The 68,562-nt window shown below is 36.6% G+C and overlaps 9 protein-coding genes across 15 annotated transcripts; all 9 read left to right on the forward strand.

Moving 5' to 3' along the window:
* The first annotated feature begins 5,481 nt into the window (after window positions 1–5,481).
* LOC148837041 (extracellular calcium-sensing receptor-like) lies at window positions 5,482–9,308 on the forward strand. Of its 2 annotated transcripts, XM_088914416.1 has the most exons (6): window positions 5,482–5,627; window positions 5,772–6,063; window positions 6,321–7,130; window positions 7,224–7,451; window positions 8,049–8,172; window positions 8,395–9,308. In XM_088914416.1, the coding sequence occupies exons 1-6, from the start codon at window positions 5,503–5,505 to the stop codon at window positions 9,306–9,308; spliced, it is 2,493 nt and encodes an 830-aa protein (XP_088770542.1). In that variant the 5' UTR covers window positions 5,482–5,502. The 2 variants fall into 2 exon arrangements, with proteins under 2 accessions (XP_088770542.1, XP_088770543.1); XM_088914417.1 differs by lacking the exon at window positions 6,321–7,130 and having other exon boundaries at window positions 5,539–5,627.
* A 2,895-nt stretch (window positions 9,309–12,203) lies between these two features.
* Window positions 12,204–15,879, forward strand: LOC148837042 (extracellular calcium-sensing receptor-like). Of its 2 annotated transcripts, XM_088914489.1 has the most exons (6): window positions 12,204–12,412; window positions 12,547–12,838; window positions 13,143–13,946; window positions 14,031–14,258; window positions 14,568–14,691; window positions 14,966–15,879. In XM_088914489.1, exons 1-6 carry the CDS (start codon window positions 12,204–12,206, stop codon window positions 15,877–15,879), a joined length of 2,571 nt encoding a protein of 856 aa, XP_088770615.1. The 2 variants fall into 2 exon arrangements, with proteins under 2 accessions (XP_088770615.1, XP_088770616.1); XM_088914490.1 differs by lacking the exons at window positions 12,204–12,412; window positions 13,143–13,946 and having other exon boundaries at window positions 12,563–12,838.
* A 3,980-nt stretch (window positions 15,880–19,859) lies between these two features.
* LOC148837043 (extracellular calcium-sensing receptor-like) lies at window positions 19,860–23,322 on the forward strand. Its single transcript, XM_088913900.1, has 5 exons — window positions 19,860–20,110; window positions 20,373–21,186; window positions 21,293–21,520; window positions 22,068–22,191; window positions 22,409–23,322. The coding sequence occupies exons 1-5, from the start codon at window positions 19,860–19,862 to the stop codon at window positions 23,320–23,322; spliced, it is 2,331 nt and encodes a 776-aa protein (XP_088770026.1).
* Window positions 23,323–28,214: 4,892 nt separating this feature from the next.
* Window positions 28,215–32,154, forward strand: LOC148837044 (extracellular calcium-sensing receptor-like). The gene is made up of 6 exons (XM_088913833.1): window positions 28,215–28,423; window positions 28,683–28,971; window positions 29,209–30,018; window positions 30,125–30,352; window positions 30,900–31,023; window positions 31,241–32,154. Exons 1-6 carry the CDS (start codon window positions 28,215–28,217, stop codon window positions 32,152–32,154), a joined length of 2,574 nt encoding a protein of 857 aa, XP_088769959.1.
* Window positions 32,155–35,747: 3,593 nt separating this feature from the next.
* On the forward strand, window positions 35,748–39,603 carry LOC148837045 (extracellular calcium-sensing receptor-like). 3 transcript variants are annotated; one of them, XM_088913794.1, is made up of 6 exons: window positions 35,748–35,899; window positions 36,170–36,458; window positions 36,730–37,539; window positions 37,743–37,970; window positions 38,367–38,490; window positions 38,690–39,603. In XM_088913794.1, exons 1-6 carry the CDS (start codon window positions 35,811–35,813, stop codon window positions 39,601–39,603), a joined length of 2,454 nt encoding a protein of 817 aa, XP_088769920.1. In that variant the 5' UTR covers window positions 35,748–35,810. The 3 variants fall into 3 exon arrangements, with proteins under 3 accessions (XP_088769920.1, XP_088769921.1, XP_088769923.1); XM_088913795.1 differs by lacking the exon at window positions 36,730–37,539 and having other exon boundaries at window positions 35,811–35,899; XM_088913797.1 differs by lacking the exons at window positions 35,748–35,899; window positions 36,730–37,539; window positions 37,743–37,970 and having other exon boundaries at window positions 36,204–36,458.
* Window positions 39,604–43,272: 3,669 nt separating this feature from the next.
* Window positions 43,273–47,594, forward strand: LOC148837046 (extracellular calcium-sensing receptor-like). 2 transcript variants are annotated; one of them, XM_088914100.1, is made up of 6 exons: window positions 43,273–43,481; window positions 43,705–43,993; window positions 44,376–45,182; window positions 45,300–45,527; window positions 46,072–46,195; window positions 46,681–47,594. In XM_088914100.1, exons 1-6 carry the CDS (start codon window positions 43,273–43,275, stop codon window positions 47,592–47,594), a joined length of 2,571 nt encoding a protein of 856 aa, XP_088770226.1. The 2 variants fall into 2 exon arrangements, with proteins under 2 accessions (XP_088770226.1, XP_088770227.1); XM_088914101.1 differs by lacking the exon at window positions 44,376–45,182 and having other exon boundaries at window positions 43,393–43,481.
* Window positions 47,595–50,540: 2,946 nt separating this feature from the next.
* Window positions 50,541–54,160, forward strand: LOC148837047 (extracellular calcium-sensing receptor-like). Its single transcript, XM_088914634.1, has 6 exons — window positions 50,541–50,746; window positions 50,913–51,201; window positions 51,368–52,183; window positions 52,277–52,504; window positions 52,874–52,997; window positions 53,247–54,160. Exons 1-6 carry the CDS (start codon window positions 50,541–50,543, stop codon window positions 54,158–54,160), a joined length of 2,577 nt encoding a protein of 858 aa, XP_088770760.1.
* Window positions 54,161–57,234: 3,074 nt separating this feature from the next.
* Window positions 57,235–61,042, forward strand: LOC148837048 (extracellular calcium-sensing receptor-like). 2 transcript variants are annotated; one of them, XM_088913716.1, is made up of 6 exons: window positions 57,235–57,443; window positions 57,702–57,990; window positions 58,137–58,952; window positions 59,064–59,291; window positions 59,814–59,937; window positions 60,129–61,042. In XM_088913716.1, the coding sequence occupies exons 1-6, from the start codon at window positions 57,235–57,237 to the stop codon at window positions 61,040–61,042; spliced, it is 2,580 nt and encodes an 859-aa protein (XP_088769842.1). The 2 variants fall into 2 exon arrangements, with proteins under 2 accessions (XP_088769842.1, XP_088769843.1); XM_088913717.1 differs by lacking the exon at window positions 58,137–58,952 and having other exon boundaries at window positions 57,355–57,443.
* Window positions 61,043–64,068: 3,026 nt separating this feature from the next.
* Window positions 64,069–67,856, forward strand: LOC148837049 (extracellular calcium-sensing receptor-like). Its single transcript, XM_088914255.1, has 6 exons — window positions 64,069–64,277; window positions 64,535–64,826; window positions 64,979–65,788; window positions 65,881–66,108; window positions 66,544–66,667; window positions 66,955–67,856. Exons 1-6 carry the CDS (start codon window positions 64,069–64,071, stop codon window positions 67,854–67,856), a joined length of 2,565 nt encoding a protein of 854 aa, XP_088770381.1.
* The last annotated feature ends 706 nt before the right edge of the window (window positions 67,857–68,562 follow it).

A 68,562-nucleotide genomic window follows, 5' to 3' on the forward strand; every position in this document is an offset into this window, starting at 1 on the left:
AGAATTGATTGAATATTAACAACTTTGTCCAAAATGTCTGGTGCTCCACATAACTAGTTGAACCCACTTAAAAATCTATCTACCTCAGAGAAGAATACATTTTTGAAGCTTCAATCCAAAATTAATATTGAACTACTGAATAATGGTATGGTAGAAATAATAATAATAATGCAAACGTACTGTACAACAGATTGTGATACATATTGGCCAACTCCTGTCTCACGGGTGTCGGAAAGGACGAACCGTGGAATGACAGGAGAGAGAAAAGACCCTATGCGTAGCGACAAGACGGGGGTTAGCCCGGGCTCAGCAGTTCAAGGAATGCCGTTTAGAAACCTATGCCCTCAGGTAGCGGACGTGGGGCGATCTGGTGCTAGGCGGGTTTCAGAACATCCGAACGTCAATGCTGAGCAAAAGCAGAATGAAAGACCCGGAAATATATAGCCCCAGAGAGAGAGAAACACTAGAAGGACAGCAAAGAACCGGAATGAGAGACAGGACTGAGAAGAAGCGCCCTCTGGCTGCAGAGGGTGTGACACCTGTCAGTGTCCAATGCATTAAAAAGTTTGGAAAAATTAGTCACCAAAAGAGTCACCAAAGCAGTGATGTACAGTACGTACTCAGCAGTAGGTTCTGTCTTAAAATGGGTTTTGTTACTGCTATACTGCCTATGGTGATGTAGATACTTAGGCATCCATTATCAGAAAGTCACTCAAACCTGGAAAAGTTCAAGGTTGCCAGTAGTCTATCCAGGAAGCCTGTACACAAGTACACCTGTACACCAGTCCATTGCAGGAGTATACAGTATTGTATATGTAATTTCAACATATTGGAAAGCAGACTCCAGCTGAAACCTGTCATTGACCAGAAGCAATCATTTTTAGTGCTGCAAATTCACTTCAATGCTTCTTACAGAAGATGTTATTTGATGCATATCAAATTTCACAGAAAACAATTAAATGGAAAGTCTGAAAAATACAAAATGAACACTGAAATGTGATGACTGAATTTAAAAAAAAAAAATTGTCATGGCTGTATGCATTTTTGCAAGGTCTAATGAATTCCAATAAAAATAATTACAACAACATATGTAAACAGACTCATGCTAAAATTTGTTTGGCTGTCAGCAGACACATCAATCAATCAAGGTTTATTTATCAATGCATGAACGGAACAGCAAACAGCATTGTTGTTGGCAATGAAATGCTTTATCCGCGAGCTGGTAAACAGGGATAGAAGAGTAGAAGGACAAATGTTTATAGGGATTAGGTTAAGATTAGGATACAATAAATTATACAATTGCTATTTACAATACAATTAAGGATTGTGCGAAAGTAACACAAGGATAGGAGGTATTTAGCGCTGTTTCAATGTGTCCTGAGAGTGCAAAGTGACAGGAGGGCATCGGTGCACCCTATCAGTTCAAATAGGTCTGGGGGAAGAAGTTGTTATGAAACCTGTTGGTGTTGGTCTGTATACTTTGGTATTGTTTTCTGGATGGTAGTAGAGAGAACAAGTTGTGGTTAGGGTGACTGGGGTCCCAGAGGATAGACCTGGCCTTCTTGATGCATCTAACAGAGTAGATATCCTCGATGTTCGGTAGCACACAGCTGGTAGTGTTTTGAGCCACTTTCACCACCCTCTGGAGTACCTTGCTCTCTCAGGTGGAGCAGCTCCCATACCAGGCAGTGATGCAGCCAGTTAGGATGCTTTCAGTGGTGCACCTATAAAAGTTGAAAAAGATGTGTGACAGCATGCTGAACTTCTTTAGTCTGCGGAGAAAGAATAGGCGCTGCCGTGCTGTCTTGGCTGAGAGGTTGGTGTTTTGGGTCCAGGTTAGATCTGTGATGTTGACACCTAGGAATTTGAAACTGTTGACTCTCTCCACTGCAGACCCGCTGATGTGAATGGGTGTGTGGTCTGTTCCTCGATGCTTCCTGTAGTCCACGATCAACTCCTTAGTTTTGCAGGTGTTCTGAAAAAGGTTGTTGTCCTGGCACCATGCTGTCAGCATTTCTACCTCCTCCCTGTACGCGGATTCATCACCGTTCGTGATCAAGCTGATGATCGTTGTGTCATCCACAAACTTAATGACGGAGTTCGTTTGTTCCTGGCAATGCAGTTGTGGGTGAATAAGGAGCAGAGGAGAGGGCTGAGCACACAGCCTTGGGGGGCGGATGTACTTGTGCCTACTCTCACCACCTGCGATCGGGGAGTCAGAAAGTCCAGGATACAATTGCAGAGAGAGGAGCTCAGTCCTAGATCCCCCAGCTTGGTGTTAAGCCTTGAGGGTATGATGGTGTTGAATGCTGAGCTGTAATCAAGAAACAGCATTCTCACATACAGTATGTATCCTTTATTATCTAGGTGTGAAAGGGTAGTGTGTAGAGCAGTGGCGATGGCATCCTCAGTTGATCTGCCTTGCTATATACAAATTCCAGTGGGTCCAAGGTGTGGGGCAGTAAAGAGGTGATATGTGCTTTGATCAGCCGCTCGAAGGATTTCATGATGATAGATGTTAGTGCAACGGGGCGGTAATCAATCATTCAGACAGCTAACTCTGTTTTTCTTGGGGATCGGAACAATGGTGGTTTTCTTGAAGCAAGAGGGGACGGTGCATTGAGTGAGGGACAGAGAAATATGTCCATCACAAGGTTCTGAGTGGTTAAATGACTTTTTGGAAGAAGAGATGTAAATATTAATTAAACAATATAAAATACTGCCATATCACATGAATCACTGATCACCTGCAAATGTGGGAAATTTGTCATTGACTGGAAGCAATTGTTTTTTATTTAGCAAATGTATTAAGTACCATTCACAGACTTACTTCAGAACTTACTTTGATTAACTTGTTAGTTAGTTTCAAAGACGAAAGCTGCACAGCAGTGAGATCATTCAATGTGGCCGCCCACTGTCCTGTTTTAAATAAAAAGGAATATCAGACCCATTGTTGATGAGTTTGCCACCTGGTGTGTACAAAACGTCCTCAAGCTAAATGAGTCCAAGACCAAAGACCAGGAAAAAAACCCACGCTAGCCTACATTTGGGAGATTAAGTGGAGCCTGTAGAACAATACAAGTACTCATATTGGAGTCCAAGTTAAATTTAGAAGGAAATGTTGACATGATCCTCAAAAAAGTAGAACCGTGTCCTTTTTTTCTTAAGGAAGCTTAAGCATTTTAAGATTCATGATTCGTTGTTGATCTTGTTTTACCGGTCCTTCCTTGAATCTGTTTTATCTTTTACCCTGGTCTGCTGGTCAACAACCTGAATCTGAGAGGCAAGAACAAACTGGGCAGTCTTGTGAAAATATGTCAGAAGGTCACTGGTGTGGATCTTCCAGTCCTCTCCATTATCATTCACGTGTTTTGCGTAAAGTAAAATCTATCTGTGATGTTCCTTCACACCCCTTGTTTAATGAATTCTAATTACTCCCATCAGAACACAGATACTGATTCCCCAGCTCCAAAACCAAAAGATTTAAGTTCTCATTCATACCTGCAGACATATCCTTACTTGATTTTCTATGTAAATACAGTATGTACATGTACGTGTATGTTTTTTTCCCATCTGTACACTGAAAAAATAAATTGCCCCTTGGGATTAATAAAGACTCTCTCTCTCTGAGAATTCAGGTGAATATTGTTGCAAATTCTGTTGCATGTATCAATACTGCAGTTTCAGAGAAAAAAATTGCTAAAAAAGTGCACTTCTGTGCAAAAGTATTGATTTTTTGGCATAGTAAAAACATTTCAGTACTTCCATTAAAATCTAATAACGAAACAAAATGTCAAATATGAAAGGTATGTAGCATAATTAATACTTTGGCATTAAAGGGGAACTGCAGTCCTATTTTCTCAGATCGGTTATTAAATCTCAGTTACAGATGTTATAGAAAAAAAATACAAATTTCAAATTAGGCACAAAATCATTAACTTTGTGACTGTACATACATATGAGTTCCCATGAATTGTGACGTGATGAAGCCCTTCCTGCTCACTAGTCTCCTCCCTGGCTAATGCAATGTGATGTACAAGCGAATGAATACAGGTTACACAGCAGACATTTCACCATAGAAATCTTCCAATGTGAACTGCATGCTGAGTTCACAAGTAAGTAGTAATTGGCGCCAAAACCATCTTGAAATCAAAAGTAATACGTATTTCTATTGGATTTCTACTGGATTAAAAGAGTATTCACAAGCCTGCTTGTTTACAATATCTTAGGACCGAACACATTACTGGACATTTTGTTGCCTTGTTCTCTATCACAGAACATGGTGCTGCACATACCTGAAGATTTAATCTATTTTGTGGTGTAAACTGGAGGTTTTACAAGTTACCGTGTACATTTTACTTTTATTGCATTTGAAATGCACTCATTAATGCTGATTCTTTCTAACCCCGAAATATGAAAGTTCCCCTTTAACACCTCTGATTGAGGAAATGACAGCACTAGCCAGAGATCAGCTCTGTCAACCAACCTCACTTATGAGGACTGAACCAGGGAGGCAGCTGAAATGGTGAAGTTGTGGTGGAGGAAGGAGAGCTAGAAAAGATGAGTGCAGACTTGTCTGCTGCCAGGGAGTGTTTATATACTGTAGGGGAGCAGAAACGTGGTATTAGAATTTGACTTGACAAAGGTGAACAACCTTTTCATGGAGTCTAAAATACATTTGGTTGACTGCTTTTGACTGGACTACTCGCCATCTGTAAACTGTCTTCATTATTCTGTTCTCCTACCCACTGACAGCTGGTGTGTGATGAATGTACTGGAGCACATTGGTTGCTGTCACATCATCCAGGTGGGAGCAACACACTGATGGTGGTGGAGGGGAGTCCCCATTACCTGTAAAGCGCTTTGTGTGGAGTGTCCAGAAATGTGCTGTATACAGTAAGTGTAAAAATTAGTATTAAGTGTAGCAGGAAATATTATAATTACAATTATAATTATAATATTTCTGTGGAACTCAAATCCTTACAATTTTCTTGAAAACACAAAATTGATTAGATATTTTCAGATTAATTTACAAATAATTTTCAATGTACAGTACATGTTCATCAGGACACAATAAACGCTTTAAAACACAACACGTCATATTGCACATATCTTTTTTATAATAGTGCAATTTTAGTCATAAACTAAACACCATAATTACTTAAAATATCTTGTTTAAAATATGAAACCTTTGGGAATTCCCACTTAACACAGTCTGAAATTCACTTAATGCACTTCATGGGCATGTATGTGTTGTGTGCTGAAGGAAAAAAAAACAAAGTGACTTCCCATCCTTAACTATCGCTCCACTTGATTTCAAGTTCATTTAACTACCCTGGAGACACCCCTGCACAATATAAACAAAAAATTATGACATGTTGTCTTTGTTAAGAGAGACACCTCATCATGTGCTTAAGGATGTCACTGACTGTAGTAATATTGATAATAGTTGTTACAGATTCAACATTAACAGAACAGCCTGTTTGTAGGCTTCAAGGAGCAATGGCTTTTCCACAATTATCTAGAGATGGAGACATCATGGTCGGCGGAGTGTTTCAAATCCACAGCAACACTGAAGAAAAGAAGCATCTTTTCAAAACCAGACCTGATCCTCCTAAATGCAAAAGGTTAGTTAATGTTTTCTAGGAAGCAAAAAATCAGATTCATGAAACATATGCCTTCTGCTCAATATCACTTTTTCTTTAATTTTATTTTTTTAATTGATTATTTATTCAATTAGAAAAAATGAAAACTTTTGGTTTTTTTCCTAGCTTACTCATTGGAGAATTCCAGTCCATGCAAACAATGATCTTTGCTATTGAAGAAATTAACAACAGGACAGATCTTCTTCCTGGTCTACATCTGGGTTATAAAATATATGGTACATGTGGTTCAATATCCTTGACTTTAAGAGCAGTCATGGCTTTGATGAATGGAAATGAAGAAACTCTATCTGACACCTCCTGCTCCAGACCAGCTGCAGTTCAAGTGGTAATAGGAGCATCTGCATCATCACCCACAATTGCAATGTCAGCAACACTTGGACCTTTTCGAATCCCTGTGGTAAGAAAATTTAAAGTTTCACATTTACTTAAAATAAAGCTCTTAGTGTAATTTTAATGAGCAGTCACAGTTCTGTAAACAAGGAAATAATAACTGAATATTGCTGAAATTTAAATTTACAGTTTTACTGCATCTTAGATATGCCCTAAATGTCATCAATTTCATTCGGAAATTGCTGAAACCAAATGTAACAACAAAGAAACCTAGACAAGTAATACAGTCCATATTAAAACAACATTGCTTTATGTCATGTACAGATCAGTCACTTCGCTACCTGCGCATGTCTCAGCAATAGAAGAAGATATCCAACATTCTTCAGAACCATCCCCAGTGACTATTATCAGAGCAGAGCCCTGGCTCAGCTTGTGAAACATTTTGGATGGACCTGGGTTGGGACTATTAGAAGTGACAATGATTATGGCCACAATGGAATGGCTACTTTTGTGGAAGCTGCAGAAAAAGAGGGGATCTGTATTGAATATTCAGAGGTGGTTCATCAGTCTCATTCCAGACAAAAAATTCTCAAGAACATAGAAGTTATCAAAAAGAGCACTTCAAAGGTTATCGTAGCATTTCTTGAGGAAGGAGACATAAATGCTTTAATTAAAGAATTATCATTTCAGAATGTAACTGGTCTCCAATGGGTTGGCAGTGAAGGCTGGATTACAGCCAGTGATGTTGCCACAGCGGATGGCTATAAGGTTCTAAGTGGATCCATTGGATTTACTGTTGTGAAAACTGAAATAGATGGATTGAGAGAGTTTTTAATGAATGTCCACCCATCTCAGGGCCCAGGCAACTCCCTCTTAAATGAGTTTTGGGAAACTTCATTTAACTGTTCGTTCTCAAATAAAGACAAAGTGAAAAAAGCTTGCACAGGGTTGGAAGACCTACAAGAACTAAAGAATGGATATGCAGATGAATCTGAACTAAGAATATCTAATAATGTGTATAAAGCAGTGTATGCTGTTGCACATGCTGTACATAACTTGCTTCAGTGCAAGAAAGATCAAGGTCCTTCTGCCAATTATACATGCAAAAAAACAAGCAATGCTGAACCATGGCAGGTAATGTAATATTCACGCCATTCAAAGTATCAAGGTATACTTATTACCGAGGTAAAAAAGAATGTCATGATATCAATATTTCCATTTGCACAGGTGCTTGAGCATCTCAACAATGTCAGTTTCACAACCAAACAAGGAGAGACAGTCTTCTTTGACAAAAATGGGGATTCAACTGCAAGATATGAATTAGTAAACTGGCAACTTGATAATAAAAGTGTTATACGGTTTATGACAGTTGGTCATTATGATGCTTCGAAGCCAGCAGGTCATCAGTTTGTCATGAGTCAAGTCAACATTGTTTGGACAGGTGGTCAGTCTGAGGTCAGCAGTGAAGAAAACATATTTTAGTCAAAAATTAGAGATTGCATGTCAACTCTCTGTGCACTGTCCACCAAAGCATTTTGTCTTAGACAGATATGGTCTATTCTACAAAAATATCTGTAAAATACTATAAAATACCTGTAAACTACTTTAGTCTTTGGAATAAAACCTACATAAAGATAAAAGAGTGATTTTTCAAATTAAAAAACATTTTCTTCAGACAGCTTGTCAGCATTCTCACTTTTGAAAATATGATGTTTTCGCTAAAGCATACTAAACAATAAAAAGTGTTAAGAGTTAATCTTGCTGTATAATAAGGTTTTGATATTTTCTTAATAAATGCTGTCTTACTGTAAATTTGTTTATTATTAACCTCCTTGTATTATTATTTTTTACCTCTTAAAAATCACAATAATATACAGTAAATAGAATGTAATTCACTCCTTAGTCTTTCATGTGAAATATTATAAATGGTTTATTGGCAGAAGCAAATTTCCTGGAAAGTATTTCATGGAAAATATTCTATGTTATGTAAGCATAACAATGCAAAACTTTAATTGTTCCTCCACTAATAAATGTTTTGTCCTTGTTCTGCAGAAGCCTGAGTCAGTGTGCAGTGAGAGCTGTCACCCAGGCACTCGAAAGGCAGTTCAGAGAGGAAGGCCTGTGTGTTGCTATGACTGCATACGATGTGCTGAAGGAGAGATCAGCAACACTACAGGTAAATGCGTAAAGGTTACAACCCCACATTACCTGCTTTACATTATCTTTTCTTCAGTGACTCATAAAGTATCATACAAACACACAAAAAATATTTAATCATGTGGACTTCATATTTAAATTTATTTAATTTTACATTATAAAAAGAAAGTATTGTATAAAATGAAATACAATTCTGTATAACAGTGATCTGTATTCCTCTAAAATGTTTTTTTTTCTGCAGATTCTAATGATTGCGTTCAGTGTCCTCTGGAATATTGGTCAAATGAGAAAAGAGATGAATGTGTGTTAAAAATAATTGAATTCTTGTCTTTTGGAGAAATCATGGTGATTCTGCTCATTATATTTTCAGTGATTGGAGCTTGTTTAACTATAGGTATAGCTTTGATCTTTTTCAAAAACAAGGACACTCCTATTGTCAAAGCCAATAACTCTAAACTGAGTTTCCTTCTGCTCTTTTCATTGACTCTGTGTTTCCTCTGTTCACTTACTTTCATCGGCCAGCCCTCTGACTGGTCCTGTATGTTGCGCCACACAGCATTTGGGATCACATTTGTCCTGTGCATCTCTTGTGTTCTGGGGAAAACAATAGTGGTGTTAATGGCCTTTAGGGCTACACTGCCAGGCAATAACATTATGAAATGGTTTGGTCCCATACAGCAGCGATTAAGTGTTCTTGCTTTCACACTTGTACAGGTCTTGATTTGTGTTCTTTGGTTGACAACATCACCTCCTTTTCCAAACAAGAACATGAAATACTATGCAGACAGAATCATTCTGGAGTGTGACCTGGGATCTGCAGGTGCTTTCTGGGCTGTGTTAGGGTATATAGCATTCCTTTCTGCTATGTGCTTTGTACTCGCTTTCCTGGCTCGGAAGCTGCCTGATAACTTCAATGAAGCCAAATTCATTACATTCAGCATGCTCATATTCTGTGCAGTCTGGATCACCTTTATTCCAGCTTATATTAGTTCACCTGGGAAGTATACAGTAGCTGTAGAAATATTTGCAATTTTGGCTTCTAGTTTTGGCTTACTTTTCTGTATATTTGCCCCCAAATGCTATATAATTATTTTAAAACCTGAAATGAATACAAAGAAACACTTAATGGGAAAAATGATTGCAAAATCACTTTAAGAATGTAAATGAACTTTAAAAACATGTAGAAAGTGTCCCATCCATATACGTTTTCTGAATAATGATTAATAATCTTGAAATGTTGAGTCTTTTGTAACTCTCATTGATGTAAATACTATGAGAGTAGTAAGTACGTTTACTGCAATACAGTGGTTAAAAAAGAGGTCATCATCCACCAGGAATTATATCATCAGCATGTTTTTGCGTTTTCAAAGGAAAATGCTAAACAATTTAATTATTTAGGCATACAGAATCATTTATTTTCTTGAAATTCTCAAAGGTGCATTTGTGTTGCTGTATCCATATGAATTCTGTAAAAATTTGAAAAGTTTAATCAAATAGCATGCATTACAATCCAGGTGAATGGCCTGTATTTTTCATATGACTGTATTGCCTTGTTAGTTCTGGTTTCTGAAAGCTTCTTGTACAGTATAATATAATGTTCTCCTTTCTTGCAAGGGACACAGTTTTAATGTAATTGATTGAGTTTAAATGGCATTGTAATGCATTGCACAGTTTTGATTTCTTCCTAAAGCACTAATAAAGTTATTTCATATACACTTTTCTATCTCAGTAAGATTTGGGAGTTACCCAGTGATTCTATCAAATACCAATACATTTCAATTGAATATTTATATATATATTAATATTTACTTTGTGCAGACAGAATATTGGTACATTATATTCAATATTTCAATTTTTGATTTTCAAACTTCAATTCAATACAGTTCAATTCAGTTTTCAAATTTGTATTTAGATTATTTTCTCTCATTTTAACAATTCAAAACGATCAATAAGTACACAAATTATGTTTGGTAAACTGCAGTGTGTCATTATAAATAATTTGTTATATTGCTCAGTTACTTGCGTGTGTCTAAAAAACAAATATATTTCTTCACTTTGTTATTTTCTCACATTCTCCCACATCATAAAGGAATTCACATTTCTATGTTGTTTATATAGAGGATTTTGATGAGTTTTTTAACAAACATGAAAATGTAGTTTATTTCTACAATTTTATGTAACACATTTGAATATGTTACATCAAAGAACATTTATGAACAGATATACTCAAAATTGATATATGCATTATGGTAGTTCCTTAAAAATCTGTAAATGATTTGTTAATGCATTAAATTGTACCATTGAAAATACAACTATAAAAACTACTTGTTTTCCATGATCCACTGAAAATATTTTTTATTTCATGCATATTAATTTTCACTCATCATATCTCAGAACTTGCTGTCACTCTACTGTTATATTCAGAGCTATATGAAGCAGTTGTGTGTGTGTCTTGACTTACTCAGCCCTGTGCTTCAGTCTGTCTGTCAGTGGAGATTAACTGTGTGCTGCCTGTGCTCTTTGCAGACACTCTGCAGGCCTGCTGTTCCCCCCAGCTCCCCATGAGACTCTACAGTCTATTGCTCATGTTCAGATATGGGTTCTGGATCTTCATTTTATACATCCTGTTATTAATAAACCTGGATTTCATTCTACCACAGATGTTCATGGCAGATCATCCTCGATTAGTTTGACTGTGATTACATACAATGATTTTTCATTTTTACACTCAGGAATAGGCTATAACACTGATGAAATCCAACAACGGCATATTTAATACTAAGTATAATATAAAGTATATATTTAATATACAGTATATGCAAAAATATTCATGTTTACACTATAAGTATAGAATTACTTTTTTAAGAACAGGTAAAGGTTTATTCCATGATGAAAAGAGACACAATTTTTCATCTCTGGAGCCTTCTTCAGATGAGAAATATTGAAAGCTTTCCTTCCTCACACCTGAAGGAGGCTGTGCAGTCGAAAAGTTGACTCTTTTCTTTTAAAAAAAATGGTAGCACTATTAATAAAAATCCAGACATGCCATTTTTCTATGAATGTTTCATAACTCTCTGATAGATTTTATTACTGAAATGTAAAAATTCCTAGCTACTCTATCTGCCACACCCTTCGATCTATTAACTTCAGTATTTTATAGGTACAATTTCAGCAGAATAAAAAGTTTACAAAATAATGTTTACAAATGTTTACAAAAAACTCTGGGATTTTCAAGGAGTGATTCCCAAATATTGTTAAATTTCATGAATAGAAAAGAGCTGTGTGCATTTCTTCAATTATTAATGTTAGGAACAGGAAACAGGAGAGAGAGAGAAGACAAAATAAAAAGCATGAAAATGTGTGTGAGAGATGAAGAAGAATGTTAGTGGGGATAAAGTGTGTACAAAGAAAAGGAAATGCTTGAAAGTTGAACTCCAGGGCAAGACTGAAAGAAAGCTACATTATATTAAAATTTCTAACCATATTCAATCCACATTGTCACAAGCTTCCTTTAAAAGAACATTCTGTCACAGCGCTTAAATGTTATGTTTGGTAGATAACTTAGTTTCAAAAGATTTTACGACAGTTTCAAATGGTATTTTAATTCAATTTATTTTAACTTAATTATTGACGAAGCACAGATTAATGGAGAAATTTCAGGACAGCATTATACCGAATTATAGAGTTAAATACTATAAAGAGAATGTAATTCACACTATAGGGTTTTCTTTATTTTTGCAGGTACCTGTATGTTTTCTCCTATCTTCACAGACACAGTTAAAATTAATTCTGTTTATTGTGTGAATTCATTTTTAGAGTCTTTCTAATGAATATAATAAAGAAAAATCAAGTACAATGCAATAATTAATGCAATGCAATAATTAATTAAAACAGTTTAAAATATCAAACCTTTGAGAATTCCTGCTTAACACAGTCTGAAGTTCACTTCAAGTTCATTTAACTACCCTGGAGACATCCCTGCTTAATATAAAGACCAAAATTATGACATGTTTTCTTTGTTAAGAGAGAAGCCTCCTCATGTGCACAAGGATGCCACTGACAGTAGTAATATTGATGATGGTTGTTTCAGTCCTGACATTAGCACAACAGCCTGTTTGCAGACTTCAAGGAACGGCAGATTTTCCTCATTTATCTAAAGATGGCGACATCATGATCGGGGGAGTGATTCAAATCCACAGCAACACTGAAGAAAAAATGCATCTCTTTAAAACCAAACCTGATCTTCCAGAATGCAAAAGGTAATTTTATGTTTCGTAATAAAATATTTTTAGATCAAGCAGCTCTATAACTGTTTCTTTTACATAATGACATAGTTCTAAAGTGATTCTTCAGCTGTAAAATTTAAACTTTTTTTTAAATGTGTTTACCATAGATTACTCGTTGGAGAATTTCAGTCTGCACAAACAATGATCTTTGCCATTGAGGAAATAAACAACAGGACTGATCTTCTTCCTGGGGTGTCTTTGGGATATAAGATCTATGACACATGTGGCTCCATACCTTTGGCTATAAGGGCAGCTATGGCTTTAATGAATGGAAATGAGGAAACTCTCTCTGACTCCTCCTGCTCCAGATCAGCTACAGTTCAAGCTATAATAGGAGAGTCTGCATCATCACCCACAATTGCAATGTCAGCAGCAGTTGGGTCTTTTAGAATCCCTGTGGTGAGAAAATTCTAAATTCTACTTATCAAAGTGTTATAAAACCCAAATAATCATTATTGGCAAAATAGTGTCACTTCACAAAAAGACCTCTTTGCTTCATCTTCTTTTGTCATCTTCTCATTCCTCTAAACTACAGTAGACCTAGAAGTGTATATTACAAAAAAAACAACAAAATCAATGCCCTCTTAAATCATAAAGAAGACAAACATTGATTCTCTTCTTGATCAAAATGTGTTTCAACAAAGAAAACAACATAAATACATGTGGCGTTTAAAATTAATATTTTTCTCTCTTTTCCTCTTAGATCAGTCACTTTGCTACCTGCGCATGTCTGAGCAATAGAAGACGATTTCCATCATTCTTCAGAACCATCCCTAGTGACTATTATCAGAGCAGAGCCCTGGCTCAGCTTGTGAAGCACTTTGGATGGAACTGGGTTGGGACGATAAGAGCTGACAATGATTATGGCCACAATGGAATGGCTACTTTTGTGGAAGCTGCAGAGAAGGAAGGAATCTGTATTGAATATTCAGAGGTGGTTCATCAGTCTCATTCCAGGCAAAAAATTCTCAAGAACATAGAAGTTATCACAAAGAGCACTTCAAAAGTCATTATAGCCTTTCTGGACCAAGGAGATGTAATTGCTTTAATTAAAGAATTAGCACTCCAGAATGTAACTGGTCTCCAGTGGATTGGCAGTGAAGCCTGGATTACTGCCAGTAATGTTGCTGCAGCAGAAGGTTATAAAGTTCTGAGTGGATCTATTGGTTTTGCCGTAATTAAAACCCAAATAGAAGGACTAAGAGAGTTTTTAATGAGTGTCCACCTGTCTCCACACAATGCCCTCTTAAACGAGTTTTGGGAAACTTCATTTAACTGTTCCATGTCAAATGAAGACAAAACGAAAAAAGCTTGTACTGGGTCTGAAGACTTACAAGAACTAAGAAACGGATATGCAGACGTATCTGATGTCAGAATATTCAATAATATATATAAAGCAGTGTATGCTGTTGCATACTCTCTACACAACGTGCTTGAATGCCAGATAGGGCAAGATTCTTCTGCCAATCATAGCTGTGCTAAATCAATTCATACTAAACCATGGCAGGTAAGGCAGATCTAGGTCTCCTAATGCATAATGTATCTGCTTGTCATATAAATATTTTAAGACATCTTATTTTCTTTGGCACAGGTACTTGAGTATCTGAATCATGTCAATTTCAAAACCAAAACTGGAGAGCAGGTCTCATTTGATGACAATGGAGACCCCCCTGCGAGATATGAATTAGTGAACTGGCAGGTTGTTAATGGGAGCACCGTACAGTTCATGACTGTTGGTTACTATGATGCTTCACTGCCAGCAGGTAGTCAGTTTGTCATGAACCAGGTCAACATTGTTTGGGCAGATGGTGAACTTGAGGTAAGAAATAAAAAAAAAACACTTTGTATCACAATGACAATTTTGAGATGGTTTAGAGATTTTTTTTAAGTCATTTATAAAATTGAAGTGTTACCTTATTAAAATTCACTTTAACATGCACAAACATTAACTCATTAAGAAAGGCTAAGAACTAAATAAAATGTTTTTTTTTAATGATTTATATTGCTTTGCTCATTATCCTATTTTTAGGTAAAAAGGCAATCTCACCAACAGCATTAATGTATAAGTAATGTCAAATTACATGTATATTATCCTATATTTTCTAATTATTTCCTGTATCCTGTGTAGAAGCCTGAGTCAGTGTGCAGTGAGAGCTGTCTCCCAGGCACTCGAAAGGCAGTTCAGAGAGGAAGGCCTGTGTGTTGCTATGACTGCATACGATGTGCTGAAGGAGAGATCAGCAACACCACAGGTAAAGTGAGATCTGATTATGAAATACTTGCACACTTTTAACCTCATAACCTTCTGTGCTGTAAGTTTCAATGACTCACACCTGTTAAAATTTGATAAAAACCACATAAACATAAAAACATAGAAAACATCAACCTCTAAGTAAAAAAAAATACAAAGAAATGTTTAAATGCATTTTAAAAATGTTAAAAAAGAAATTGCAGACACAAACCTCTACAGCAGCATTTTGCATTATAAGAATATTCTTAATTAAAACACAATTAATTTTCTTGCAGATTCTAACAATTGCATCCAGTGTCCTTTGGAATTTTGGTCAAATGACAAAAGAGATGAATGTGTATTAAAATCAGTTGAATTCCTGTCCTTTGGAGAAATCATGGGAATACTTCTCATAGCTTTTTCTTTGTCTGGAGCTTGCCTAACTATAGGTGTAGCTTTCATCTTCTACAGAAACAAGGACACTCCTATTGTCAAAGCCAATAACTCTGAACTGAGTTTCCTTCTGCTCTTTTCATTGACTCTGTGTTTCCTCTGTTCACTTACTTTCATCGGCCAGCCCTCTGACTGGTCCTGTATGTTGCGCCACACAGCATTTGGAATCACATTTGTCCTGTGCATCTCTTGTGTTCTGGGGAAAACAATAGTGGTGTTAATGGCCTTTAGGGCTAAACTACCAGGCAATAACATTATGAAATGGTTTGGCCCCACACAGCAGCGGTTTAGTGTTCTTGTTTTCACACTTATACAGGTCTTGATTTGTGTTCTTTGGTTGACAATTTCACCACCTTTTCCTAACAAGAATATGAAATATTATGCAGACAGAATTATTCTGGAGTGTGACCTGGGATCTGCAGGTGCATTCTGGGCTGTGTTAGGGTATATAGGATTCCTCTCTGCCTTGTGCTTTGTGCTCGCTTTCCTGGCTCGGAAGCTGCCTGATAACTTCAATGAAGCCAAATTCATTACATTCAGCATGCTCATATTCTGTGCAGTCTGGATCACCTTTATCCCAGCTTATATTAGCTCCCCTGGGAAGTTTACAGTAGCTGTGGAAATATTTGCAATTTTAGCTTCTAGTTTCGGTTTACTTGTCTGTATATTTGTACCTAAATGTCATATTATTTTACTGAAGCCTGAACTAAATACAAAGAAACACTTAATGGGCAAAATGCCCTCCAAGTCTCTTTAAAAGTACACTTCCCTGCTGAAAAGTAAAAAAAGGAGTTTAAAATGCCCAAATGTTCAAGTGTGGAAATGAGAGAGGGAGAGCAGTGGGGTGGGTAAAGTGGCAGAATGAAAAGGTGATCAAGAATGGTAGATGAGAGGAGGAAAGCAAAGAGATGAAATTCTGAAGAACATATTTCAGGAGTGAAAGACAATAATCTGTTAATTGAAAGGATAGAAAGAGCTCAGTCTAGAGCATTCTGTGTTGAAAAATTATAATGATCCATTTCACCTGAAGGATGTACAACCCCAGCTGAGGCATGGCAGCAATTACTGTACTGTATGTGCCAAAAGTGCCATGTGACAGAAAAAACTGGCTTGAATTATGAACCTATTTTACAAACAAAACATTTTCAAAGAGAAATGGAAGTGATTTAACTTTTATGAAAAGTCAAAAACATAATGATTATTTCATGTAGACTTTCATGGCCCATGAGCTTGAGTGTTACATTTTTACCACAATTATTTAATATTTTGACCTGCAGAACTGAAGGCAGGTGTCCTTCAGTGCCAGGTTCTGTCCCTTGTTACCGTTCACATCCTATGTTTGATGTAGCCCTGTGCTTCAGTCTGTCTGTCAGTGGAGATTAACTGTGTGCTGCCTGTGCTCTTTACAGACACTCTGCAGGCCTGCTGTTCATCTGATCGCAACACAAGCCTCTACAGCGTATTATCTTTGCTAAGTTATGGATTCTGGATCTTTATATTATCCAATTTATTTCTAATAAACCTGGATTTGATCTTATCACAGGCTTCCTTGCCAGACTTTGTCGATTATTTGATAATTTATCGATGATTTATAGTTTTGACGAAACAACATGGAATCCAGGATTTTCATTATGGGATATGGAATGTTCCCTAAAGAATGTGGTTTGAAAAAAAATCCAGCTGTTCCAGCTGAAATCCTCACCAGGAAAAGGGATGTGTTTCAAAATTGTCTGCTGAATAAAAAGTGGAAAGATCAAGCATTTATTAAATAAAATTGTGGTGAAAGTGACTCGTCTACATAGTGTGAACTAAGAGACCTTTGAATGATTAACATCTAGTTCTTTCACACAAAATATTTGCTGTATGGTTCTTTCTTTCATGTTGTATATATAAACTTTACAATGTATCACAATACAGTATATAGGATGCTTCATAATCAAGTAATAGTACTAACTGTGCTTAGCAAATAGAATCTTAATCATATAAATAACTACGAATATTTTACAGTATTTGTGACTGGAAACTCCGTTACCAGCATAGACCACACTAGGATCTACACACAAAAACTTGTTAATAAGATGCTTCTTAAACAAATGCTCAGCACTTATTAAACGTTAAAAGCCCTACACTATATAAACTTTGTGAACACTCAGCAGGCTTTGCGGGTGCACACGCAAAGTGATTAAAGTCGTTCACAAATTGTAAAAACCAGACATTTACACAAACATCTCTTATCGTTGTTCAAAAAAGTGAAGCACCAAATGGAAAGTTCACATATTTCACTTTTATTAAACTTGCTTTAGGAACAGGATCTAACGATGACGACGAACAGGACCTGTCTCGTAGGGGCGCATACCTGTTAAATTAGGAATAGGCCATTACACACGTAATGCTTTGTGAGAAGTTAAATAACACGCATTGAAGGAATATTTTGTCAGTTTATTTTCTGTATATTTAAACAGGGAAATATTTCTGAATCATGTGGAGATTATAGAATTGTAAATATAACATTATGGTAATGAAAATATTTTTAGTTAACTATTCCTGTGGGAGAGAGAAAGTAGTTGAGAGCTCCTCCACCAGGCGATTCAAGAGATGAGTTCTGATCCTAAACAGGCCGGACTTTATATGATCTGGGTTTTTAGAAGAGTGAATGGGAAAGATTGCGTGTACAGTAGTTGTTTTTTTGTGTGTGTGTGTGTGTGTAAGTAAATATGTTTTTTTTATATTGTATCCACATTGCTGTGGTGAAGGTTTTACATGACTTAAGAAGAACTCGTTCTGGAATTGTCCTTAATTAAATTTTCTTTGTACTTACAGTGTGTGCTTCAGCGGCTGTGCCATAGTTTGTGCTTCCGTGTGACTTATCCACTTTTACATGCCAATAGCAACGTGGATGTGACAGGAATATGTTTAGGAAAAAAAAGTGCTTTGTACACAGAATTATTTTAATTGCAATTGTATAAACTTTTCCAGGTTGGGCTTGCAAGTATCGCATGATTTACAAGAGCAATACAGTCGACTCGGAACTTACGCGGGGGTTGGGGATTTTGAGTGGAGAGAAATGCCAAATTCTTGTCTTAGCAAAGTTTATGCTGTGGCTTATAAAAAAAATCCTTCTAACCTCTTACGGTAATTCAAGATTTAATGCGTTTAAAATAAGTATTAAAAATAACTATTTCTGCATACTAAAATTAGCAAGGCAGCTGATGCACTGACAGTATAGAGCTGCTGTGCATTACCTGTAAGATCAGCTTTGCACAGAAATTATATTGGAAGTGTTTTTTAAAAAGTAGACCGCCTTCAGTATAAACAACAAAAGAATTTGAACAGTCAAATGAGAAAAAACATGTAAAAGGCTTTAATTTTTCAGTTTATACTGTACAAATTGCAACGAATACACCCCTTCGCCTAAGAGGGATCTTGGCCGCCTGGGCTGAAAAAGGTCTTCTTTAGCTCAGCCGGCAAAGACCACTGTTGAATACTGGAGACCCGGGTTCAAGCCTGTGTGGTGAGGGACGAACTGGGGCTGATGCCGCAAGGGCACAAACTCAAGAACATGAAGACACTACAATATAATTAACATGTTGTGTTGACTAGAGCAGCATGCTGGTGCAGCAGTTAGCATGACGGACCTTCAGTGCTGGGGTCTTGGGTTCAATTCCAGACTTAGGGTGCTAACTGTGTGGAGTAGGAATGTTTTCCCTATTCTTGTGTGGGTTTCCTCTGGGTGCTCCGCTTTCCTTCCACAATCCAAAGAAATGCAGGTACTGTTGGCTTAATTGGTTAATTGGCTTCAGGTTAATTGGCTTCTGTGAATTTGTCCCTTGTGTGAGTGGGACTGTATGTTTGTGTCTGTGTGTTCCCTGCCATGGCCTGGCGTCTCATCCAGGGTGTATTCTGCCTTACTCCCATTGAATCCAAGGAGAGACTCCGGGCCATCGTGACCTTGAATTGGATAAGCAGTTATTGAAAGGGATGTTATGATGATTATTTTGTGTGCTGTCTCTTCCTAGTTGTTACTTAAACCTGTCTGAAACCATCACATTAAGTGTTCTGTAATAATTTATTTAGCATCGGTGCAGAAAATAAATAAACCCTTAGAGGATACCTACATAACATTGTGAATTTCATGCTCTGCTTAGCTAATCACTCCTGAGACTTTGTGCACAATATAAGGACAACTAATTGTAACATTTTTGCTATAACGAGAAAGTGTCTCCATGTGTTATAGAATGTTATTGCAAGTAACAGCACTGACGATGATTACTGCTGTTTTTACTTCAGTAGAAGACCCTCTTTGCAGGCTTCAAGGCAGAGCAGTATTTCCAAATTTATCTGCGGATGGAGACATTATGATTGGGGGAGTGTTGTCAATGCACACCAAGACTGTTGAAAAAATAGAGCTCTTTACAGGCAATCCAGAACCTTCTGAATGCCAAAGGTTTGTCGGTATTTTCCTGTCCTGTTGCATTTTTAGACTGTTCAGAACAACTCTGTTAGTATTGTTTTACTATTCATGCTAACATTATTAATAATTGTACTATATTGCAATAGTTATTTTTTGTTTTTGAAAAGTTCCTTTTTGTTCATATTTGCAGCAAGCCCTTAGTGAAGCAAGCAATTTCCTTTTCAGCTTTAAAATTCTTCTTTAGGTTCTAGCGAAAACTTTTGAATCAAAATTATTTATGCTTTTTTCATAGATTGAACTTTTTAGAGTTTCAGTCAGCACACACAATGATTTTTGCCATTGAGGAAATCAACAACAGAACGGATCTTCTTCCCGGCGTGTCTCTGGGATACAAGATTTTCGATGCTTGTGACTCCTCACCTTCTTCTGTAAGAGCAGCCATGGCTCTGATGAACGGATATGAGGAATCTTCTGACACCTCCTGCTCCAGACCAGCTGCAGTTCAAGCTATAATCGGACAGTCTGCATCATCAACAACGATAGCAATGGCAGCAACAGTTGGACCTTTTCATATTCCATATGGTGGAATATTTTCATATTCATATGGTGAGAAATCCTTGATTTAACTGTTTGACCTCTTTGCAAGTACTTTAAACTTTTAATGAAATACAGTACTTAAAACACGCCTCATTTCATTTAGGATACATAAACCTGTCTTATTTTTAATGTTTGTTGTACTGATGAAGTGATACAGTTCCCTTAATGTCAAGTGATTATCTTAATGTGTTTAAAATCTTAGTAATTCATATTTTTTCCATTTAAAATAGCACCTCTTCTTTACAGATCAGTCATGTTGCTACCTGTGCGTGTTTGAGCAATCGAAGGAGATTCCCTTCATTCTTCAGAACCATCCCCAGTGACTATTATCAGAGCAGAGCCCTGGCTCAGCTTGTGAAGCACTTTGGATGGACCTGGGTTGGGACTATTAGAAGTGACAATGATTATGGCAATAATGGAATGGCAACCTTTACACAAACTGCCCAGAAAGAGGGCATCTGTATTGAATATTCAGAAGCAATTCATGAAAACTATCCGAGGGAGGAAATTCTTAAGACCATAAATGTAATAAAACAGAGCACATCAAAGGTCATTATAGCTTTCCTTGCCCGAGGAGAGATGACTGTTTTATTGAAAGAATTATCACTTCAGAATGTAACTGGTCACCAATGGATTGGCAGTGAAGCCTGGATTACTGCCAGTAATGTTGCGACAGCAGAGGGTTATAGAATTCTGAGAGGAGCTATAGGGTTTGCTATTCTTAAAACCAAAGTAGATGGACTGAGAGAGTTTTTAACAAGTGTTCATCCATCTCAACGTCCAGGCAATGCACTCATTAACAAGTTTTGGGAAACTGCATTTAATTGTTCTCTGATAACTGAAGAAAATTCAGCTGGTAGGACACCTTGTACAGGAACTGAAAATTTAAGAGAAAAAAGTGGATATGCAGATACGTCAGAAATGAGATTTTACAACAATGTGTATAAATCAGTGTATGCTGTTGCAAATGCACTACATAGCCTGCTTGAGTGCAAAGCACACGGTCCTTTATCAAATTACACTTGTGCAAAATTGAGTAATACTGAACCAAGGCAGGTAAATCAGACTTTCATACTCTCCCGATTATAAAATTAACCAATTCAACTTCTAAATTGATTCTAAATTTAATGTCAGTGATGATAGGAACATGTTTTTCGCACAGGTTCTTCAGCATCTCAAAAAAGTCAGTTTCACAACTAAAACCGGAGAGCAAGTCTCTTTCGATGACAATGGAGATCCAGTTGCAAGATACGAATTAGTGAACTGGCAGCTTGTAAACGAGAGCACCATCCAGTTCATGACCATCGGTTACTATGATGCTTCACTGCCAGCAGGTCGTCAGTTTGTCATGAATCAAGTAAACATTTCTTGGGCAGGTGGTCAATATGAGGTAGGCAATACAAAAGCAAGTTTGGAAGATTAAATGTGGCTTGGCACAGACAGGTTAGCTTTATTACATCTTAGTGTGAACTCTGTGCTTAACAATTATGCTTAAAAACCCACCCATCTTAAAGCAAGCTAGGCTTAAATGTCTTGTTGCAGTGCTTAGAGGTAGGACAGAATGTTTAGCATTTGGAAGCTATTCATTGCGTGTTTAGGCTGACGGTTAAAAAATAAATAATCACTGAAGAAGCTCTAAGATTAAATTTTTCTAATGCTTTTATCATTGTTATTTTTCCTTTAATGTAGTTCTATTTAAACAATACAACAACAGGTAACCTCGCCTACTGCACAAGTGTCTAAAAAGGTCCTTCAATATAGCTAATATTTCAAGTAATACCTGTTTCATGTTTCTTATCTAGAAACCTCAGTCAGTTTGCAGTGAGAGTTGCTTTTTTAGGAAAAAACACCCTCTCACCTACTGATTTAATGTATAAGTAATGTTCATTTATATAAACTTATATATTCAAATTATTTGTTACCTGTATCCTGTCTAGAAGCCCAAGTCAGTGTGCAGTGAGAGCTGTCCCCCAGGCACTCGAAAGGCAGTTCAGAGAGGAATGCCTGTGTGCTGCTATGACTGCATACGGTGTGCTGAAGGAGAGATCAGCAACACCACAGGTAAAGTAAGATCTGATTACAAAATAATTACACACTATTACCTTCTGTGTTAAACTTCTCTAAATGAATACACATTAGCCTGTTCAGTAAAAAACAAGACATACAGTAATCTCATATTTAATAGTTTTAAATGTGTTAAAATATAAAAAATGCATTTGCCAACCTATAGCAGCATTTTGCACTGTTCTTGCTTACTCTTTTTTTTATTTTCTTGCAGATTCTAACAATTGTATTCAGTGTCCTTTGGAATTCTGGTCAAACGACAAAAGAGATGAATGTGTATTGAAATCAGTTGAATTCCTGTCCTTTGGAGAAATCATGGGAATACTGCTAACAGCTTTCTCTTTGTCTGGAGCTTGCTTAACTGCAGGTGTAGCTTTCATCTTCTTTAGAAACAGCGATACTCCCATTGTTAAAGCCAATAACTCTGAACTGAGTTTCCTTCTGCTCTTTTCACTGACACTGTGTTTCCTCTGTTCACTTACTTTCATCGGCCAGCCCTCTGACTGGTCCTGTATGTTGCGCCACACAGCATTTGGGATCACGTTTGTCCTGTGCATCTCCTGTGTTCTGGGGAAAACAGTAGTGGTGTTAATGGCCTTTAGGGCTACACTGCCAGGCAATAACATTATGAAATGGTTTGGGCCCACACAGCAGCGGTTAAGTGTTCTCGCTTTCACACTTATACAGGTGTTAATTTGTGTTCTTTGGTTGACAATTTCACCTCCTTTTCCTAACAGAAACATGAAATACTATGCAGACAGAATCATTCTGGAGTGTGACTTGGGATCTGCAGGTGCATTCTGGGCTGTGTTAGGGTATATAGGATTCCTCTCTGCCTTGTGCTTTGTGCTCGCTTTCCTGGCTCGGAAGCTGCCTGATAACTTCAATGAAGCCAAATTCATTACATTCAGCATGCTCATATTCTGTGCTGTCTGGATCACATTTATCCCATCTTATATTAGCTCCCCTGGGAAGTTCACAGTGGCTGTGGAAATATTTGCAATCTTGGCTTCTAGTTTCGGTTTACTTGTCTGTATATTTGTACCTAAATGTCATATTATTTTACTGAAGCCTGATCTAAACACAAGGAAACACTTAATGGGCAAAATGTCCTCCAAGTCTCTTTAAAACTCATGTAAAACATCGAAAAAAGGTACCCCTTTTTTCTTTTTATGATTGCATATTGTACTTAATTATCTGTACATTTCTAGATACAGAACAAGTAAGAGTTAACTGTGCTGAAAAATAAAATGCCCTATTTTCAGGTGTGGAAATGAGAGAGGGAGAGCAGAGGGGTAGGGAAATTGACAAAATGAAAAATTTGAAGGGATAAGAGAAGAGAGGATATCAAAATCCGTGGAACAAATTTCAAGTGTAAAACACAAGGAAACACTTAATGGGCAAAATGCCCTCCAAGTTTCTTTAAAACAGCCATTTTGTAGAAAGTACACTTCCCTGCTGAAAAGTAAAAAAGGAGTTTAAAATGCCCAAATTTTCAAGTGTGGAAATGAGAGAAGGAATGAAGTGGGGTGGGTAAAGTGGCAGAATGAAAAGGTGATCAAGAATGGTAGATGACAGGAGGAAAGCAAAGAGATGAAATTCTGAAGAACATATTTCAGGAGTGAAAGACAATAGTTGACAATCTGTCAACTGAAAGGATAGAAAGAGCTCAGTTTGGGGCATTCTGTGTTGAAAGCATATACTAATTCCTTTCACCTGAAGGATGCCAGGTGCTTTATAGAACCCCAGGTGAAGCATGGCAGCAATTACATGCCAACAGTCCAATCGCACAGCAGACAGAGTAGAATATTGATGACCTGCAGGAGCAAATGAGTTATGAAGGATGTTGGGGTAGACCATGTTGTGTACTAGTACTGCATATAGCCAGCTTAGCACAATCAGCAGCAACCAGTTTTTCTTACAGGTTTTCCAACCCAGTATTGGCAAAGCATTGTCTAGCTTATGACATCTCAAGAGATGATGCTACAACGTGGTTATTCTCTGGTGGCAGGATGAATTGGCCTGAATTATGAACCTATATTACCAAAATAACATTTTCAGAGAGAAATGCAAGTGACTTAACTTTTGTGAATTATTAATATACATGTTTTTAATGTTACCTCCAAATATTTATGACAATAACATTAGTAATCATCGTTTTGTTCTTTCATTTGTACTTATCTCACAATGTACAGTTTGTATTAATGGACAATAGTTTCACTTAGAAATTATGAATAACAAAAAAAGCACACAATGTATACTGTAGCTCCCAGTCTACTGCAATACACTAGTCTACACTAGACAATATCACAAGTACTCATGCCATACTTTATTTCATTATTCTAGAACACTATTTACTGTACCAAAGGTTTTCTGTCAAGGGCTTTTTCATAAGAATGAACACTGACTTTTAAGCATGATTCCTGTATGATTTTCAGATCAGTATATTATGTTACAATTTATTACAATTATCAGTAAAATATATTTTCTCTCTGTAATGAGTTTTTGATGATGAAGAGCTGTTCTAGACAAAGTCACTAGTTTTCATTCTCCCGGTACTACTGTACATTAAAGACACACAAGCTCATAAGCTTGAGTGCTACACTCTTACTGGAATGATTTAATATTTTGGAATGAAGAAGCAGGTGTCCTCCAGTGCCAGGTTCTGTCTCGTTATTGTTCACATCCCAAGCTTGATGTAGCTCTGTGCTTCAGTCTGTCAATCAGTGGAGATTACCTGTGTGCTGCCTGTGCTCTTTAAAATAGAATAAGATCACTTTATTGGTCATCTACAAATTCTTGTATTAGAAATTTGTCGTTTCACATACCCCAACTTGTGTCCTCTCCATGAGACACACAGACAGGGAGAGAAGCTTGGGGTCAGAGCGCAGCGTCAGCCATGTATACAGCACCCCTAGAGCAGTTGGGGTTAAGGGCCTTGCTCAGGGGCCCAACAGAGTAGGATTCCTCTGCCGGCCACAGGATACAAACCAGCAACTTTCCAGCCACAGGCACAGATCCTTAGCCACAGAGCCACCACACTGCAGAAACTCTTCAGGCCTGCTGTTCATCTGATCACAACACAAGCCTCTACAATGGATTGTCTTTGCTAAGTTATGGATTCTGGATCTTTATTTTATCCAATTTATTTCTAATAAACGTGGATGTGATTTTATAACAAGCGTCCTTCCATACTTTTCTAGAATGTTTTTGATCATTTATCAATTATTTATCATTTTGAAGAAAACAACATGGAATCTGAGATTTTCAGTACAGGATACGGAATGTTCCCTAAAGAATAAATTCTGGTTTGATCTTTAGCTCTTTGGGTGGGTCCAGCTGAAATCCTCACCAGGAAAAGGGATGGATTTAGTTTCAATATTCTCTGCTGCATAAAAAGTGGATTGATTAAGTATTTTTTAAACAAAACAATGGTGACAGTGACATGCCTAAATGCTGTTGCTTAAGAGACATTTGGCTGACCCATTTCGAAATCGTTCACACAAGATTCTTTCTTGCATGTTGTACTGTACATACTGTAAATAATACAAACAATTTACAATGCATTACTATATCATAATATTTAGGGGGTATCATTATCAAGCTATAGTATTAAACAAAAAGAAGAACAATTATAATCATATTTATATTTAGGAAATTATATAATAAAATATATAAACTTTACAATGTATCACAATACAGTATATAGGATGCTTCATAATCAAGTAATAGTACTAACTGTGCTTAGCAAATAGAATCTTAATCATATAAATAACTACGAATATTTTACAGTATTTGTGACTGGAAACTCCGTTACCAGCATAGACCACACTAGGATCTACACACAAAAACTTGTTAATAAGATGCTTCTTAAACAAATGCTCAGCACTTATTAAACGTTAAAAGCCCTACACTATATAAACTTTGTGAACACTCAGCAGGCTTTGCGGGTGCACACGCAAAGTGATTAAAGTCGTTCACAAATTGTAAAAACCAGACATTTACACAAACATCTCTTATCGTTGTTCAAAAAAGTGAAGCACCAAATGGAAAGTTCACATATTTCACTTTTATTAAACTTGCTTTAGGAACAGGATCTAACGATGACGACGAACAGGACCTGTCTCGTAGGGGCGCATACCTGTTAAATTAGGAATAGGCCATTACACACGTAATGCTTTGTGAGAAGTTAAATAACACGCATTGAAGGAATATTTTGTCAGTTTATTTTCTGTATATTTAAACAGGGAAATATTTCTGAATCATGTGGAGATTATAGAATTGTAAATATAACATTATGGTAATGAAAATATTTTTAGTTAACTATTCCTGTGGGAGAGAGAAAGTAGTTGAGAGCTCCTCCACCAGGCGATTCAAGAGATGAGTTCTGATCCTAAACAGGCCGGACTTTATATGATCTGGGTTTTTAGAAGAGTGAATGGGAAAGATTGCGTGTACAGTAGTTGTTTTTTTGTGTGTGTGTGTGTGTGTAAGTAAATATGTTTTTTTTATATTGTATCCACATTGCTGTGGTGAAGGTTTTACATGACTTAAGAAGAACTCGTTCTGGAATTGTCCTTAATTAAATTTTCTTTGTACTTACAGTGTGTGCTTCAGCGGCTGTGCCATAGTTTGTGCTTCCGTGTGACTTATCCACTTTTACATGCCAATAGCAACGTGGATGTGACAGGAATATGTTTAGGAAAAAAAAGTGCTTTGTACACAGAATTATTTTAATTGCAATTGTATAAACTTTTCCAGGTTGGGCTTGCAAGTATCGCATGATTTACAAGAGCAATACAGTCGACTCGGAACTTACGCGGGGGTTGGGGATTTTGAGTGGAGAGAAATGCCAAATTCTTGTCTTAGCAAAGTTTATGCTGTGGCTTATAAAAAAAATCCTTCTAACCTCTTACGGTAATTCAAGATTTAATGCGTTTAAAATAAGTATTAAAAATAACTATTTCTGCATACTAAAATTAGCAAGGCAGCTGATGCACTGACAGTATAGAGCTGCTGTGCATTACCTGTAAGATCAGCTTTGCACAGAAATTATATTGGAAGTGTTTTTTAAAAAGTAGACCGCCTTCAGTATAAACAACAAAAGAATTTGAACAGTCAAATGAGAAAAAACATGTAAAAGGCTTTAATTTTTCAGTTTATACTGTACAAATTGCAACGAATACACCCCTTCGCCTAAGAGGGATCTTGGCCGCCTGGGCTGAAAAAGGTCTTCTTTAGCTCAGCCGGCAAAGACCACTGTTGAATACTGGAGACCCGGGTTCAAGCCTGTGTGGTGAGGGACGAACTGGGGCTGATGCCGCAAGGGCACAAACTCAAGAACATGAAGACACTACAATATAATTAACATGTTGTGTTGACTAGAGCAGCATGCTGGTGCAGCAGTTAGCATGACGGACCTTCAGTGCTGGGGTCTTGGGTTCAATTCCAGACTTAGGGTGCTAACTGTGTGGAGTAGGAATGTTTTCCCTATTCTTGTGTGGGTTTCCTCTGGGTGCTCCGCTTTCCTTCCACAATCCAAAGAAATGCAGGTACTGTTGGCTTAATTGGTTAATTGGCTTCAGGTTAATTGGCTTCTGTGAATTTGTCCCTTGTGTGAGTGGGACTGTATGTTTGTGTCTGTGTGTTCCCTGCCATGGCCTGGCGTCTCATCCAGGGTGTATTCTGCCTTACTCCCATTGAATCCAAGGAGAGACTCCGGGCCATCGTGACCTTGAATTGGATAAGCAGTTATTGAAAGGGATGTTATGATGATTATTTTGTGTGCTGTCTCTTCCTAGTTGTTACTTAAACCTGTCTGAAACCATCACATTAAGTGTTCTGTAATAATTTATTTAGCATCGGTGCAGAAAATAAATAAACCCTTAGAGGATACCTACATAACATTGTGAATTTCATGCTCTGCTTAGCTAATCACTCCTGAGACTTTGTGCACAATATAAGGACAACTAATTGTAACATTTTTGCTATAACGAGAAAGTGTCTCCATGTGTTATAGAATGTTATTGCAAGTAACAGCACTGACGATGATTACTGCTGTTTTTACTTCAGTAGAAGACCCTCTTTGCAGGCTTCAAGGCAGAGCAGTATTTCCAAATTTATCTGCGGATGGAGACATTATGATTGGGGGAGTGTTGTCAATGCACACCAAGACTGTTGAAAAAATAGAGCTCTTTACAGGCAATCCAGAACCTTCTGAATGCCAAAGGTTTGTCGGTATTTTCCTGTCCTGTTGCATTTTTAGACTGTTCAGAACAACTCTGTTAGTATTGTTTTACTATTCATGCTAACATTATTAATAATTGTACTATATTGCAATAGTTATTTTTTGTTTTTGAAAAGTTCCTTTTTGTTCATATTTGCAGCAAGCCCTTAGTGAAGCAAGCAATTTCCTTTTCAGCTTTAAAATTCTTCTTTAGGTTCTAGCGAAAACTTTTGAATCAAAATTATTTATGCTTTTTTCATAGATTGAACTTTTTAGAGTTTCAGTCAGCACACACAATGATTTTTGCCATTGAGGAAATCAACAACAGAACGGATCTTCTTCCCGGCGTGTCTCTGGGATACAAGATTTTCGATGCTTGTGACTCCTCACCTTCTTCTGTAAGAGCAGCCATGGCTCTGATGAACGGATATGAGGAATCTTCTGACACCTCCTGCTCCAGACCAGCTGCAGTTCAAGCTATAATCGGACAGTCTGCATCATCAACAACGATAGCAATGGCAGCAACAGTTGGACCTTTTCATATTCCTGTGGTGAGAAATCCTTGATTTAACTGTTTGACCTCTTTGCAAGTACTTTAAACTTTTAATGAAATACAGTACTTAAAACACGCCTCATTTCATTTAGGATACATAAACCTGTCTTATTTTTAATGTTTGTTGTACTGATGAAGTGATACAGTTCCCTTAATGTCAAGTGATTATCTTAATGTGTTTAAAATCTTAGTAATTCATATTTTTTCCATTTAAAATAGCACCTCTTCTTTACAGATCAGTCATGTTGCTACCTGTGCGTGTTTGAGCAATCGAAGGAGATTCCCTTCATTCTTCAGAACCATCCCCAGTGACTATTATCAGAGCAGAGCCCTGGCTCAGCTTGTGAAGCACTTTGGATGGACCTGGGTTGGGACTATTAGAAGTGACAATGATTATGGCAATAATGGAATGGCAACCTTTACACAAACTGCCCAGAAAGAGGGCATCTGTATTGAATATTCAGAAGCAATTCATGAAAACTATCCGAGGGAGGAAATTCTTAAGACCATAAATGTAATAAAACAGAGCACATCAAAGGTCATTATAGCTTTCCTTGCCCGAGGAGAGATGACTGTTTTATTGAAAGAATTATCACTTCAGAATGTAACTGGTCACCAATGGATTGGCAGTGAAGCCTGGATTACTGCCAGTAATGTTGCGACAGCAGAGGGTTATAGAATTCTGAGAGGAGCTATAGGGTTTGCTATTCTTAAAACCAAAGTAGATGGACTGAGAGAGTTTTTAACAAGTGTTCATCCATCTCAACGTCCAGGCAATGCACTCATTAACAAGTTTTGGGAAACTGCATTTAATTGTTCTCTGATAACTGAAGAAAATTCAGCTGGTAGGACACCTTGTACAGGAACTGAAAATTTAAGAGAAAAAAGTGGATATGCAGATACGTCAGAAATGAGATTTTACAACAATGTGTATAAATCAGTGTATGCTGTTGCAAATGCACTACATAGCCTGCTTGAGTGCAAAGCACACGGTCCTTTATCAAATTACACTTGTGCAAAATTGAGTAATACTGAACCAAGGCAGGTAAATCAGACTTTCATACTCTCCCGATTATAAAATTAACCAATTCAACTTCTAAATTGATTCTAAATTTAATGTCAGTGATGATAGGAACATGTTTTTCGCACAGGTTCTTCAGCATCTCAAAAAAGTCAGTTTCACAACTAAAACCGGAGAGCAAGTCTCTTTCGATGACAATGGAGATCCAGTTGCAAGATACGAATTAGTGAACTGGCAGCTTGTAAACGAGAGCACCATCCAGTTCATGACCATCGGTTACTATGATGCTTCACTGCCAGCAGGTCGTCAGTTTGTCATGAATCAAGTAAACATTTCTTGGGCAGGTGGTCAATATGAGGTAGGCAATACAAAAGCAAGTTTGGAAGATTAAATGTGGCTTGGCACAGACAGGTTAGCTTTATTACATCTTAGTGTGAACTCTGTGCTTAACAATTATGCTTAAAAACCCACCCATCTTAAAGCAAGCTAGGCTTAAATGTCTTGTTGCAGTGCTTAGAGGTAGGACAGAATGTTTAGCATTTGGAAGCTATTCATTGCGTGTTTAGGCTGACGGTTAAAAAATAAATAATCACTGAAGAAGCTCTAAGATTAAATTTTTCTAATGCTTTTATCATTGTTATTTTTCCTTTAATGTAGTTCTATTTAAACAATACAACAACAGGTAACCTCGCCTACTGCACAAGTGTCTAAAAAGGTCCTTCAATATAGCTAATATTTCAAGTAATACCTGTTTCATGTTTCTTATCTAGAAACCTCAGTCAGTTTGCAGTGAGAGTTGCTTTTTTAGGAAAAAACACCCTCTCACCTACTGATTTAATGTATAAGTAATGTTCATTTATATAAACTTATATATTCAAATTATTTGTTACCTGTATCCTGTCTAGAAGCCCAAGTCAGTGTGCAGTGAGAGCTGTCCCCCAGGCACTCGAAAGGCAGTTCAGAGAGGAATGCCTGTGTGCTGCTATGACTGCATACGGTGTGCTGAAGGAGAGATCAGCAACACCACAGGTAAAGTAAGATCTGATTACAAAATAATTACACACTATTACCTTCTGTGTTAAACTTCTCTAAATGAATACACATTAGCCTGTTCAGTAAAAAACAAGACATACAGTAATCTCATATTTAATAGTTTTAAATGTGTTAAAATATAAAAAATGCATTTGCCAACCTATAGCAGCATTTTGCACTGTTCTTGCTTACTCTTTTTTTTATTTTCTTGCAGATTCTAACAATTGTATTCAGTGTCCTTTGGAATTCTGGTCAAACGACAAAAGAGATGAATGTGTATTGAAATCAGTTGAATTCCTGTCCTTTGGAGAAATCATGGGAATACTGCTAACAGCTTTCTCTTTGTCTGGAGCTTGCTTAACTGCAGGTGTAGCTTTCATCTTCTTTAGAAACAGCGATACTCCCATTGTTAAAGCCAATAACTCTGAACTGAGTTTCCTTCTGCTCTTTTCACTGACACTGTGTTTCCTCTGTTCACTTACTTTCATCGGCCAGCCCTCTGACTGGTCCTGTATGTTGCGCCACACAGCATTTGGGATCACGTTTGTCCTGTGCATCTCCTGTGTTCTGGGGAAAACAGTAGTGGTGTTAATGGCCTTTAGGGCTACACTGCCAGGCAATAACATTATGAAATGGTTTGGGCCCACACAGCAGCGGTTAAGTGTTCTCGCTTTCACACTTATACAGGTGTTAATTTGTGTTCTTTGGTTGACAATTTCACCTCCTTTTCCTAACAGAAACATGAAATACTATGCAGACAGAATCATTCTGGAGTGTGACTTGGGATCTGCAGGTGCATTCTGGGCTGTGTTAGGGTATATAGGATTCCTCTCTGCCTTGTGCTTTGTGCTCGCTTTCCTGGCTCGGAAGCTGCCTGATAACTTCAATGAAGCCAAATTCATTACATTCAGCATGCTCATATTCTGTGCTGTCTGGATCACATTTATCCCATCTTATATTAGCTCCCCTGGGAAGTTCACAGTGGCTGTGGAAATATTTGCAATCTTGGCTTCTAGTTTCGGTTTACTTGTCTGTATATTTGTACCTAAATGTCATATTATTTTACTGAAGCCTGATCTAAACACAAGGAAACACTTAATGGGCAAAATGTCCTCCAAGTCTCTTTAAAACTCATGTAAAACATCGAAAAAAGGTACCCCTTTTTTCTTTTTATGATTGCATATTGTACTTAATTATCTGTACATTTCTAGATACAGAACAAGTAAGAGTTAACTGTGCTGAAAAATAAAATGCCCTATTTTCAGGTGTGGAAATGAGAGAGGGAGAGCAGAGGGGTAGGGAAATTGACAAAATGAAAAATTTGAAGGGATAAGAGAAGAGAGGATATCAAAATCCGTGGAACAAATTTCAAGTGTAAAACACAAGGAAACACTTAATGGGCAAAATGCCCTCCAAGTTTCTTTAAAACAGCCATTTTGTAGAAAGTACACTTCCCTGCTGAAAAGTAAAAAAGGAGTTTAAAATGCCCAAATTTTCAAGTGTGGAAATGAGAGAAGGAATGAAGTGGGGTGGGTAAAGTGGCAGAATGAAAAGGTGATCAAGAATGGTAGATGACAGGAGGAAAGCAAAGAGATGAAATTCTGAAGAACATATTTCAGGAGTGAAAGACAATAGTTGACAATCTGTCAACTGAAAGGATAGAAAGAGCTCAGTTTGGGGCATTCTGTGTTGAAAGCATATACTAATTCCTTTCACCTGAAGGATGCCAGGTGCTTTATAGAACCCCAGGTGAAGCATGGCAGCAATTACATGCCAACAGTCCAATCGCACAGCAGACAGAGTAGAATATTGATGACCTGCAGGAGCAAATGAGTTATGAAGGATGTTGGGGTAGACCATGTTGTGTACTAGTACTGCATATAGCCAGCTTAGCACAATCAGCAGCAACCAGTTTTTCTTACAGGTTTTCCAACCCAGTATTGGCAAAGCATTGTCTAGCTTATGACATCTCAAGAGATGATGCTACAACGTGGTTATTCTCTGGTGGCAGGACGAATTGGCCTGAATTATGAACCTATATTACCAAAATAACATTTTCAGAGAGAAATGCAAGTGACTTAACTTTTGTGAATTATTAATATACATGTTTTTAATGTTACCTCCAAATATTTATGACAATAACATTAGTAATCATCGTTTTGTTCTTTCATTTGTACTTATCTCACAATGTACAGTTTGTATTAATGGACAATAGTTTCACTTAGAAATTATGAATAACAAAAAAAGCACACAATGTATACTGTAGCTCCCAGTCTACTGCAATACACTAGTCTACACTAGACAATATCACAAGTACTCATGCCATACTTTATTTCATTATTCTAGAACACTATTTACTGTACCAAAGGTTTTCTGTCAAGGGCTTTTTCATAAGAATGAACACTGACTTTTAAGCATGATTCCTGTATGATTTTCAGATCAGTATATTATGTTACAATTTATTACAATTATCAGTAAAATATATTTTCTCTCTGTAATGAGTTTTTGATGATGAAGAGCTGTTCTAGACAAAGTCACTAGTTTTCATTCTCCCGGTACTACTGTACATTAAAGACACACAAGCTCATAAGCTTGAGTGCTACACTCTTACTGGAATGATTTAATATTTTGGAATGAAGAAGCAGGTGTCCTCCAGTGCCAGGTTCTGTCTCGTTATTGTTCACATCCCAAGCTTGATGTAGCTCTGTGCTTCAGTCTGTCAATCAGTGGAGATTACCTGTGTGCTGCCTGTGCTCTTTAAAATAGAATAAGATCACTTTATTGGTCATCTACAAATTCTTGTATTAGAAATTTGTCGTTTCACATACCCCAACTTGTGTCCTCTCCATGAGACACACAGACAGGGAGAGAAGCTTGGGGTCAGAGCGCAGCGTCAGCCATGTATACAGCACCCCTAGAGCAGTTGGGGTTAAGGGCCTTGCTCAGGGGCCCAACAGAGTAGGATTCCTCTGCCGGCCACAGGATACAAACCAGCAACTTTCCAGCCACAGGCACAGATCCTTAGCCACAGAGCCACCACACTGCAGAAACTCTTCAGGCCTGCTGTTCATCTGATCACAACACAAGCCTCTACAATGGATTGTCTTTGCTAAGTTATGGATTCTGGATCTTTATTTTATCCAATTTATTTCTAATAAACGTGGATGTGATTTTATAACAAGCGTCCTTCCATACTTTTCTAGAATGTTTTTGATCATTTATCAATTATTTATCATTTTGAAGAAAACAACATGGAATCTGAGATTTTCAGTACAGGATACGGAATGTTCCCTAAAGAATAAATTCTGGTTTGATCTTTAGCTCTTTGGGTGGGTCCAGCTGAAATCCTCACCAGGAAAAGGGATGGATTTAGTTTCAATATTCTCTGCTGCATAAAAAGTGGATTGATTAAGTATTTTTTAAACAAAACAATGGTGACAGTGACATGCCTAAATGCTGTTGCTTAAGAGACATTTGGCTGACCCATTTCGAAATCGTTCACACAAGATTCTTTCTTGCATGTTGTACTGTACATACTGTAAATAATACAAACAATTTACAATGCATTACTATATCATAATATTTAGGGGGTATCATTATCAAGCTATAGTATTAAACAAAAAGAAGAACAATTATAATCATATTTATATTTAGGAAATTAACATTTGTATACACAATGTACAGTATATACATAATTACAATTATATAAACTCTTTTACTGTATATCTGTCTTGCAAGTAATGTATGTTTTTCAGAAATAATAGTTCTATACTAAAATAGCAATTTGATTATATAATATATAGTTGGTATAATCATTTCCAACCTGGCAACCAAAAGAAAAACTCAGCAGCAGCTCAAAGAGAAACTATTTAAAATTTGTAAATTATTTGCAAATATTCCTCAGAGGAGAAATTGGTTAGGATTAGGTTTCAGCAGTGTTCACTGGTGGTGTGAAATTTCTTTCAGTATTGCTAACAAGTGAAGAACAAAATCAGGTCGTATGAATTAACCTGTTGTCCTCAGACTTTGCTGTAGGTGATCAATCTAAATGCTCTGGGCACTTCATTAGTAAAAGACTGAAGTGATATTGGGGTGAAAACGGCATTCAATTTATCAAAACAGTAACAATAACAAACAATTTCTCCTGAAAAGTAAGTACTGTAAATCTGCATACTGTATATTAGCAAGGCGGTAGATGCCTCACTGGTAGTATAGATTTGATGTACATCACCTGGGAGAATATCATAAGCTGTAATGCTAACCTTGCACAGAAATTATTATTGGAGTCTTGTACAAAGGTAAAAGAGACTTTCAGCATGAACACATAAAGAAATAATTGGTAAAAGGAGGAGACATACAGTACTGTGTGAATAAGTGTATTCATTTTTTCTCAGTTATTGTTCTATAAAGACCATATAAATGTCATATTTTGTTGACTGCCTTCTCTTACTTTTCACTCAACCCTGTCTATAAATATCACATTAACTGTTCTGTAATAATTTAAAATCGGTGCAGATAAATAAACCCTCAGAGTATTCCTGCTCAAGAGATTGTGAACTTCACGCACTGCTTATCTAATAACTCCTGAGACTTTGTGCACAATATAAGGACAACTAATTGTAACATTTTTGCTATAATCAGAAAGTGTCTCCATGTGCTCTAGGATGTTATTGCTAGTAACAGCACTGACGATGATTGCTGCTGTTTTGACTTCAGCAGAAGAGCCTCTTTGCAGGCTTCAAGGCAGAGCAGTATTTCCGAAATTAGCAAAGGAGAGAGAGATTATGATCGGGGGAGTGTTCACAATGCACACCAAGACTGTTGAAAAAAAGGATCTCTATACAAATATTCCAGAAACTTCTGAATGTCAAAGGTTTGTTGGTATATCACAGTCAAGTAACACATTTATATTGTCAATAAAAATTCTATTACTGACATCATGCTACAGTCTTGATGCTAATACTAAGAATAGTAGTAGTATGACAGTATATTTTTTGTCTTTGGAGTTATTCTATTTTGCGGTAATCCACAAGTGAAGCACACAATTTCAGGCTTTCAGTTGTTTTTAAGTTTATGTTTACAATCATTTGAATTAAAAAACAAAAAGAACAGGAAAATAAATTATATTATGACTTTTTCATAGATTGAACTTTGTAGAGTTTCAGTCAGCACACACAATGATTTTTGCCATTGAGGAAATCAACAACAGAACGGATCTTCTTCCCGGTGTGTCTCTGGGATATAGGATTTTTGATTCTTGTGACTCCTCACCTTCTTCTGTAAGAGCAGCCATGGCTCTGATGAACGGATATGAGGAATCTTCTGACAGCTCCTGCTCCAGACCAGCTGCAGTACAAGCTATATTAGGAGAGTCTGGATCATCAACCACGATTGCAATTGCAGCAGCAGTTGGACCTTTTCATATTCCTGTGGTGAGAAATCCATGATTTAACAGTTTGATCTTTTTTGTTTTAAACTTATATTTTAAAATATTTCAAATAATTTATTATAAATATCACAAAAAATATATATTCAAAAGAGGTCCCTCATTTAATTTTAGGATATCTAATCCTGTCTTGTTTTCAACTTTTCTTGTACTTCTGAAGACACACAGTCTCGTTACATTTTATTATTTTAAATAAGTACATTTTAAATTTTAGTAATTAAGGATTTTCCATCTAAAATAGCATTTCTTCTTTACAGATCAGCCACTTTGCTACCTGTGCGTGTTTGAGCAATCGAAGGAGATTCCCTTCATTTTTCAGGACCATCCCCAGTGACTATTATCAGAGCAGAGCTCTGGCTCAGCTTGTGAAGCACTTTGGATGGACCTGGGTTGGGACTATTAGAAGTGACAATGATTATGGCTACAATGGAATGACTACCTTTATACAAGCTGCCCAGAAAGAGGGCATCTGTATTGAATATTCAGAAACCATTCATGAAAACTATCCCAGGGAGGACATTCTTAAAACCATAAATGTAATAAAAAAGAGCATGGCAAAGGTCATTATAGCTTTCCTTGCCCGAGGAGAGATGACTGTTTTATTGAAAGAATTATCACTTCAGAATGTAACTGGTCACCAATGGATTGGCAGTGAAGCCTGGATTACTGCCAGTAATGTTGCGACAGCAGAGGGTTATAGAATTCTGAGAGGAGCTATAGGGTTTGCTATTCTTAAAACCAAAGTAGATGGACTGAGAGAGTTTTTAACAAGTGTTCATCCATCTCAGCGTCCAGGCAATGCGCTCATCAATGAGTTTTGGGAAACTGCATTTAATTGTTCCCTGACAACAGAAGAAAATACAGCTGGTAGGACACCTTGTACAGGAGCTGAAAATTTAAGAGGAAAAAGTGGATATGCGGTTGTGTCAGAAATGAGATTTTACAACAATGTGTATAAATCAGTGTATGCTGTTGCATATGCTCTACATAGCCTGCTTGACTGCAAAGCACAAGGTCCTTTTTCAAATTACACTTGTGCAAAAATGAGTAATACTGAACCAAGGCAGGTAAAGTAGTTATTCATGCTCTACTTATACAGTATACTTATATTCTACTTTGTTCTGTAAAGTGCTTTGAGAAGCCATCTTTAAAGGTTCTATATAAAAAAAGTTTTTTGTTATTATTATTTATTACTGTACCATTAACCACTTCAACTTCAAGTCTAGCTTTAATGTTTGTAATGATAGCAACATGATGTTTTTTTGCACAGGTCCTTCAGCATCTCAAAAAAGTCAATTTCAAAACCAAAACCGGAGAGCAGGTCTCATTTGATGACAATGGAGATCCAGTTGCGAGATATGAATTAGTGAACTGGCAGCTTGTAAACGAGAGCACCATCCAGTTCACGACCATCGGTTACTATGATGCTTCACTGCCAGCAGGTCGTCAGTTTCTCATGAATCAAGTTAACATTTCTTGGGCAGATGGTCAACATGAGGTAGGCATATGAAAATATATAACAGAGAAAGTTATTTCTGTTGTTTTATTGCACAATGATTCTCTTTTACTTGTTGATTTGTCCTTAAAGAAAAGGCAAAACAAAGTGAAAAAAGTACACGATTCTATTTGCTTAATGATCTTAATTACTGTAGATTTGCTTAAGTTCTGTTCTTAAAAATATCTGTTTTTCTTTCTTCCTTGAATCTCTCTATTTTGCTTTAATGAACTATTTGTCTAATAGTTATTATACTACAAATATTTTAAATATGAACTTCTTTACCTGAGAAAGATTTTCTCTGGAATACTTCACTGCCTCACAAAACATTTTATATTTTCATATACAGTACTATAATAATAGTTTTGAAGTCAATTTTGTCTGACCCTTGCTGTGCAGAAGCCTGAGTCAGTGTGCAGTGAGAGCTGTCCCCCAGGCACTCGAAAGGCAGTTCAGAGAGGAAGGCCTGTGTGTTGCTATGACTGCATACGATGTGCTGACGGAGAGATCAGCAACACTACAGGTAAATAGTAGGACAGCACATTAACATGCCTTAGTTTAGCCCAATAATGTATTGTAATAATCAACAAATTAGTGACATAATATATATATATATATCCTTTATTAATGTCATTATTAATTACAATATTCCAGATACATTTTTACATGCTTCTCTTTATCCTATATTGTACACTAAACAAAACTTGTGGGTTTCTTTGCAGATGCTAATGATTGTATCCAGTGTTCTTTGGATTATTGGTCAAATGAGAAAAGAGATGCATGTGTACTTAAAATAATTGAATTTTTGTCCTTTGGAGAAATCATGGGAATTGTGCTTGTGATATTTTCTGTGTCTGGAGCTTGTGTAACTATAGGGATAGCACTGATCTTCTTTAAATATAAGGACACTCCCATCGTTAAAGCCAATAACTCTGAGCTAAGTTTCCTTCTTCTCTTTTCATTGACACTGTGTTTCCTCTGTTCACTTACTTTCATTGGCCAGCCCTCTGACTGGTCCTGTATGTTGCGCCACACAGCATTTGGGATCACATTTGTCCTGTGCATCTCTTGTGTTCTGGGGAAAACAATAGTGGTGTTAATGGCCTTTAGGGCTACACTGCCAGGCAGTGACATTATGAAATGGTTTGGACCCACACAGCAGCGGTTAAGTGTTCTTGGTTTCACACTTACACAGGTCTTAATTTGTGTTCTTTGGTTGGCGATATCTCCTCCTTTTCCTAAAAAGAACGTGAAATACTACAGAGAAAAAATAATTCTGGAGTGTGACCTGGGATCTGCAGGTGCATTCTGGGCTGTGTTAGGGTATATAGGATTCCTCTCTGCCTTGTGCTTTGTGCTCGCTTTCCTGGCTCGGAAGCTGCCTGATAACTTCAATGAAGCCAAATTCATTACATTCAGCATGCTCATATTCTGTGCTGTCTGGATCACATTTATCCCGGCTTATATCAGCTCTCCTGGGAAATTCACGGTTGCTGTAGAAATATTTGCAATTTTGGCATCGAGTTTCGGTTTACTCTTTTGTATATTTGCCCCAAAATGTTATATAATTTTACTAAAGCCTGAATTAAATACAAAGAAACGCCTGATGGGTAAAATGCCATCAAAATCTTTGTAAAAGAGCCACTTTTAGTATATGTCTTTAATTATATTTTGTAGTTCATAAAAAATATTGAAAAAATATAAAATCCAGAATTAAAAAAAAAATATAGAGGATTACCTTCTTATTCTCAAACTAAAAAAGAAAGACATAAGAATAAAAGTTGAATAAGATAAAATGTGTTAAGGATTCTTATTGCTACGTTATGAAAATATGGTGGTTACATATGGTTACAATACAATAAAATATGTATTTCCATTACTATACACAAATCTATTCATTCTGATGTAATGTTTAATGTTACCTACAGTATGCTATACCTGTACCTCTGCAATAAATGCTAACAATAACAAGAACAATGATGATGATTATGTTGTTCAACAGTACCAGATGCTCATTGTCCCCACTCCAGGGAGTAACTGTTTGCCTGCTGTGATCTTTACAGGAACTCTACACGCTGGCCACTCTTTCAGCCTCCAAATGACCCCCCACTCTGTTAGAAGAGCAAGTTTAAAAACACTGCAATTATGTATATGCAATGCAATCTGCAATCATGATATGGAACCATATTGTATTTTTGTTAGTAGCTGTATATTCTTTGAACCTCTAATTCAGGGTGTTTGCAAATTAGTTTATGCCAAGGAATTCCCATAAGCTGTGTTTTGCTAAAGTATTCAGACCCTTGTACACTTTTTACATGTTGTTGCTTTTTAGTCTGTTGTTATGACACAATAAAGTAATGATTAATATCTGTTAAGGAACAAGTCATAGGTATATTCCATGCTGAAAAGAGAAGAAAGAAAACACAACGTTTCAGCTGTGGAGCCTTCTTCAGGTGTTGACACCTGATTCCTTTACACCCCAACGATTACTTTATTATTGTCGTTGTTCTTATTTGATTTTAACATTTTAAACAGTGTTTGGATCTTTATAATAATTCAATTTGATAAACTATTTAATAATATTTTAAAAGAACTTTCCAAATGAAATGTGCTTATTAGGGATGGAAAAAAGAAACACAACATTTTCTGGAAAGATAATACTGTAGTTATACCTTATGTACTTTTACAAAAAGTTGTCTATTTGTTTTAAGCCCTCTGACCAGCAAAACAGCTTGTACAGTGAGGCATTGCAACCTGCCAATCACACAAAAGTTCGTAAGGTGCACTTTTACTCAACGAGGTCCAGGTGTAACAATGCGCGATCAGGTTACCTTTAAAAAGGCCTTAATTCAAAGCTTAGGTTACTGCAAGAAAAAAGCCACACTTAGTCAGTTTTCTGTGCATTCCATAATGCCTTGAATGTCACCAGAAGCAAGGGAGAGGGCCATTGGCATGCTGCAAGCAGGCATGTCATGTGCCAGCGTTGCCAGACACTATGGAGTAAGCCTCTCCAACATGTCCCAACTGCAGAGGAGGTTTCAACAGACCAGCAGGACAGATGACCATCCAAGATCTGGTCGCCTTTGAGTGACCACACCAGAGCAGGGCCGACACATCAGACGGCTCCATTTGAGAGATCGTTTCAGATCTGCCACCCATACTGCTGCTGAAACTGCTGGCAGAAACAATGCCCGCATCAGTGACAGGACAGTGAGGCTCCATGCTGCTGGCCTGAGAGCAAGGCAACCTGTCAGAGGCCCTCTGCTCATACCTCCTAGACATCACACCCGACTAGCTTGGGCCAGACAGAGGCTGAGATGGACTCGTCAGTGGCATCAGGTCCTCTTCACAGATGAGTCACTCTTCAGCCTGTTCCATACAGACAGGAGGGCCAGAGTGTGGAGGAGGAGGTGTTGCATTTCTTTATTCCATCAGTAGATATTTTTAAAAAAACATCGTATGATACAGGTATACGGTAATTATGTTTTCTGCAGATATTGTACTTATAGATTGAGAAATGTAAAATGAAAATAATAAAGAACTTTAAATTTAAATCAACCTGAGTTTAAAATGTAATGTTTAAGAGGGTTTTGCATGGTCAGTTTGTGTGAGGAAAGACATGCTGGCAGTATGGTAAAGGAAACAGCCAACACTTCAAAAACAAGGCTGGTCAGCTGATTCCAAAGGCCAGATCTCTTCAGTTTGGTAACACTTATTAAAATGAGAAAATAAAAAATGGATGTGTATTATAATACTATAAATACTGTCTTTTGCAGAGATCAGGGGAATGCTGCTTGTACTATTATAATATACAGTACATACCAAGTAATAGGTTTATTCCATGTTGAAAAGAGAAGAGAGAAAACACAATGTTTCGGCTGTGAAGTCTTCTTCAGGTGTGAGAAAGACGGGGCAGACAGCAAAGATTAAATAGCACAGAAGAACAAAAGCTGGGAGAGGGGAGGAGGCAGGAGAGGCAGAGAGGCCACTCAGGAAGTGTAAAGTGGAGAGGGGTGAAGAAGGGTGTGAAGTCAAAACCTGCATGAGAATAGAGAAGATTACCTGCAAATAAATCAGTCATTGAGAGAAGGGGAATGGTGTGAACCTAGTTTCAGGATGGGTTTCATTTCTGTTGTCTTTCTGCTATGGGAGTTGAGAAACCCTTCTTTGAGAACACAGGCAGAGAGATCAGTGTGATCATGGCCATCTGAGGTGAAATGAGAAACTATGGGCTTTGAGAAATCTTTCATCTTCACAGACCAGACTTGTCATGGTGGAATGTCAGCTGCACAACCTGCACTTATTCACTTGTACATTGTGTTACATTAGTCATTACAGAGACTAGTGAGTGGGAATGGCCCCTTCCCATTGCACATACTCTTGATCTCCCCTGTGGTAAGACCAGGGGTTTGCAGCAAAATGGAGACCACATGGTAGTTTCACAAAGTTCACAATTTTTTTGCTTAATTTGGAATTCGTAAAATGTTGCGATAATGTCAATTATTTTGTTACTGAGATTTTATAACCAGTCTAAAATAAAGTTATTAAGTTCCCCTTTAAGCATGGAAATCAAATAATAAAAGAAAATGTGAACAAAAATACAGATAAAAGAATTATACAACATTTTTGATATAATAACTTTGCCATTTAAAAAAAAGACTATTTTTTTCTGCCAATATGCAGTATATATTCTGCCACTCATTCTGGGCAGTAGCTGAGAGTTGGCAAAGGTTTGCTTGTGATGGATTGTTTCCTATTGATTGTGAAAAGGATTGTAAAAAGCAAAAGTTGACTTCAGCTGTGCCAATAACAGCCAGGTAATTTTCATTCGTCAAGTGGGTCTCGATTGTATCTGGCTCCAGTTAAAATCATGCCTTTCTGAATGGCTTTTTTTATACGTTCTTGATCAGGTAATCAGGCAATTTTGTATTAAATTAAATTCTGAGCAGCAGTCATATTGATAAAATCATATGACATGAACTCAGCATTTTATTGTCCCAAGGAACAATCCTTCTTAGACAATTTACGAATCTATCTGCTTACCATTTAAAATTACATGATGTACAGTATGTCTCCAATGAGTTATTGATGTAAACAGTCTGTTGCATTTTCATTGCACTTCAGTATAATTACTTTTGTTTTTTATTTCCCTAAGGCAGATTTAAAAATCATGCCTTTGAGAATTCCTGGTTAGAGTTTGAAGTTCACTACTTGTTTATCTAAGTACTCAAGAGACCAAATGTACAATATAAAGACTTGTGTGTTTAATTACAGATCACACGGAGGTGTCTTCACTCACTACAGGATGCTGCAGCAAGTCGCAGTGTTGACCTTACTTGTTCCTCTTTTTATTTCAGCTGAACAGCCTGTTTGCAGAGTGTTGGGAAGACCAGTTACACCGCAGTTTTACAGCAAGAGAGATATTATGATTGGGGGTGTATTCGCACTCCACATACGCACCATGGAACAAACATTTTCATTTACAAGTAAACCAGAGCCTCTAGATTGCAAAAGGTATGTTAATAATTTTGAATCTAAGCAGTTTTAAATTCTTAATGAGTATCTACTCATACAATGCTATTTTTAAAGTAATGTTCGTAAGTGAAAGATTAAAAAAAATATTTATTATTTGATGACATAAAATATAATAATATAATAGTACTGTATATCATATAATATCCTTATGTGAAACAAATATGTAAAAAATTGAAAATTATTTGTTCTTCTATCCTTTTAGTTTCCACTTTGGAGAATTTCAGTCAACACAAACAATGATCTTTGCCATAGAAGAAATAAATAACAGAACAGATCTTCTTCCAGGAATTTACCTGGGTTATAAGATCTATGATTCCTGCTCCTTACCTCATGCATTAAGAGCCACCATGGCTTTAATTAATGAAGTTGACGAACCTCTCTCCAACACCGCCTGCTCCAGATCGCCTACAGTTCAGGCTATAATAGGAGATTCAAGATCTTCACACGCTGCAGCAATCGCAGCGACTGTTGGATCATTCCACATTCCCTTGGTGAGAGAAAACCTAATAATAATAATATTTAAACTTGAGAAAACAGCTGCTGGCATTATTAATTAATTCAATGTTGAATTAGTTTTAATAATATTGTAGAAAGTGTAAAAACGGATGATGCATTGCTTCAGTAAAGAAAACAAAAGAAACAGTATGTTTCAGCTGTGGAACCTTTTTCACACCTGAAGAAGGCTCCGCAGATAAATGGAATGTTTCTTTTCTATACCTATCAGCACGGAAAGAGCTTTACCTGTTCCTTTGCAGGCTATGCATGCTGACGCAGCTCCCCACTCGCACCTCTTCATGTCCAAAAATATTTTCTCTTCAGTATATCCTGACAAACACAAAATGTTGTAATATTAACATTCCCAATTACTTACAGATCAGTCACTTTGCTACCTGTGCATGTCTAAGCAATCGAAGAAAATTCCCTTCATTCTTCAGAACCATCCCCAGTGACTATTATCAGAGCAGAGCCCTGGCTCAGCTTGTGAAGCACTTTGGATGGACCTGGGTTGGAGCCATTAGAGCTGACAATGATTATGGCCTCAATGGGCTAGAAACCTTTGCACAAGCTGCCCAGAGAGAGGGAATTTGTATTGAATACATGGTGTCCATTCTTCAGGCTGATCCCAGAGAGAAAATTCTCAAGGTTGTAAATGTTATCAAAAAAAGTACTGCAAAGGTTATTGTAGCATTTGTGGGTCAAGGAGACATGGGTGTTTTATTAAAAGAACTATCCCTTCAGAATGTAACTGGTCTCCAGTGGGTTGGCAGTGAAGCCTGGATAACCTCCAATAATCTGGCAACAGCTGAAGGTTACAGAGTTCTGAGCGGATCAATAGGGTTTGCAATCATTAGAACCCAAATAGAAGGGCTGAAGGATTTTTTAATGAATGTCCACCCATCCCGGGATCCAGGCAACAATGTCTTAAATGAGTTTTGGGAGACGACATTTAATTGTTATCTAAACAAAAACAATACAATGGGTAGAAAACGTTGTACAGGGTCTGAGAACTTAAATGAGATACAAAACCCATACACTGATGTAACCGAAATGAGAATAGCCAATAATGTGTATAAAGCGGTGTATGCTGTTGCCCATTCACTACACAACCTGCTGGAATGCAAAAAGGAAAAGGATGATTTTTACAGCTGTGCAAAAACGACCAATACCGAACCATGGCAGGTAAAGGAATATAAATAAGTTGTGTTTAATTAAATCTAATTACAATTTTCTTAGGATCTAAGGTAAATGTAACATATGTCCATGATGCTATCAACTTTTTTCTCTTACTGTATATAGATGCTTGAATATCTGAAAGAAGGTAGCTTCACAGTGAAGACAGGAGAGAAGGTCTTCTTTGATGATAATGGAGATCCAGTGGCAAGATATGAACTAGTGAACTGGAAACTTCAAGAAGAAGGAACTCTGCGTTTTGTGGCAGTTGGTTACTATGATGGTTCGCTGCCTACGGATCAACAGTTTATCATGAATGAAGCAAACATCGTCTGGGCAGGAGGTCAACGGGAGGTAATCGTCCTTTGAAAATGAAAAAAAAAAGTTTCAGAAATGTCTCAATTTAAATACACTGAAATTCTTGTTTTTAGATTGTTGGGAAATAAAGGATGTATAAAAACAGGATTTTCACATACAAAAAAGGTATATCTCTTGCATAAAATAAATTCAGTGTATTATACTGATGGGTGTTATTGAAACTTAAATATTTGTGCTTGTTTATTGTATGTTTGGCTTCAATATTTTATTTTCTACATTTCCATGTTTCATTTCCTTATACAGTACATTGCTGTATAAGGCAGTCATGTTAGAATATTTCATATGAAAACAACATTATGTATCTATAGTATATGTTCAAATAAGAAAAGGCAAGGGTTTTTAAAAAGGTATTGCAATTAAAAGAAAAGAGATTGTTAATAAAAGTTTTTGAATCAAATGTATGAAAAGCTACAGTATATTACCTTTCATCCTTCATTGTCAATAAAGTTGCGTGTTTGCCACTAATTTTACAGATCTTCATTGCATTTTAGTTTCAGTTTGTTTTGTCTTTACCCTGCAGAAGCCTGAGTCAGTGTGCAGTGAGAGCTGTCTCCCAGGCACTCGAAAGGCAGTTCAGAGAGGAAGGCCTGTGTGTTGCTATGACTGTATACGGTGTGCTGAAGGAGAGATCAGCAACACTACAGGTAAATGGCAGTATATTTACAAGTCTTAGTTTAGCCGGATAACATACAGAAATGTTTTCAACTAAATAAAAAATGAGTTACAGAACAAATGTTTATTTTAACGTTTCCTTCATTATTTTTTTTTAATTTATACTCTTATGAAATATTTTGTTTTCAAATAATTCTCCATGACAGTACTGCCTTCTGCAGTAAAAACATGAGACTTTTTTGAAGATTCTAATGATATCCAATGTTGTTTGGAATATTGGACCAATGAGACAAGAGATGTATAGATGACGCAAAAAAGTGTCACCAGCCTGGTGTTAAACTGAATTCTAGGTATACTGTATATATCAATCTATTCTACAATCCGATAAGTAGAAACATCTTGCATCAAATGGCTTTTGTGAACATTGAAATCTGGATTTCTTATACTGCACAATACATATTTCCAATTTAAAAAAAAACACTTCACTTTTGTAAACATTATTGTGGTTTTATTGCAGATTCTAATGATTGTGTCCAGTGTCCTTTGGAATATTGGTCAAATGAGAAAAGAGATCAATGTGCCTTAAAGACAACTGAATTTCTGTCCTTTGGAGAAATAATGGGAATAATACTCATGACTTTTTCATTATTTGGTGCTTTTCTAACTGTAGGAATAACTTTAATCTTTTTTAAGCATAAGGAGACACCCATTGTTAAAGCCAATAATGCTGAACTGAGTTTCCTTCTGCTCTTTTCACTGACTCTGTGTTTCCTCTGTTCACTTACTTTCATTGGCCAGCCCTCTGACTGGTCCTGTATGTTGCGCCACACAGCATTTGGGATCACATTTGTCCTGTGCATCTCTTGTGTTCTGGGGAAAACAATAGTGGTGTTAATGGCCTTTAGGTCTACACTGCCAGGCACTAACATTATGAAATGGTTTGGACCCACACAGCAGCGGTTAAGTGTTTTTACTTTTACACTTGTACAGGTCTTGATTTGTGTTCTTTGGTTGATAACAGCACCTCCTTTTCCAAACAAGAACATGAAATATTATGAAGAGAGAATCATTCTGGAGTGTGACCTGGGATCTGCAGGTGCATTCTGGGCTGTGTTAGGGTATATAGGATTCCTCTCTGCCTTGTGCTTTGTGCTCGCTTTCCTGGCTCGGAAGCTGCCTGATAACTTCAATGAAGCCAAATTCATTACATTCAGCATGCTCATATTCTGTGTTGTCTGGGTCACCTTTATCCCAGCTTATATCAGCTCCCCTGGGAAGTTCACGGTTGCTGTAGAAATATTTGCAATTTTGGCATCGAGTTTTGGTTTACTCTTCTGCATATTTGCCCCAAAATGTTATATCATTTTACTGAAGCCTGAATTAAATACAAAGAAACACCTAATGGGTAAAATGCCTTCAAAGTCACTTTAAGATAATACTATTTTAATACTAAATCTGTAGAAGTCCTCAGCTGTTTTAGTTACTCATATCTCACTTGAAATTTTTGGTTTCTAGAACATGATACATATTTTTCCCTAACCAAAAAGAACAATATTTGCAATTATAAATTAATAATTATAAATAAAATAAATAGATAAAAAAAATATTTTAAATAAAAAAATAATAAACTTAGTTTCAGTAATTACATAAGGACATTTGCAAATGCATTATACTTAGTCAAACAAATAATTTATTCATATTTATAGAGTAAGAGTGCAAGTTTTAGTATTTTTTAAATTTCTTCTTTCACAGTAATAGCCAAAATATGTTGATGTTAATTTGTAGTGTTAAATTGTCCTGTATTATGGTAGAATTATATAATGTATATCTGTTGCTAGTGTTTGTGAAATAAACAAACAAATCTGTTTTTCAATTATACTGTATACTGTAATATTTAGCACTCTTTCTTCATATTGTATTGACACAGAACAATAAAAGGTATAATGAATTGCACAATACCTTTTGACTTCTGTTTTCAAGTGAAAATATATATGCTTATATAAATATATATAACATTCATTGTACATCAAGAACTTTCCACTAAAAATACAGATATTATTATACTGCAAGTTGTACAAAGGAATCTGCAATTACCATTTATGTCTTTATTTCTTCAGTGTATCTAGAGTATCTATCCTGTCCTGGTAAAGGTAACTATAACCCAAAGCTTGTCAAAGAGTGTAAAGTTTGGATTGAATGCCAGTTTGCTACAGGGCACACAATAACAATTTAGACATGTTGATTAACCTTTAATCTGAATTTCATCGCTACAACAAAATTATAGGATATAATGCAAGGTATGGATAATTCTTACTGTGTGGATAAAGTTATCATTCTAACTCCCTGAGAATGAACAACTGTGGCCCTCTACATAACTAACACTTTGTCCATCACAAAGCACATACACAGGGACAATTTAAGGAGACCGATTAACCTAACCAGTTTGTCATTGGGAACTGGGAGTACACAAGAGCACCTGGAGAAAAGCCACCTGGACATAGAAAAAGTACACAAACTACATAGGGATCCCCGAGTCAGAATCGAACCCTACACCAAGGAACTGTGAGGCAGCAGCATTAGCTATCATGCCACTTTGCTCCCCTAGCTTCAGTCAAAACAATATATAGACAATAACTCTCTGATACACATTGATGTTGGTCTAATTGTTGCAAATCGTGTAATACCTGCAGATTCAAGAGATTTACACTACCATGATTAAACCAATCTATCATAACTTCAGGTCCATTTTTTAGAACTCTCAGTGTAGTGTAGTTAATGTCAAACTCTCTGTAGTGTTGTGCACATTTCATGGAATGCAATACAATGCTCGTTACAGTAAAAAGTAAAAAGAAATGTACTGTATAACAGTGTAATATCAGACATTGTGCTGCTGAACACCTTGATGCGCTGCCATCTTTTTACTGATTGACATTGATCTCAATTTGTTTCTATGCTGTCACCTTCCTTCTTAATTGATTTGCTCTGCCAGTGTCATATACTGTACCCCCTGTTTGAATCGGCCTTGTGTTTCTGCCCATCTGCAGGCACATTACAATTGGAGATGATCTATTTGCTCCCTGTGCTCTTTACAGGTGCCCTGCAGGCCTGCCACTCATCAGCTAATCTTTCAATATAATTAAAGAAATTAAAGAATTAAATTAAAAATCCTTAACTTGGATTATTGCCCTTTTAGATTTTAAATATCTCTTGTTGAAATAAAAGTTGATTTGTACACATGTATTTTAACATACTGCATATTGTTCAGAAATGTGAAAGTAAATTTTAAATAGACTATATTGTTGCAAAGATAAGACGTGTCTAGATTTTTAAAGATGCACAAGCACGTAAGCCTTTATTTCATATTTGCTTAATCTCAGCATAGTACAAAAAAATTCTTTATAGCTGTATAGGGTGTATTTTGACAACAGAAGGAGAAAGTAAATGTAAGACCAAAAAAATGTTTGAGTCAAATGACAGCAAAAAAAGAAATAAATATACCTTATAAACTGAGGTTTAAATACTTCTGGTGCAGGAAAATATCTCTTGGACTAACATTACTTTACACTCATGTTGCAGTTCATCAAAGGCTATCTTCAGTGACAACACTATACAGTTACAGTATTCACTGCTGATGTCCTGTCTGTGTTACATTTTGGTCAAAAAGACATGCAGTATTAATGGCTTTCTGGGCAGAAGTTCCAAAAATTAAATTATAAAGTAGCCTGGGTCTCCCAAGCCCTGTAACAAAGAATTATGTTCTTGGGTAGCATGTATTACAAAAGAGTTTAATCGTATTTAATCATGGTTCTAATTGATAAACTGATAAAACTACTAAAATATTGAATATGCAACAATTGTAAGAACTAAGTTAGAAAATCATAATGTGCATACTTTGATGTTTTTAGAAATAACACTAGATAAAAATTCCATACTGTACATGGTTTAAATGCTATACAGTAGATTTCATATGTATTGGAAATGATTAATTTCAGGGCAAAGAAACAAGATATACAGTACCTGTACAGTACAAGATGCAATTTCCATATTATGAAGAATCCCAAGACAGAAACCATTTTTAGTGATTGAAGCAAAAAAGCAATTAATAATTGTTTTAGTGCTGACTGGCCTATCAGTCTATTTCCCAAGTGATTAAATTTAGTTACTGCAGTCATAAAACAGATGAAATAATCAGACGTGAGGTAATGGCCTTTGTCTCATGTCATCCCAGAACTGATTTAAACATCGAACCTTTGAGAATTCCTGCTAAGGAGCATCTGAACTTTGCTTCTATCCTCCCCTGAGACCTCCTGCAAGATATAAGAGACAACATGTAGTGATTTTCACTGAGCATTCACTGAGCTACCATAAGTTTTCAGAATGCTGTTGCAAGCAGCTGCTGCAATAGTGTTGGCTCCTTTTGCATTGGCAGGCCAATTTAATTGCAAGCTTCAGGGAAGAGGCGTTGCTCCAGATATAGCCAGTGAGAGAGACATCATGCTTGGTGGAAGCTTTGCAATTCACAGGCGCACAGTGGAGCAAATATTTCCATTTACCGATAAACCAGAGCATCAGGGATGCAACAGGTTTGTTCATGTTTCTCATTCAAACCAGTTTTAAAACTCATATTTTAAAAAATGCTTTCCTTAATGCAATTTTTGTGGTGTTTTTTAATGTGAAGATAGAATGTTGACTTAGTACAAGCATGTGTAATATGAACAGTGGCAATTTGTTTGTATACATTATTTCTAGTTTCAACTTTGGGGAATTTCAGTCGGCACTGACCATGATCTTTGCCATTGAAGAAATAAACAACAGAACAGATCTTCTTCCTGGAATTTCCCTGGGCTATAGGATCTACGATTCATGCTCTTTACCTTCTGCTTTGAGAGCAGCCATGGCTCTGATGAATGGAAATGAGGAAACTCTCTCTGACAGCTCCTGCTCCAGAACAGCTGCAGTTCAAGCTATAATAGGAGATTCAAGATCTTCATTTAGTATCGCAATTTCAGAAACAGTTGGACCTTTTTCCATTCCTGTGGTGAGAAATCTACTACTAGCAATTGATAAAATGTTTGACTAAATTCGCTTCTATTTCATGAAATGCATAAAAAAGTCTGACGTGCGGTGTTCTTATACCTTACATTTACCATTAAAGTTTTTGTCTTTTATGTGCGCAACATTTTGATTTTTCTCATTATTCACAGATAAGTCACTTTGCTACGTGTGCATGCCTGAGCAATAGAAAAATATTTCCTTCATTCTTCAGGACCATCCCCAGTGACTATCATCAGAGCAGAGCCCTGGCTCAGCTTGTGAAGCACTTTGGATGGACCTGGGTTGGGACTATTAGAGCTGACAATGATTACGGCAACAATGGGATGGCTACATTTGTGGAAGCTGCCTATCAGGAGGGGATCTGTATTGAATATTCAGAAGTTATTCACCAAAATTATCCTAGAGAGAAAATTCTAAAGGTCACAAAAGTAATAAGAAAGAGCACAGCAAAGGTTATTGTCGCTTATATTTCTCAAGGAGACATGACTGTTTTATTAAAAGAGCTGTTCCTTGAAAATATTACCAGCCTGCAGTGGGTAGGCAGCGAAGCTTGGATAACCTCTAGTAACCTTGCCACAGCTGAAGGTCACAGAGTACTGAGAGGAGCAATTGGCTTTGCTGTCATGAATACCAAAATAGATGGATTAAGAGATTTTTTAATGAATGTCCACCCATCACAGAATCTAGGAAATGCTCTATTGAAAGAGTTTTGGGAAACCGCCTTTAATTGTTCCATGACAAATGAAGACAATAAGATGAGTAGAAAACCATGCACAGGGTCTGAAAATCTAAAACAGTTAAACAACCAATACAATGATGAATCTGAACTGAGAATCTCCAATAATGTATATAAAGCAGTGTACGCTGTTGCACACTCTCTACACAATCTGCTGCAATGCAAGAAGGGACAGGAGCCTTCTTCTAATTGCAGCTGTGCTAAATTAATTCATATTGAACCATGGGAGGTAAAGTTGGTCGTATCTCAAAACAATACGAATACTTTTTTATTACATATGTGGTAATATCTAGTAGTAATCCCAACACATCTATTTACACAGGTGGTTCAGCACCTAAAAAGCGTGAACTTCACCACAAAATCAGGAGAAAAAGTCTCTTTTGATGACAATGGAGACCCAACTGCTAGATATGAATTGGTGAACTGGAAGGTTGTTAATAATAGCACCTTGCAATTTGTGACTGTTGGTCATTATGACTCTTCATTGCCAGCAAGCCGTCGGTTTGTCCTGAATCAGGCCAACATTATTTGGGCCAATGGTGAATGGGAGGTAAGACATGAAGGTGACATGTTTTCAGTAGGCAGTAGGAGCGACCTTTGAGAGGTCAAACTTAAATACACTGAACATGAAAAAAATATCAACCTGAAGACTTAGGAAATTTACATGTAAAAGGCTCACCTGTTCAGCTAACAAATATAGTGCTATATGGTATATAGTACCAATGTAGCATCTTGTAACCTTATTTATACATACTGAAATCTGTTTTTCCCTTACCTAGAACAAAATATATTATCTCACATACTGTATGTGTATATACAGTACATAGTGACTTTGTATATATACTGTATAGTTAATAGTGACTTTATTATACCTGATATCTACAAGTAATACTGTATCTGTTACACCTACCCTATCTAGAAGCCCAAGTCAGTGTGCAGTGAGAGCTGTCACCCAGGCACTCGAAAGGCAGTTAAGAGAGGAAGGCCTGTGTGTTGCTATGACTGCATACGGTGTGCTGAAGGAGAGATCAGCAACACTACAGGTAAGTAGGAGTGAATGCACAAAAGAAAATTCTACATTTCCTTATTCAGAATTCTACATATTCAGAATATTCAACTAATCAACTTGACTAGCAAAAATGTTTTTTAAATTAATGTAAGAATTTGTCCTTCAATCATTTGCTTAATCAAAAGCAAATCCATATGAATTTAAACTACAACAGATAAATAATAATAAATGAGAAAAGCTTTAAAATTCTATAGTTTTGAATATTTATGTTGTTTTCTTGCAGATTCTAATGATTGTATTCAATGCCCTTTGGAATATTGGTCAAATGACAAACGGGATAAATGTGCTTTAAAAATAACAGAATTCCTGTCTTATGGAGAAATCATGGGAATATTGCTCATGGCTTTTTCATTATTTGGAGCTTTCCTAACCATAGGGATAACTCTGATTTTCTTTAAATATAAGGACACTCCAATTGTCAAAGCCAATAACTCTGAACTTAGTTTCCTTCTGCTCTTTTCATTGACTCTGTGTTTCCTCTGTTCACTTACTTTCATTGGCCAGCCCTCTGACTGGTCCTGTATGTTGCGTCACACAGCATTTGGGATCACATTTGTCCTGTGCATCTCTTGTGTTCTGGGGAAAACAATAGTGGTGTTAATGGCCTTTAGGGCTACACTGCCAGGCAATAACATTATGAAATGGTTTGGCCCCACACAGCAGCGGTTAAGTGTTCTTGCTTTCACACTTACACAGGTCTTGATTTGTGTTCTTTGGCTGACAACAGCACCTCCTTTTCCAAATAAGAACATTAAATATTATGTAGAGAAAATGATTCTGGAGTGTGACCTGGGATCTGCAGGAGCATTCTCTGCTGTATTAGGGTATATAGGATTCCTCTCTGCCTTGTGCTTTGTGCTCGCTTTCCTGGCTCGGAAGCTGCCTGATAACTTCAATGAAGCCAAATTCATTACATTCAGCATGCTCATATTCTGTGCTGTCTGGATCACCTTTATCCCAGCGTACATCAGCTCCCCTGGGAAGTTCACAGTAGCTGTGGAAATATTTGCTATTTTGGCTTCAAGTTTCGGGCTGCTGTTATGTATTTTTACACCAAAATGTTACATTATTTTATTGAAACCAGAAAGAAATACCAAAAAACTTCTAATAGGTAAAATGTCTTCTAGGTCACTCTAGCAATTGTACTGGTATATTTCAGTTCACCTGTGTAAATTATAAAATGTCTCTTAAAATATTTTGTATTTGGCATCAGATTTTGTTTTACTATTATGCACATTTGTACCAAAATTTGCATCATTTTACTAAAGCCTGAAATAGATAAATATATGCATAAAATCCATTCAGTTTCTATCTAAAAGAGTATTAATTCATATTCAGTAAAATTAATTTTCAATATGTATGGATTATATGTCTTTACATTTTAAGTACTCTTTAAGTTGCCAAGATAAAAATAAAATCAGAGTGCAGTGTCTTATTTCTGTCTGCTTTATAGGCTGAGACCTTTATTCGATACATTTGCAGAAAATAGAATTCTTCTGATTAGCTAATCAGAATTAGAATTATTAATAAAAAATAATAAATCATTGCAAAAATTGACATTTTAACATTTAAATTTGCCCATGCGCAAAAACATTGCACTATTTTGAAAAAAAAAAGAATAATTGGTACCCGGTATGAATACAATAGATGTTTCTTGTCCCTCTCTTATTTCTTTGACTTTTCCCTCTAGCTCCAAATTTTTGCAATCAGCCTTTGTAGCCTGAGAAGTAATATACAAATTCTACCTTTTCTTCCAGATGTTTTTCATTACATTTCATGCATTTTCAACATCGTTTCAAAAATTCGAATTCAATACTAAAATAAATATTGATGCAGCCTAAAATATACCGAAAACCATCCATGCATTTTCTCATCTCAGAGGAGACAAAACCTATCAGGTGCAAGGTGGGGTACACCCTGGAAGGGATGCCAGTCCATTGCAGGGCACACACAGACGCAACACAGACACACACACCCTCACACCAGAGCCACTTTTTCCAGAAGCCAATTTATCTAACAGTATGGTTTTGGATGGTTGGTGGAAACAAGAGCACCCAGAGGAAACCCAGACAAACACAGGACAGGGAGAATAACAAACTCCGTACCGGCAGCACCCCAGGCCTCGAGCTGAACCCAGGCCCCAGTGCTGAAAGTGCAAGGCAGTAATGCTGATCACTGCGCCACCATGCTACTTGCAACCCAGTGTCCTTTTTACAGAAAATAAGTCACGTGACATCAAGCATAATAAAGCACTGGCAATTTAAAGCAGAAAGCAGAAAGCACGGGCAAAAATGTGACAAGAAAAATGAAATATTATTTTTATTGAGAACATTCCCCTAACCTGGTCATTATTCTGTCTTTGGCAATGTCTTAATGGACAGTGATCTGAACACGCTGCTTCATTGTTACCTTCATGCGTAAGTGATTTATTACCAGAAGAGGACTGAAAGGGATGATCTTCCAATGTTATCGGCTCCGTTTGCTTAAAGATCCTGCTTTGTGCAGCCCCTCCCATTACACCCTTCTAAAAGTGTAGAGTAATGAATGTTTCCTTATTGTTCTCTACACGCCTGTAGTTCACCATATCTCAACAAGAGCATCTAATTTCAATCATATATTAAAACTGTAAGTGTATAAACATGGACCAATACAAATAAATGCATTGTGGTTCACACACACTTGCTTACTATTTTGGATTGTGTGTCAGTTGTAATTGTTCCTTGAAAATAAAAAAAAAGTCTTCATGTTGAGAGTACGTCCTTCAAAGAATGCAAGGAGATTAAAAAAAAAAACTATGCTTCCTATGTATGGATCGTTCCCTTGCAAATTTAAAGGTTAGCAACCTGAATAAGTTAAGAGTATTTCCAGTATGGGATCACTTCAATCCATAAATATCAAATATATAGATAGATACTTTGTTGATCCTGCGAGGGAAATTGCATTGCAACAGCAGCTTAGCACAGTCAACACAGCACAGTGTTAAGAAATGATACAATAATACAACAATACTATACAGTACATACAATACAGTCAGTACATTCAGTGAGAAGTGCACTAAGAAGAGTTGCTCCTTAGTGTACAGCAGAATATACAAAGAACAAACCTGAACAGTACACAAAAAGTTGTATTGCACATTATAAATGTAAATAAAATATATTGCACAAGTCGCACCGTGGCCTATTGCTGAACGTGCTCTTCATTCTCACAAGCCTGTCATAGAGGGGATGGGAGACATTGTCCATGATGGCCTCTAGTTTGGACACCATTCTCCTCTCAGACACTACCTCCAGGGGGTCCAGGTCAGACCCAATGACAGAACTTGCTCTTCTGATGAGCCTGTTCAGCCTGTTAGCATCCCCCGCTCGAATCCCAGAGCCCCAGCATACCACTGCGTAGAAAATGGCGTTCGCCACAACCGACTAATAGAACAAATAAAGAATCTTACTACACACATTGAAGGACCTGAGCATCCTCAAGAAGAAAAGTCGGCTCTGACCCTTCTTGTAGATGGCCTCGGTGTTCTTAGACCATTCCAGTCTAACGTCGATGTGTACTCCCAGGTACTTGTATTATACTTGTATATCCTTAACTTGACAATAAGAGGAGCAAATTAAAATTTGCATGAAGTTTGTTTAATACATTGATGAATTTATGCTGTAAAACCAGATTAACCATACCATTAAGAATATTCTTAACAAATGGGAAGCTGTGGGAAAACATTATGGGAGATATAAATGTATGCACTTTCACAAATAGTAAATAGTATACTGCAAAATATTGATTAGCTGTTAAAAGACTGGAACCACTATAGTATGTAAATATTTTTTCTTGCAAACAGGATTAAAGTTACAGTTTTCAAAACATAAATACTTCTAAAATAATCATCAAATATTTCTATGAACTCAATGAAAACATTGTATGAAAACATCATGCTGATTTTTTTCAGTTTTGATTCAGATTTACTTTTTATTGCTTTGTAATAGCTGCGTTCATTAATGAGATGTTTTTATCAGAAATTAGATTACTGCTTTTGTCTTTATTATGCTTAGGGGATTTCAAACTATGCACGAATCAAGCCTTAGAGAATTCCTGCAAAACAGTCTGAACTTCAGGCTTAACTAGCCACCCCTGAGACGTCCCACACAACATAAAGACAGCACATCGTGGAGTTATAGTTCAGACCACAAAGATCTTTTCTCAATTGTTACAGGATGCTTTTGAAAATAGAGCTGTTGACTTTGGTCAGTGCTCTTTTGACTTCAGCAGAGCAGCCTATTTGCAGAATTCAAGGAAGACCAGTTTCACCACAGTTATTCAGCAAAAGAGACATCATGATTGGAGGTGTTTTCGCAATCCATCGGCGTTCTACTGAAAAAATCTTCCCATTTACATCCACACCAGAGCCTCTGGAATGCAAAAGGTTTCTTTTTCACAATCAAAATAATTTTTAAATTAATATTAAACACAACTTCAGGCTCACTTTAATATGTGTATATGCTGTAGTACCTAGTTGTAAGTTAGTTGCATGTTTTTAAACGTTTTCATTTTTTCTGGAATGTAATGCAGCTTCATGAAGAAAATAAGTATTGTTGTCATCTTAATTTGGTTTTGAGAGAAACATTTACTGTAAAATTCTTTTCAAACAAAACCAGCTAATTTCTAAATGCATTCTTTCTAGTTTAAACTTGGGAGAATTTCAGTCGGCACAAACAATGGTCTTTGCCATTGAAGAAATAAATAACAGAACAGATCTTCTTCCTGGGATTTCCCTGGGTTATAAAATATATGATTCCTGTTCTTTACCTTCTGCTGTAAGAGCAGCCATGGCTCTGATGAATGGAAATGAGGAAACTCTCTCTGACAGCTCCTGCTCCAGAAAAGCTGCAGTTCAAGCTATAATAGGAGATTCAAGATCTTCTAATACCATTGCAGTTTCAGCAACTGTTGGGTCTTTTTACATCCCTGTGGTGAGTAATTATAAACAGTATTACTTGCATTTGTTTAATAATTGCTAGATTTTATTTCCTGTTAATGTTTGCAATATGTAAAAAAAGCTTTGGAATTTATGATCCTGATTTATGACTATGATTATTATTATTTTCACTACTTACAGATCAGTCATTTTTCTACCTGTGCATGTCTGAGCAATAGAAGGAGATTCCCTTCATTCTTCAGAACCATCCCCAGTGACTATTATCAGAGCAGAGCTCTGGCTCAGCTTGTAAAGCACTTTGGATGGACCTGGGTTGGGGCCGTTAGTGGTGATAATGACTATGGCAGTTATGGGATGGCTACATTTGTGGAAGCTGCACAACAAGAAGGAATTTGCTTTGAATATTCAGAGGTCATTCACCAAATGTACCCTAGAGAGAAAATTCTAAAGGTTGTAAACGTTATAAAAAAGAGCACTGCAAAGGTTATTGTAGCCTTTATAGGCGAAGGAGAAATGACTGTTTTAATCAAAGAGCTGTCATACCAGAATGTAACTGGTCACCAATGGATTGGAAGTGAAGCCTGGATTACTGCCAGTAATGTTGCTACAGCAGAAGGTTATAAACTTCTGAGTGGATCCATTGGATTTGCTGTCATTAAAAACAAAATCGATGGATTAAGAGAATTTTTAACAAATACACATCCATCTCAAATTCTTGGCAATGGTCTCCTAAATGAGTTTTGGGAAACTGTATTTAATTGTTCACGTACAAATAACAGTGAGACAACAGGAGGAAAGCTTTGTACAGGGCTTGAAAATCTAAAAGAGTTAGACAATCAATACACCAGTGTATCTGAATTGAGAATATCCAATAATGTCTACAAGGCAGCATATGCTGTTGCATATTCTCTACACAAACTGCTTGATTGCAAACAAGGCCAAGGCCTTTTTACAAATTATAGTTGTGCAAAAACAATTAAAATTGAACCATGGCAGGTAAAGCAACCAATATATATCACAGTCCAGTCCATAAACACAGCACTTAATATACATGGTAAGAAAGTGTAATATGTGTTGGTAGTGATATTAATATGTCTTCTTAAACAGGTACTTGAGCAATTGAAAAAAGTTAATTTCACACTCAAAACAGGAGAGAAGGTGTCCTTTGATGACAATGGAGACCCCCCTGCGAGATATGAATTTGTGAACTGGCAGCTTAATAATGAGAGTGCAATTCAGTTCATGACAGTCGGTTACTATGACAGCTCCTTGCCAGCGGGTCACCAGTTTGAGATGAATAATGTCACCATTGTTTGGGCAAGTGGTCAACATGAGGTAAGAAACATGGGAAAAAATCCTTTAAACCAACTTTAAATCTTAGAAATATCATCTTTACACACGGTGTACAGAGTAAATAATTTTTGTTTTCCCTGAAAAAATTAGATTTGAAGAAGAGGCTATTTCAGTTTAAATGTATATATAAAATGGGAAAATCGGACCATAATACAAAGCCTTTGAAAATGTAAATGCTGGGAACTGTCTTTTCATATTTCACATTTTACAACTGCCATAATTATACATTGCCATTAGCTTTGTGAATATTCACATGAAAATAGTATGCTTTATTAAAAAGCTTACCTGAACAAATTAAAATATAATTTGAAAATACATTAAAAAAATGAATAATGTCAAATTGATTAAAATACAATTATGCTACTTTTCTGCTTGCAAAACACATTTGAAACACTAGCAAATGTTGTTTTTATTTTTAATTTAGGTTTTAAAAAAGAAATTCCTTGCAGCATGACACACATGATTCTGTTTCAAATTCATTCTTTGCTCCCCTCTGCCCTGCAGACACCTGGGTCTGTGTGCAGTGAGAGCTGTCTTCCAGGCACTCGAAAGGCAGTTCAGAGAGGAAGGCCTGTGTGTTGCTATGACTGCATACGATGTGCTGAAGGAGAAATCAGCAACACGACAGGTAAATGGTAAAGAATTCAGGATGGAATAGATTTTTTTCTGTTCTTTCTTTAGTAAAAAATTCAATCTAGTAGTAATAATGCAATCGCATGCACCATTCATCATCTACTTGTTCACATTTCTTATATCTCTCTAAAAATATATCACTTAAATCGTATTCTAAAATTTCTACGTTTGTTGATTTTCTTATAGATTCTAATGATTGTATCCGGTGTCCACTGGAGTATTGGTCAAATCAGAAGAGAGACAAATGTTTATTAAAAAGAATTGAATTCCTGTCATTTGGAGAAATCATGGCAATACTTCTTATGATTTTCTCATTGGTAGGAGCTTTTATAACCATAGGTATTGCGTTAATCTTCTTTAAATATAAGGACACTCCCATTGTGAAAGCCAATAACTCTGAACTGAGTTTCCTTCTGCTCTTTTCATTGACTCTGTGTTTCCTCTGTTCACTTACTTTCATCGGCCAGCCCTCTGACTGGTCCTGTATGTTGCGTCACACAGCATTTGGGATCACATTTGTCCTGTGCATCTCTTGTGTTCTGGGGAAAACAATAGTGGTGTTAATGGCCTTTAGGGCTACACTGCCAGGCAGTAACATTATGAAATGGTTTGGACCCACACAGCAGCGGTTAAGTGTTCTTGCTTTCACACTTGTACAGGTCTTGATTTGTGTTCTTTGGTTGACAATATCACCTCCTTTTCCAAACAAGAACATGAAATATTATGCAGAGAGAATCATTCTGGAGTGTGACCTGGGATCTGCAGGTGCATTCTGGGCTGTGTTAGGGTATATAGGATTCCTCTCTGCCATGTGCTTTGTGCTCGCTTTCCTGGCTCGGAATCTACCTGATAACTTCAATGAAGCCAAATTCATTACATTCAGCATGCTCATATTCTGTGCTGTCTGGATCACCTTTATCCCAGCTTATATCAGCTCCCCTGGGAAATTCACAGTAGCTGTGGAAATGTTTGCCATTTTGGCTTCTAGTTTTGGTTTGCTTTTGTGTATATTTGCACCTAAATGTTATATTATTATATTTAAGCCTGAATTAAATACAAGGAAGAGCTTGGTAGCAAAAGTACCCTCGAAGTATCTTTAATTGAATCACATACAGTATATGCAATAGTGTATGTGAAGCAAACACATTTCTGTGTGGTGCAAGAGAATCCTCATAATTCATCAGGAATGTGAAATGCAATTAATAAATTCAATTAATTAAATAATAAAATATAACACATAGTAAATTTAAGTCATTACATTGTTTTCAACTTAGAAATATAACTACTTGGATGTATTACATTACATTAGTTCTTTGTCATCAGTAAGTAGTATTACATTTGGGAATAACAGAACACATGTACTGTGCTGGGTGAATCTAGTTGTTTGCCAGAATAGACTGTGGCCCCCCTGCAACCCTGTACTGGATGAAGAGGTTCAGAAAATAGGTGGATATATGGATGGAAAAAACATGTAATCAAAAATGTAGACAAAGCAAATGTCTGTCTGTGATAGTGTTGAATGGTAAGCACCTTCTTCAGAAAATATAGCTTTGTAAGTAACGATTATACACTATCCTTGACAAATACCATCCATTTCTTTAGAGGAAATCAGTCCAAATATAGAGGTTTATGTTCTTTTTACAACTGATGAATGAAATATACTGAGAAAAACATTTCTATTGCATAAATACCATGATTAAATGTACTCTACTACTGGGAAAATGGAAAGGAAAAAGTAAACAAGCCACATTATAACAATATTCTAATTAATAGGTAATAAACAATTTTGGTATTTCAAACAACTGTTGTCTGTTATTTTGCTGATAGCCCCTTTTTAATTAAATTGTCAATGCTTATTTGTAGTATATGATATTGCTTGAAGAGTAAATTTTTGATTGTTGCATGCATATTTTAGTAACAGCTGAAACACTGATTTAACAATCAATGTAAAAAAAAACATTGAAAATCAGACACCATATGCCATAGTTTAAGGTTTTACCCCTATCTGATTATGATCAGAGTATAACGTCCAAACACATTTTATCATTTTCAAAAAACATGCCAAATAAGGATTGGAAAAATGAACATGTGCTAAAAAAGCATCAGTTAGTAGCAATGGGTCAGTCATTTAAAGTTGTGAAGTAGCACTGGTTTATTAAAATAAGACACAATTTAGACTAATCTTGTCATCAGATTCACTACGTCAAGACACATAGGCAGGCTGTAGCATGGCAAAGATACAGTACAGAGGACAAACGGGTGTTTACAAATGGCAGTGGAGATATTAAACCACTCAGCAGCCTGCTCTGCAGAGACCTGCCATTTTGCTTTACATTATTTTTCAGCTTGAATGGTGCTTTCAGAAGATGCTTTTCTATTTCAGCTACCAGAAAATGTCTATGCAAATTTGAGGCTGCCTAAATTACACATTGGCAATGTCTGCTGTTGCATTCAGCCATATTCCAGAACACCCTTGCAATTAGCTTGCATTAGCAAACAGCCTAGCTTTGAATTCCAGGACCAAGGAGCTATGGGGCAGGATAAAAAGCCTATAACAGTTGATAAACAGCATCAACACAAAATCAGTGAAAACACTTAGAAGCTACAGTTTTGCTTCTCAATAGAACACAATATCTTGACTTTATCTCTTGCTGCTGTTTTGTCATTCATTTCATTGGACTGCTCCAATCATTGCCAAGGGTGAAGACTCTCAGATCAAAACACCCAAACATGTTTTTATAAAGGTAGCTGACATTTTACTAAAAAAAATGTTACAAATGAGGGGGTTCCAAAATGGTAAAAATCAGAGATTGACCGGCAGTTTAGTCAATAAGTAAAATAAATGTTCATACTGTAACTCCCAACTGAAGTACTGTAAGTGCATTTTCCAGAATATACCTGTGCAGTTCATATAATTAGAGGCACGTGAATTCTTTGTCCTCTGGTACAGTACAACTTTGGTGAGAGGAGTAATAATCCAGGAACTCTTGGTTAAACAAATATTCATTACAATAGTAGTTCAAGTAGGTAGTTGCATCAGCATGTGTAGGCTGCAAAGGAACAGGTAAAGGTTAATTCCATGCTGAAATTGAAGAAAAGAAACACAACGTTTCGGCTGTGGGGCAGTCTTCAAGTGCCACTCGAAGCCAAAATGTTGTGTTTCTTTTGTTCTCTTTTCAGCATAGAATTAACCTTTAATTGGTCTGTATTTATTACAATGACAAGACACAGACTACACTACACACAACAAAACATACAGCACAGAAGTTACTCTATGTACTCTCTTCTCCTTGTTGCCTGCTTTTCCTTGTTTCTTCCTCTCTGTGCTCTTAATGTGATCTTACATTGTGTGCGTCTGCACTACTCCTTGACAATCATTAATCCACAATTTACCTACTGTAGGTACAGTAAACTAAGGTAAGTTTTACAATTGTTTCTGCTCAAGGGACCCCCCTAGATATCAGCAAACATCATCTCTGCTTTGAAGCTAGAAGTGCTTACTCTTCTAAGTGTCACAAACTTTATCTAAAATCTAAAACACACTTCTCAGTCACCTACATTTGTAACAAAATAATATATAGATATATATGTTGCTTCTAAGAGGTGAGCCAACATTTGTGTATATTTTTGCATTTCCACAGGATATGAAAAATGACAACTGGTACAAATTAACAGGACTGACAGTATTTTGCTCTACTTGAAAATGCACCTTTCTGAATTATAGAAAATTAAAATCCTAAATCTATCTTCTTAAAAAGTAATTAACTGTATTTTTCATTTCCAAAATTTATTTTGCTAAAGTTTCAAATAATATTTAATTTAAAATTAAGTATCCATTTGACTGGATGAAGTTGTGAAGCATGGATAATCTAGTCAGGCCCCTTTTTATTTTATGATCTTTCATATTACATCACTAAAAGGAAATGGATTGGAATGTGATGCATGAGATAAATATTTTTCTCTTTCTTTGATATCCTTGGGGAAATTTAAAAATTAAATCTTTGAGAATTTCTGCTTAACTTCATCCCGTGTTTATCTTAGATCCCCTTGGAGCCTCCTGTGCAATATAAATGTAATCAGCTGTAAGGTTTTGTATCATACCGGGATATCCTCATGCTTTTTCAGGATGCTATTGCAGATATCACTATGTATGATGTGTTTAGCTCTATTCACATCAGAAGGACAACCTCTTTGCAAACGACAAGGGAAGCTGGTTGTTCCACATTTATTTAAGGAGAGTGACATTATGATTGGAGGGATATTTGCAATTCATAGTGACACACAGGAAAAATTATTTCCATTTAACATAGAACCAGATCCCCTGGAATGCAAAAGGTCAGTTTACAGTATGTTTTTTCCATTTAAATCTTTTTATTTATTTTTTAAAAATTTAAATCACTTACAACTCACAGCTGTTGAAAAACAATTCCTCTAATAATAATTTTAAAATAATGATAACTTTTTTGTAGCTAAAAATATAACATCTTTCGTACAAGAAAAAAAAAGTAAACACAATACATTTTATCATTTACTTGGTCTTATTTGATATTATGTAGTCCACTCCAAACAACTAATCTGCACGTTCTTTTTAGTTTCAATTTTGCAGAATTCCAGTCAGTGCAGACAATGATCTTTGCCATTGAAGAAGTAAATAACAGAACAGATCTTCTTCCTGGGATTTCCCTGGGTTACAAGATTTACGATTCTTGTGATTCCTTACCCTCTGCTATAAGAGCAGCTATGGCTTTGATGAATGGAAATGAGGAAACTCTCTCTGACAGCTCCTGCTCCAGACCAGCTGCAGTTCAAGCTATAATAGGAGAGTCGGGATCTTCATCCACTATTGCAGTTTCAGCAGCAGTTGGACCTTTTCATATTCCCGTGGTGAGTAAATACTTTACATATCTTTGTGGAAGTGATTACCACAAACATAATGCATAACTGATGGTATTAGTGGCAATATGTAAGTTTATACATAAAGTGTACTGTACATACTGTATAGTGCTTATTTATTTATACTTTTGTTTTCATTTCAGATTAGTCATTTTGCTACTTGTGCATGTCTGAGTAATCGAAGGAGATTTCCATCATTTTTCAGAACCATCCCCAGTGACTACTATCAGTGCAGAGCCCTGGCTCAGCTCGTGAAACACTTTGGATGGACCTGGGTTGGGGCTATAAGAACTGATAATGACTATGGTCACAATGGAATGGCTACATTTGTGGAAGCTGCACAGCAGCATGGGATTTGTATAGAGTATTCAGAAGTGATTCACCAAACGTATCACAGAGAGAAAATTCTGAAGGTTGTGGACATAATTAAAAAGAGTACTGCAAAGGTCATTGTAGCCTTTCTAGGTCAAGGTGACATGTCTGTTTTATTAAAAGAATTATTTATTCAGAACGTAACTGGTATCCAATGGGTTGGCAGTGAATCCTGGATAACCTCCAATAATCTGGCAACATCTGAAGGTTGCAAAGTTCTTAGTGGATCTATTGGATTTGCAGTCATTAAAACCAGAATAAATGGGTTGAGAGAATTTTTAAAGAATGTCCACCCATCTCAGGTTCCTGGCAATGCCCTCTTAAATGAGTTCTGGGAAACGGCATTCAACTGTTCTTTACATATCAAAGATAATACAACACTTAGAAAGCCTTGCACAGGTTCTGAGAACTTAAATGAATTAAATAATGCATTCATGGATGTATCCGAACTGCGAATACCTAACAATGTATATAAAGCCGTATATGCTATTGCATATTCTCTGCACAACCTGCTGGAATGTGAAATTGGTCCTGCTGCCAATTATAGCTGTGCCAAAAAATTGAATATTGAACCATGGCAGGTAAAGCAATAACTGTATCTCACAATCTGTTAATCCTGTATAAATTATTTAAAAAGTTTATTTTTATGATATGAAACTGTTCTTTTCCACAGCTACTTGAGCATCTTCAGGAAGTCAATTTCACTACTAAAACTGGAGAACAGGTCTCATTCGATGACAATGGAGACCCCCCTGCGAGATACGAATTAGTGAACTGGCAGGTTGTTAATGGGAGCACCGTACAGTTCATGACTGTCGGTTACTATGATGCTTCACTGCCAGCAGGACATCAGTTTGCCATGAACCAGGTCAACATTGTTTGGTCAGGTGTTCAGCATGAGGTAAGCAATACAAAAACAAGTCTGGAAATTTAAATTTGACTGTGCAATGACAGGTTAGCTTTCCTATATATCAGTTTGTAACCTACTGTATGCTTAAAAAATATACTTAAAAAAACTACTCTTCTTAGAGCAAGCCAGGCTTGAACGTCTTATTTGTGTGCTAATATTCAGAACAGAATGCCTAACATCTGGAAGGTTTTAATAAAGTATACAGTGTGTTTCAGCTGCTAAAGATACCCTGCAGATGCACTTATAATTGTTTCTATTGCTTTAATCATTATTTCTTTTCTTTTATCAAAATTCTTTTTTTAAAAACTGAACAAAATATAGTCTCACATACTGCATGCATATACAGTATACAGTAAATAGTGATTTAATTATACCTGATAATTACTGTACAAGTAATACTGTATCTGTTACACCTACTCTATCTAGAAGCCCAAGTCAGTGTGCAGTGATAGCTGTCACCCAGGCACTCGAAAGGCAGTTCAGAGAGGAAGGCCTGTGTGTTGCTATGACTGCATACGGTGTGCTGACGGAGAGATCAGCAACACTACAGGTAAGTGGAAGGGTAATCAAAGTTACGTAGAAATGCCCATTTAGTAACTTAATGTTACTATACTGTGTTCTTTGCATCGGTGCCAATAAAAGCTACAATATGTCCAGTTGTCCAGTCCACAATATCAAAATTGCTGTTTTAAAAGGAAATAAAAATGTCACACTTCCCCTACATACAGTATATTTCTAAGTAGTAGTGCTTTTAAGAAGAACACTGTAAAAGAGTAAGGATACTGCACTTCTCTGCCATGACATACAGTACTAATCTCTTTTCTCATTTTCTTACAGATTCTGCTGATTGTATTCAGTGTTCTTTGGAACATTGGTCTAATGAAAACAAAGATGAATGTATATTAAAATCACTTGAATTTCTGTCTTTTGAAGAAATCATGGGAATTCTGTTAGCAATTCTTTCATTGCTTGGAAGTTGTTTAACCATAGCCATGGCACTGGTCTTCATAAAGTTCAAAGACACTCCCATTGTTAAAGCCAATAACTCTGAACTGAGTTTCCTTCTGCTCTTTTCATTGACTCTGTGTTTCCTCTGTTCACTTACATTCATTGGCCAGCCCTCTGACTGGTCCTGTATGTTGCGCCACACAGCATTTGGGATCACATTTGTCCTGTGCATCTCTTGTGTTCTGGGGAAAACAATAGTGGTGTTAATGGCCTTTAGGGCTACACTGCCAGGCAGTAACATTATGAAATGGTTTGGACCCACACAGCAGCGGTTAACTGTTCTTGCTTTCACACTTGTGCAGGTCTTGATTTGCGCTTTTTGGTTGGCAATATCACCTCCTTTTCTTAACAAGAACATGAAACACTACAGAGAAAAAATCATTCTGGAATGTGACCTGGGATCTGCAGGTGCATTCTGGGCTGTGTTAGGGTATATAGGATTCCTCTCTGCCTTGTGCTTTGTGCTCGCTTTCCTGGCTCGGAAGCTGCCTGATAACTTCAATGAAGCCAAATTCATTACATTCAGCATGCTCATATTCTGTGCTGTCTGGATCACCTTTATCCCAGCTTATATCAGCTCTCCTGGGAAGTTCACTGTAGCTGTGGAAATATTTGCTATCTTGGCTTCTAGTTTTGGTTTGCTGTTGTGTATATTTGCACCCAAATGTTACATCATTTTATTTAAGCCTGAATTAAATACAAGAAAGAACCTCATGATGAAAATGGCCTGAAAGTATCTTTAATTGAACTGCATACACTATATGCAGTGCTGTATGTGAAGCAAATACAATTTCATGTGGTGCCAGGAAATCTTTAGGATTTTTCAGTAATATGCAATCCAACTAATACAAATATAATTAAAATATATTAAACCTATTATGTATTATATTGTTATATAATTTTATCTATTGATTAATTATAATTCACAGACAATAACACATTTTATACTGTATAATAAATTAAGAATTGACATTGTTTTCAACTTAGAAGCATTACTTTAAAATATTATAGTTCTTTGTGCTCAATATGTTGCATTTCATTTGAGAATAACAAAACACATGCACTGTGATGAACTGGAGTCCCATCCAGGCTGTATCCTGCCTTGTGTCCATTGTTTGCTTACAAAGTCTATGGCTCCCCTGCAACACCATACTGAATGAATCTCTTTTAGGTGGAATGGTGAAAAACACATGTAATCAAAAATGTAGATAAAACAAATGTCTGTCTGTAATACTGGTAAGTTCCAAAATATAGCTTTGTATGTAATGATTTTAACACTATGTTTGTCAAATAGTAATGTTTATTTCTTCAGACCAAGTAAAGAAATGTATGGGATATACAATAGATGAATAAGATTTTCTGAAACTGTGACATACTGTATATATACACGCTTTACGTGTGCAAATCATGAATATACTGTATATATACAGTACTGTA

The sequence above is a fragment of the Atractosteus spatula genome, chromosome 4 (assembly GCF_055471065.1).
Source record: "Atractosteus spatula isolate fAtrSpa1 chromosome 4, fAtrSpa1.hap1, whole genome shotgun sequence".
NCBI classification, from domain to species: domain Eukaryota; kingdom Metazoa; phylum Chordata; class Actinopteri; order Semionotiformes; family Lepisosteidae; genus Atractosteus; species Atractosteus spatula.

What these genes read in the sequence shown, in the direction of transcription:
- LOC148837045 (XM_088913794.1), top strand. Translation starts at nt 35,811, where the DNA reads ATGATCGGGGGAGTGTTCACAATGCACACCAAGACTGTTGAAAAAAAG. An exon ending in GTAATACTGAACCAAGGCAG is followed by an intron (nt 37,540 to 37,742) that starts GTAAAGTAGTTA and finishes TTTTTTGCACAG; the next exon opens with GTCCTTCAGCATCTCAAAAA. An exon ending in AGAGATCAGCAACACTACAG is followed by an intron (nt 38,491 to 38,689) that starts GTAAATAGTAGG and finishes GTTTCTTTGCAG; the next exon opens with ATGCTAATGATTGTATCCAG.
- LOC148837046 (XM_088914100.1), top strand. Translation starts at nt 43,273, where the DNA reads ATGCTGCAGCAAGTCGCAGTGTTGACCTTACTTGTTCCTCTTTTTATT. An exon ending in GAGCCTCTAGATTGCAAAAG is followed by an intron (nt 43,482 to 43,704) that starts GTATGTTAATAA and finishes CTATCCTTTTAG; the next exon opens with TTTCCACTTTGGAGAATTTC. An exon ending in GATCATTCCACATTCCCTTG is followed by an intron (nt 43,994 to 44,375) that starts GTGAGAGAAAAC and finishes AATTACTTACAG; the next exon opens with ATCAGTCACTTTGCTACCTG.
- LOC148837042 (XM_088914489.1), top strand. Translation starts at nt 12,204, where the DNA reads ATGCCACTGACAGTAGTAATATTGATGATGGTTGTTTCAGTCCTGACA. An exon ending in TTCATACTAAACCATGGCAG is followed by an intron (nt 13,947 to 14,030) that starts GTAAGGCAGATC and finishes TCTTTGGCACAG; the next exon opens with GTACTTGAGTATCTGAATCA. An exon ending in AGAGATCAGCAACACCACAG is followed by an intron (nt 14,692 to 14,965) that starts GTAAAGTGAGAT and finishes ATTTTCTTGCAG; the next exon opens with ATTCTAACAATTGCATCCAG.
- LOC148837041 (XM_088914416.1), top strand. Translation starts at nt 5,503, where the DNA reads ATGGCTTTTCCACAATTATCTAGAGATGGAGACATCATGGTCGGCGGA. An exon ending in GATCCTCCTAAATGCAAAAG is followed by an intron (nt 5,628 to 5,771) that starts GTTAGTTAATGT and finishes TTTTTTTCCTAG; the next exon opens with CTTACTCATTGGAGAATTCC. An exon ending in AGAGATCAGCAACACTACAG is followed by an intron (nt 8,173 to 8,394) that starts GTAAATGCGTAA and finishes TTTTTTCTGCAG; the next exon opens with ATTCTAATGATTGCGTTCAG.
- LOC148837043 (XM_088913900.1), top strand. Translation starts at nt 19,860, where the DNA reads ATGATTTTTGCCATTGAGGAAATCAACAACAGAACGGATCTTCTTCCC. An exon ending in GTTGGACCTTTTCATATTCC is followed by an intron (nt 20,111 to 20,372) that starts ATATGGTGGAAT and finishes CACCTCTTCTTT; the next exon opens with ACAGATCAGTCATGTTGCTA. An exon ending in AGAGATCAGCAACACCACAG is followed by an intron (nt 22,192 to 22,408) that starts GTAAAGTAAGAT and finishes ATTTTCTTGCAG; the next exon opens with ATTCTAACAATTGTATTCAG.
- LOC148837049 (XM_088914255.1), top strand. Translation starts at nt 64,069, where the DNA reads ATGCTATTGCAGATATCACTATGTATGATGTGTTTAGCTCTATTCACA. An exon ending in TGAATATTGAACCATGGCAG is followed by an intron (nt 65,789 to 65,880) that starts GTAAAGCAATAA and finishes TCTTTTCCACAG; the next exon opens with CTACTTGAGCATCTTCAGGA. An exon ending in GGTCAGGTGTTCAGCATGAG is followed by an intron (nt 66,109 to 66,543) that starts GTAAGCAATACA and finishes TACTCTATCTAG; the next exon opens with AAGCCCAAGTCAGTGTGCAG.
- LOC148837044 (XM_088913833.1), top strand. Translation starts at nt 28,215, where the DNA reads ATGTTATTGCAAGTAACAGCACTGACGATGATTACTGCTGTTTTTACT. An exon ending in GTAATACTGAACCAAGGCAG is followed by an intron (nt 30,019 to 30,124) that starts GTAAATCAGACT and finishes TTTTTCGCACAG; the next exon opens with GTTCTTCAGCATCTCAAAAA. An exon ending in AGAGATCAGCAACACCACAG is followed by an intron (nt 31,024 to 31,240) that starts GTAAAGTAAGAT and finishes ATTTTCTTGCAG; the next exon opens with ATTCTAACAATTGTATTCAG.
- LOC148837047 (XM_088914634.1), top strand. Translation starts at nt 50,541, where the DNA reads ATGCTGTTGCAAGCAGCTGCTGCAATAGTGTTGGCTCCTTTTGCATTG. An exon ending in GGGCCAATGGTGAATGGGAG is followed by an intron (nt 52,505 to 52,873) that starts GTAAGACATGAA and finishes TACCCTATCTAG; the next exon opens with AAGCCCAAGTCAGTGTGCAG. An exon ending in AGAGATCAGCAACACTACAG is followed by an intron (nt 52,998 to 53,246) that starts GTAAGTAGGAGT and finishes GTTTTCTTGCAG; the next exon opens with ATTCTAATGATTGTATTCAA.
- LOC148837048 (XM_088913716.1), top strand. Translation starts at nt 57,235, where the DNA reads ATGCTTTTGAAAATAGAGCTGTTGACTTTGGTCAGTGCTCTTTTGACT. An exon ending in GAGCCTCTGGAATGCAAAAG is followed by an intron (nt 57,444 to 57,701) that starts GTTTCTTTTTCA and finishes CATTCTTTCTAG; the next exon opens with TTTAAACTTGGGAGAATTTC. An exon ending in GGTCTTTTTACATCCCTGTG is followed by an intron (nt 57,991 to 58,136) that starts GTGAGTAATTAT and finishes CACTACTTACAG; the next exon opens with ATCAGTCATTTTTCTACCTG.